General features: G+C 33.1%; 2 protein-coding genes and 1 pseudogene across 3 annotated transcripts; 2 read left to right on the forward strand and 1 right to left on the reverse strand.

The window, feature by feature from the left end:
* Positions 1–26,419: 26,419 nt before the first annotated feature.
* LOC105949857 (uncharacterized) lies at positions 26,420–32,902 on the forward strand (annotated as a pseudogene). The gene is made up of 9 exons (XR_016034035.1): positions 26,420–26,551; positions 26,751–27,047; positions 27,150–27,272; positions 27,362–27,800; positions 27,898–28,139; positions 28,245–28,825; positions 29,476–30,677; positions 31,222–31,812; positions 31,859–32,902. The product of XR_016034035.1 is annotated as an uncharacterized LOC105949857 (transcript).
* Positions 32,903–52,188: 19,286 nt separating this feature from the next.
* On the reverse strand, positions 52,189–53,128 carry LOC148767541 (uncharacterized). The gene is made up of 2 exons (XM_088824660.1): positions 52,992–53,128; positions 52,189–52,864 (listed from the first exon to the last, which is right to left on the reverse strand). The coding sequence occupies exons 1-2, from the start codon at positions 53,126–53,128 to the stop codon at positions 52,189–52,191; spliced, it is 813 nt and encodes a 270-aa protein (XP_088680786.1).
* A 16,797-nt stretch (positions 53,129–69,925) lies between these two features.
* Positions 69,926–70,555, forward strand: LOC148767542 (uncharacterized). Its single transcript, XM_088824661.1, has one exon. It carries the CDS (start codon positions 69,926–69,928, stop codon positions 70,553–70,555), a length of 630 nt encoding a protein of 209 aa, XP_088680787.1.
* The last annotated feature ends 1,534 nt before the right edge of the window (positions 70,556–72,089 follow it).

The following is a 72,089-nucleotide window of genomic DNA, read 5'->3' on the forward strand; positions in this document are numbered from 1 at the left end:
TTGCATTAATATTATGGGTAACAATTTTTATTTTGACATTTTACTATTATGGATCGTATATAGTTAATTTGTGGTATAAATTGAAGGATAAATTATAGAGACCCTCTTCGGCAATTGCAAATACTCCCCTCAGTTATTGCTCCGTCTAACAGTTACAATCTTACGACAATCTGACTAACGGAATCTTCAAAATTTCATAGAATATTCGTTTCAAATTCCAGATGTACCCTTGTACACATGTCCCAAGAGGCAGCTGTGTTTGTGAGACTAATATAACCACAGCGGGGTAATTGTAATATTTCCGAACTTATATACCAGGAGGTATATGTAATATTAAAAAAAGAAAAGGGTTTTGTACAGTTTAACTAAAATTAGCACAAATCTAATACTACTAAAATAGACTTTACTAAAATAAACTTTAATTTATTTTCTTTTGTTTTTAGATAATTTATCTTAATAAAATAAGCTTCAATTTGTTTATTTTTTATTTTCTAATGCATAGAGAAAACTACTTCATGTAATTCAACTAATTCATTTTTTTTATCGAAATTTCGTTGAAAATTCACCTAATTCAACTTCTGGTGGAATAAACTTCAATTTAATTATCTTTCGTTTTTATCTAGTTAAACAAATTATTCATCTAATAGAACTAACTGTTATTTTATTTTTTGCTATATGATTTTAGCAATTTGTAAATTATAAATGATTTACAAATATTATATCTTTTCTTTGTTTTGTATTTTTAAAATAAGGGCACTTTACAAATAAGCCCATCAATGGGTATTTATTCGTAAAGGGATTCAGGTAGTAAATTTTTTTACAAAAAATTCCACACATGGTCCAGAGGTTTGTAAAAGACTAAAATAGCCCGTCACATTTTAATATGCTCACATTTCATCATTTAATTTAATCTAACCTCAATTTGACCCCAAATTTCACAAATTATTCAATTTTGACCCAAAACACAATTTTATGGACAATTTCGTCCGTCGCCGTCGTTGACCGCCGGTCTTCGGCGTTGGCATATTGATATCGATATTATAAGAGTGACTATCGAAAAATTCAGAAATTAGGAATTATTCTCGGAAATTAAAATCGGATCGTAAATCGGAATCTCATATTTATTCTAATTTTGATCCAAAAGAAATGGAAAATTTTGGAATTGGATTTTCGGAATATGGAATAAAAAGTATTGTTCCAAAATCGAAAAAATTCAGATCAGAACCGGCCGAAATAATTCGACTATTCTATCAAAAATAATAGATTCATTTTATTTTCATTGATTACTTTATTAAGAAGGAAATCAATGAAAATAAATACAAGATAGTAAAGCTTGGACACATAGAATAGGAATAGATAAAATTCGGGCATGATCAATAGTCCAGAACGTTTGTCTGATCAAGTCCCCATTCCGTTGCTTGGTTATTGGATCCATCAAGTTCGCCACTCTATTTGGAAAAGCTGTCGACATAGGTCTTTTTGTGATAATGCGCAAGTTGTCCTTCTCTCGAAGCCAAGCATTACCCCCAAATAGAAGTTTCCATTCCATTACCGATTTTGCGGCGCAACCCCTTTGCAAAGCCCGGTCGCGCTTTCAAAAAACTTCGCCAAGTAGCCGATGGCCTTGTCCCCAATGTGGCTCGAAAAATATCCGAAGAAGGAAAATAGCGAGCCTTAAGTATTTCTGTCAGTAGGGAGCTCGGAATTGTGAGGGACTCTCCATAGTTGTTTCGATGACATTGCCAGATTAAAGCGTCTTAAATTTCTCAAAACCATACTTCGTCCCTTTTGCGTTGACACATCTTTTCCCATGTCATCCAAGCAATCTTCTTACTCGCTCCGTTATCTAATCTTTTGGGTCGGCCTGCGAGTAGCATTTAGCATTATAGACAAATTAGAACCAATAATCTGGCTGAAAATAGCATTGAAGCTCAAACACATCATCACTCACAGCTGAATAAAAGTGGAAATTACACAAAAGGAATAATACGAAGTTTCTCAGAAAAAAAAAAAAAAAGGAATGCACAAATTTTCAGCACCAAACTCGCCCACTGCAGAAACATGATTATCATTTTCCATTAGAATCACACTTCTCACTTGTTGGTTCTTTATTAGTCCAAAAATTTGAAGTAAGATTAAGAACTCAATATACAAGTGGTTGCTTGCTTGACAGTGGGATGCAATGTAAATGATCAAATGCTGGATTTTGGTCTTCTTTCTCTACCACAATATGTGTAGATAAGAGATGGGCCTAATCCATATAAATAACAATCATCATATGCATTAATGCAAACAGAATCACCAATAATTGACCGGTTGAATATAGAGTCTGCGAAGAAAAAAGGACACATATAATTGAAACGTATGAAAGTGAGATTAGAGAGAGTAGATAGATGGGGCCAAAATCAGAAACAACCCCTCTCTCCTCCATTTGAACGCACAACGTCAGTTTTAATTGAAAGCATAAAACATAATTGTATGTAAAGTACTTGTAAGCAAACAAACTAGCAGACGCACTAAGCTGCTAAGAGTCATGTTTCAGATTTTTTCCTCAAGTAAATAAATAAATATATAAGGAAAAATGATTAAATGTCTACAATTCTAAGTTAAGAAGCAAGAGTTTGGCTACCTCCTCCATTTCAATCGAAAACGAATACGGTCAATGTCTGGAAGTTGAGGCTGTGCACATAATTCTAACAACTCGGCCCTCTGTATAGGTTGCCATTTTAGACATTTATCGAGTCTTTGAATTCTTAAATCCTCAAAATCTTGTCCGATTTCTTGGTTTCCACATTCTCCCATGGTTAAGAGAGTGCACACATACTGAGTGATCTCCTTCTCTGCCCTTTCTCCTGTCAAATGTGTGTTCTAGCACTGAGCTAATTTGTCGGCAAAAATAAAACAAAACATTCAAAATAGATGGATATGTTGTTAAATAAACATACCGAATCAGAGACGCTCCACCACAACAGGTTTATCACATAAACCACCATTAATAATGTCTTTCACTAGAATGTCTTGTTGAAAGATGAAAACTCTTCTGGGAAGTTGAACAATATCCAAAGAATTTGAGAGTGACATAAAGACTATAGCAGTTTGCTTATTTTGCGAAACCATAGCAGTGTACGATTTCCTCCAGACCAAAGAGACAAGTCTAAATTTGAGCTCGTCCAATTTGGTGCAAGAGAGATGGATGGAATAAATAATACCAAATATTCAAAATACAACATGTTCGGGGTATCAGTATGAAGCTGATGAATTGATTGGTGCGGAACTTCCAAAATCTTTAGAGTTAGAGACTTGAGATTATTAAACTCATGGCTGCCGTGAAACCTAATCTTATTGCAAAGCAATGTTGATTGTTTCAAGAGTTGTGACGTCGTGTATTTCAATGATCCTATGATAACCCTAATAACTGAACAGGGTCTAGAGGATAGCCAACAAAGGATAGAATCCCTTGGAGGTCGTTCACAACTTGAGACGATCCGCACTTTCTGTTTGATTTTCGTATTTTCCACTTGTTATAAATTTAAAAATGTCTTTGATTTAGTTCTTCTATTACCACGTGTGTTCTCATATAACAATCATTTTTAAATCTTAGGTTGATATGATTTATCCTATTCATTAAGGTTATCTTGTTTATGGTATTCTAATATGTAATTATCCAATATTTGAGATTTCTAATTATACAAAATTACCCCTCAATAAAAAAGATACACAATTATTATATTTTCATAATTACATCCACCCCTTTAATTTGTAAATTTCTAATATTAACACGTTTTGCAGGGGGTGGATATTGAAATTTCCAAACTGCAGGAGCAAGTCTAATTTCTAAACAATAAGGATTTTTTTCTTGGTAATTACACTTTATCTCAGGGAAATGATTGTAATTTACCCTTAAAAATAACCCATAATTTCTAGACTTGTTATTTATTAGCCTTGCTCAGTAATTCAATTCAATAAATTTGAAAACAAAATAGAAAATCATAGAGGTTTATATTTTATATTTGTACAACATATTATGCTAGTTTAAAAAAAAAACAATTCACCGCATTTTTATTTAAGTAAGAAAGATTGTCACCAAAAAATTGGCGTATCTAAAAATATAATTATTTTAGTAGAGAAAGTGTTTGCGAAAAGAATATGTATTAATAATTTATTACTCTATGAAATGAAATTGGGTGTTAAGATCATTTTGGATCACATTTTATAGGGCTAAATACAGTTTGCACCCTTAAAGTATAGGGGTGGTAACACTTACACCCTTAAAGTTACAAATGTAACACTTACCCCCCTCATTAATGAATTTAAAGGTAAAACTTTGACTTTGAATGATGTGGCATTTTTGCTTCCCAAATTGTCCTTCTAGCAATTATATAAATAATGAATATGTAATAATAAAAAATTCGGCAACTTTGCAAAAACTTAATTTTACTATTTTTTTTTTTGATAAATTTTACTATTTCAATATTGTAAATTTAGGAATGAAAAAAATGGAATTTTAGTTTCATTTTTGTATTACCTTGTGTTCATTTGTAGCTAATAAAAAATTAACAATTATTCGAAATTTAATTATGATTTTATAGTTTATACAGTTATTTTATGCGTATATGACTCTTATGTAATCATCCCATTTTTTTTTACTTTGAGAATCACAAAATGTATTCAAAATTTAATAAGAAATTATAATTTAAACGTCTAAATATTTAAATATTTTTTTTATTGAAATTTATATTTAAGTAACTGAAATAAATTTCCAGATAAATAATTATTATAAAAAAATTGGATGTTTAAGTCTTGAAAATATTTTTTTTCTTTCAAATGTTTAATGTATTTTATATATTTTTTTAAATAATTGAGATTTTTATTTATATTAGGGTCTATACTAATTAAAATGTGGAGTTAAACATAAATCAAAATATTTTTTTAATAATTATTATATTTTATAAAATTTAGTTTTTGAAATATTAATGAAAATATATTATTATATATGCATCAATATAATAGCTAGAAGGACAATTTGGGAAGAAAAAATGACACATCATTCAAAGTCAAAGTTTTACCTTTAAATTCATTAATGAGGGGGGTAAGTGTTACATTTGTAACTTTAAGGGGGTAAGTGTTACCAACCCTATACTTTAAGGGTGCAAACTGTATTTAGCCCAATTTTATATTATTTTGGTCAACAATATTATCACTGGACCAAGAAAACTAACCAAAAAGATAAAACTCAAAATATATATAGACCATGTTTGTAAATAGTAATGTCGTAAATATATGAATAAAGTTGTCACAAAATTATAGATATTTCTAAAAACAACTCTTTGGAAACATTTTTAGTGTATTGCTATTGATTTTCTAAAATGTATCTAAAATATCTATTGATCCATTCTTAACCGTCGGATTAAATCAATTACTACTATAAATATTAAGGGTTGAGTAGTATTTAAACACGAGCAACAATCCATTTGTAAACATTTCGATGGAGAATTATGTTGGCAATTGACTGAGAGAACATAATTTTTTTCTCAACAACGACACATAAAGTAATAAAGTATTTAGAATGCGAAAAAGATTATCCTTACAGACATAGGGAAGCTACGTATGTTTGCTACAATCCAACTAGAAGCGGATATTGTTTAGTTGTGGATATTCTAAGAAGCATGTCCACTGTATAGGTTGCCATTTCGATCCTCGTTTACCAAATCTTTGCAATTATTGTATGCTTAAAGCCTCCAAATCTTGTGTGGTTTTGTCTGGTTTCTTGTTTTTCACTTTCTCTCATGATTACGAGAGTGCACAAATATTCTGCCAATTTCTTTTGTTCAACTTCGTTCTTCAGGTGACTTTGCTTGAACCTGGGGTGAGTTTTGTTTCTCGGACGACAAATACATAACAAACCAAGTGGATGGAAGCGAATTATTATCGGAAAAAATAATTAAGAAATAGTAGAAATTAACGGCGGAGACATAGTGAGTACAAGTTGTATAAAATACCCTATTGAAAAACACACACTTACCTCCGCTACCGGCGGTGTGCAAGGGAAAAATGTGAGGCAAAGATGGACAAGGCGGCGACGGGCGAAGAATTTTGTTGGTCGTTTTTATGGAAGCTATGGTTGTATAATTGGAGCATATTGAAGATACCCGAGTTGTTATAAATGTTGATATGCAACAAAAACTTATATTGAGTCGTGAATGGACAGAGGGAGTGCAAGAGTACAATCGTATCGGAACCTCCGCGCAACAGAACGATTAGGGCGAGGTCAACAATTGTAGGCGAAGGGGAAGAGGTGGACCCGTTGCTGGGATTTGGAGGTGAATATTAAAGGGAAAAGAAAAGAAATACAAAACATGTCAAGCATGATGATTTAAAGTGACAAATTAAATCGAAAAGAAAAAAAATGAAGGCGTCTGATTTGAAAGTTGGAGCGGCGCGACGTCGTTTTTCGAGAATAAACGGGCCCAAAAAAAGAGAGAGAAAAGAAATGTGGGGGGTGGGAGGAGTTGGGGGTCGTGTAATGTACATATATATGGGCAAATGGACAAATAAGCCCATGACAATGGAACTTAATTAAAACAAGAACATTCTATTTTTTTGTCTTGCAAATATATCCACCTCATTTAAACTTATTTGCAAATAAAATACTCTTTTATATATACCGGAATTACCCACAACTCATTGAATATATATATATATATATATATTATGTATTCATATTCATAATAATTAATCTATACTATCTATAAAAGGAGAAATGATGGGTGAGTTTCTTCCATTTTTGTGAGGACAAAAAAACCCTTCTCACTAGGCAATTGGTAAGGGCATAGGGGGCTATATAGTTAATATCATATTTATAATATTAATAGAAATTATCAAACATCAACACCAATCTGTAACTTATACGGTTCTTGAAGTTATTGGGTAGTATAACTAAAATTCATTCATTAATAATAAAGTAATAAAAATATAATAATAATAACAATAAAATAACAGTATTATTATTATTATTATTAATAATAATAATAATAATAATAATAATAATAATAATAATAATAATAATAATAATAATAATAATAATAATAATAATAATAATAATAATAATAATAATAATAATAATAATAATAATAATAATAATAATAATAATAATAATAATAAAATAATAGTAATAAATATAATATAATATGGTAATAATAATTTTAAAAATAACCATAATAATTTCGAAACACTAATGTTTATGTGTAACTGATCCAATTCTTCTCTATTCATTTCAAAGCAACGTTTCAATACCATCTTTTATCAAATATATTATGCATCAATATAAACCTTTCATATATATTCTGGCCAGGGCAAAAAAAGAAGGCTCTCCATTCTTTTGTACGGGCTACAGACACTCAGTTGTACGTTAACATTCGTATTTCTACAATCAGATTGTATAATATATATATATATATATATGTATATATATATATATATATATATGTATATATATATATATATATATATATGTATATATATATATATATATATATATATATATATATATATCAATTGCTACATAAAGACGTTCCATGCAGCATCAGTGCTACATAAATGGGTTTGATAAGAAAAAAACTTATCTACTATATATACATTCTTAGTAAAGTGTACTCATGAAAAATCGAGCTATGTAGTGTGCTATTTTTTTCCTTTTGCATGTAAAATTTAAACATTAGTTAATGGTACCAAACATGACTATATATCATTCATATTTTTTTGAGATCAGTGCAATTCATTATTTTGTTTCCAGCTTCTTTTAAACATGCTGAAACTGGAATTTAAGGATCTAAAAAGACAAAAACTTAAAAACCTTACAGCCAAAGTAGGAATCTTTGCAGAGCTGCTAAGGTGACTTAGGTGCGTGATCGTGATTCTTGATCGTTATCTTTATGTCATCCTATACTTCAGTATTATAACACAGAAGTTTTAATTGCATGATTTACTAATTTCCTGTAAAAAAAATCACGTATCCGCATTTAAAACATTGGATTTTTTCAGTCATCGACTCTCGAGAAACTCAAGCACAAGGCATATCATGAAAAAAATCCATATTTTGAGACGGTATTCCGTTTAAACTTATTTACGTCATACATTTCAGCACACGAGTCTCAGAGAAACGCTGGTGTCAATACTTTTTTGTAAGTATTTTATTAATGATATACCAAGCTCTTTGCTAGAACAACTAATTGTTGTCATTTCCATAGTTCGCACTACCTAGAGATCCATCAAATCATTAGCTACTTCAGCAAATTTAAGTACTATTTATCTAGCTAGATACATGTATGAAAGCAATTAACTTGTGTGCATTGAGGTCCACGTTAACATTATTCACTATCTTAAAAACCTTAGAATTATTTGTACTTTTATATTTAAATTTATGTATGCATTTATTTTTGTATATTTTGAATTATTAAAGTACGCACTTAGTTAAAAAGAAAATAAAAGCTATATTATGCAATAAATGTAGAGATCAGAGGGAATATTTATCAAATATATCTACGCAAAGTAATAAATTGTTGATAATAAAAGAATATTCAGTGGTATATGTATGACTATAACTTTGTTGAGACAATATATAATTGACATTAATTATTAATCCAAAATGATTAAAACTCCAAAGACAATATTGAGCCCTAAAAAAATATATTTTTCATGAAAAGAAGTCAGGGTATATATATTGATATTTTAACAATGCAATAAACTAACATTAAATGGTTTGATCGAAAATAATATTTTCCTTAGTAGTTTAATGTACATACGTTCGTTAGATCATTAATGTAAATATAAATATTTTATTTGCATAAATTATATTATGGGTTTTAAAGTTAATGTTTTCTTCATGAGAAAATTGACTAAAAATCCCTCAAATATTTTTTATAGCTAACAATCCGCCTGAATATTTTGAATTTTCTAAAAGTCCTTCGAGGTAGCTTAGTCGGACAGCTTAGACTGAAAATAGACAATTTAGTTGGAGAGTTTAAACTAAAAATAGATAGTTTAGGCTGAAAAATGGACAGTTAAATTGGAAAATTTGTACTGAAAATATACACATTATTTGAAAATAATATTTTTCCAATGATGTTGTGGCGGAATATAGGTGGTCGGCTGCCAGGGGCCGGTAAGGAGATGCGGAAGAGTGGAAGAAATGCAATTTTTTGAGTGGATGTGGTTTTGAGAACAGGTGAGTTGAAGGATGATAATGTATTTACAGTCTAAGATAAATATTTTCTGTCTAATCTCTCTAACTAAGCTACCTGATGGACTTTAGCAAATTCAAAAATATGATTGTCTTGATTTGAAAAGGTATTACTGCGCATGGGTGTTTAAAAAATTGCTCATTTCTTAATATTTGATATGTACTATGTTAAATATAATTATAATGTATGTCTCCCAAGCATTTAGAAAGTTTTGAATTGCAAGATAGCATGAACTAAAATATGTGCTCAGGCTGTGGCACATGATTTGAAATGGAAACTTTGATTCATTTCATTTTCAAGGTGGTTTACGGTCATAGCATGAAATCTGAAATATGAAATTTTTAAACTAAAATCTCGTGTTGAATTTATAATATTTACTTAAGGTATTTTAAAATTGTAATATTATATTAGGATAAATATACAAAGTTCAATATAAAAAATAAAGAATTAACTAGACACGTGCAACGCACGTACACCTGCCTAGTACTAATTATAAAAGTGTGAATCTTGAGTAACATTTCTTCCATTTTTTGTGCTAACAAATATGCCCCCTCAATTACGTTTATTTGAAGGGAAATTACGTAATATTGTTTTAATACTGCTTAAGTAACTAAATAATTATAACAACTATTTTAATGGTGCATGTATTTGTTACGTGATTAAATAAGTGATTATATTCAAGTTTGTTGGCGCCACATTTCTGTTAGTGGGGATTGAAGAAATCCGCCATACGTGGAAATTAAAGATTGGCAAATATTTGTTTTCCATGTTTATTTTGGAATTAATTAGAGTCCTATTCTTGTAATATTGTTATTAGAACTTAGATTTATTTCCATGTATTATATTCTAGTTATGTATCTTTTGTACTTGTCTAGAAAGAAGTAGAAATCGACTAGGATTCTATTACCTAGTTAAATCGATTTCTCAGGGCTCAAGTTAGGATTCTATATAAGGCCCTCAACCTCATATGAGTCCCATGGAGCTTTAATCGAAAAATCCCAGCATAAAGACTTTGAAGGGTGCTGCCTGTTGGTCGAAAACCTACACGCAAGTGCACGTATCGTACAAGTAATATAGTGGACAATTAAGTCCGGATATCGAACCCACAGGGAATATTTAATTATCTAATCCTAGACGCTAAATTCTACCAATTATTATCAAGCCCACCCTACACAGTCGACTTTAGAGGGAATTAACTAAAATAAATTAAAAAGCAAATTAAAACGACAAAGCAAGAAAGCAAATTAAACACGAAGATTTATCAGAGTAAACGAGCCTAGTATTTTATTCTCCCCCCTATGTGATTATTATTCCCCCAATTCCTTCAATTATGCAAACAATTAACCCGGATTATTAACCTGAGATGTTAAAATAATCATAACCCGCTTCCGCGTGTATTACAATTCTAATATTCTAGATTCAATTACTATATTCCTATGCAATTAATTCTAGAACACAGCATTAAGCACAAATCTCAATAATGGGTACCTAAGAGATTAACTATATTCCTATGTTAATACCACAAAGGCTCTTCTACCACAATTCTAATTATTAACCCGATCTTTTGATTCATGCGATTAACAATAACATAAAAGCGCATAAAGTGGCCAGTTTCATGAACTTAATAAAACAAGTAGAAGAAATAATCCGGAATTAAAACTTGCATAAAATCATAGAAAAGGGTTCATAAATTCCACATAGGGTTCCAAATAAAATCCTAGAAATAAGAAATTTAGCTACTCATGATTAAAGGAAAAACACAAATAAAATAGATTATAAACGATAAATCTTTGCTTGAAGTCTTCGAATTCTTCGTCTTCGTTATTGCTTTGTTGCTCTTGAAATTGCGTAAAAAAAAGATCCCTAATTGTGTGCTTGGCTTGGTCTTTATATAGGGTGAAGAACTTGGGGAAGAAGGCAGTTTCCTTGTGCAATTAAAATTCCTTTACTGCGCAACTTCGGAGTCTCGGACGGGGGTCTCACAATTTGAACTAAAACTGGGACGGGGGTCTCAGCTTTAAATCTTCAGAATTTTGATATTTTCACTTTTGACCCATATTTTCGCCAAAATTGCAGTTTTGACCCCATACTTTTCCAATTCTTCACTTTGTACCTAAAATACGATAAATCAACTTTTTAAGAACCAATTATCTTTAAACACACCAAAAGCTCAAATAAAAAGATACGATAAAGTGTAAAAATATACACTTAACACACCCCTAAACTTGAACTTTTGCTTGTCCTCAAGCAAAATTTACCAATAAGCAAATAACTCAACGATAACATCTCATCACATAGATCAATGATCAACTTCACGTTTTCAGAACTTGTAATTATATTGACAATTCTTAGGCATTCGCAAGCTCAAAATTCAACAACACTTAGTCACTCACCATTACCAAAAACCACAATTCATACAATTGCTTCAAGCATCCAATATTTGCAAATTAAAGATAGAAAGAATTTATACTTACATGCATATGCTTGACTCCAAATACTCACCAAATTATTCTACTCTACTAATATCGAACATTAAGCTATTGGGATCATTGGGGCTTTGTGGCTTTCAATTGTTAGGCTCTTTGGTTCGAGGTAGGAAATATGGGTATGTGTGGCTATTCTTCTTGAATTTAGGTGATTACGCCAAAATTTAAAAGATAGGCGTTTGAAACAATGAATTCACCTCTACGGACTTTAATAAACTCGATTCTCAAAAGTTCAAAAGTCTCCACTTTTGCTTTTGAGACAATGGATCGAGTTTTCAAAAAATAATTCAACATCTAGTCCTTATTTCTCCCTTCTAGGCTCTTCTTCTTCTTCTTTTTTTTTTTTTTTTTTTTTTTTTTTTTTTTTTTTTCGAAGAAGAAGAAGGACCTTATAAAATTTTTCGACCGAACTCCAAGGGGTAATTTTTCAAGAATCTCCACCTATTCTACCTTACACATTGGCTAAAAGAAAGAACATCTTTTCTCCGAGGCTCAAATCAAGGTTCTAAGGAAAATTTCGATAAAAAGGTCGGCTTGAAAGGCTCAAACGGTTCAAAGAAGGCCCAAATCATATCCCAAATCACTCACTACTCAATACTTCGTATCATAAATTTCCTAAGGTGAGTCTTAAAACCGAACATAGCATGATCTAGCACAAATTAATTCCAAATTTAAAATACAAAACATTCAACCAAAGCAATGCACAAAATGTGATTCCTAGCAATAATTCGCTTCTAAGTCCCGTTGAATCGAAAGCTAAACAAACATCAAATCCTTATCACACAAAACAAGCAATCTCATCATCAAACATTGATCATCTCTCATCATCATAAATCATTGATGCATTCGACTCAAGCAATTATTTTTTTTTTTTTTTTTTTATTTTTTTTTTATTCCGGAAAAACGAGAAAAACAATAAAAACGACTAAAACCTAATGCATGCAAACTAAAACAAATAAGCACAAAATAACATGTTTTTCACCCCCAAACTTAAAATTTTCGTTGCCCTCAACGAAATTAGCACAAAGTTTAAGGATAGAAAACACCTGATTTAGTCGTAGCCGGTGTAAGTAGGGTGCTCCTCCCTCGCTCTCTCACGCTCATGCTCTTTTGTTGGACGACATAGTTGGGAGAACGTTTGGAATTGATGCGGTAAGAATTGGACAAGTATCGACCTCCAAATTTGGTTGAGGCAAATTGTCGAACACCTTGTGGACGTGCCTTGAAAGAGTAGATTTTGAAGAATTTGGTTCGATTCTCAAGCCTCCCTGTCAATACCAACACAAAATAAGAATTGGAGAGTGCGTGAGTGAATTATGTGTGTGAAATTGAGGAATTTTTGGACGAGAAATTCAAAAATTCGAAAATTCGTGTGGGAGAGTTAGAGAGAACGAAAGAGGAGGGTTTAAGAAATAATGGGGGAGAAAATCTAATTTTTGAAAATTTAAACACCCCCTATTGAGGTCGGACGACCGTCCCACGATTTTGCCTAATTCTCGGACGGCCGTCCGAGAATTGGTCTGCCCTCACTAGTTTGGGGACGGCCGTCCCGGTTTTAAGGCTAAAACTCGGACGGCCGTCCAAGGCTACTGGTTCCCTTCTGGTTGTGGGACGGCCGTCCCATTTTTAAGGTATATTTTGGGACGGCCGTCCCAAATACAGTGCTGCACATTTTTTTTTTTTTCCCGCGGACGGTTGACTCGACCCTCGATCACGTTTTCGATCCTGAAAAGTAAAATTCAAATAATAAATTAGAATGCATGCTTATGATATTAAAAACGAAACGAAAAATTAAAGAAAAATACGAAAAACAATAAAACTTGGGTTGCCTCCCGAGAAGCGCTAAGTTTAAAGTCTTCAGCCGGACGTTGCTTCTTTCTCTTCAAGCAAAAGTGACCGAGGTCACTTGGCATGCTTTACTCGCTTCCCAATAAGGTTTGAGCCGGCTCCGCTTCACGTTGAACGTACGATTTGAATCACGCTCCTTTATTTTGACCACCTCGTGAGGAAGAATTTCTTGGACAATAAACGGCCGCGACCACTTTGATTTGCGCTTCCTTGGAAATAACCAAAGACGGGATTTGCACAATAACACCAATTGTCCTTTGTGCAATTCCTTTTTGATTTTCTCCTTACGACCACCATAGCTTGACTCATCCTTCTCTCGTGACTTGCTCGAGCCTTTGGGTGGCAACATCTTCCTTGCATTCTCATCGTCGTTAAGACCTCGACTCGCATGACTTTCTCTCGGAGGATTTAAAAGTGAGTCCATGAAATAAACTTGCTCCGTCCGATTCCCGTTTCCGCCATCATCTCCTGCACTCAAAGATGCTTTCCCATTGTCCAAGATCGAAACATCAAACTTTTCATTATTTGTAAAATCCATAAGCTCAATAGCAAAACAATCATTATTATCAGATGGATTTTTATTAGCACTAAAAACATTGAATTTGATTGTTTGATCATGCACAGTCATTGTAAGATCACCACTAGCACAATCAATGAGAGTTTTCGACGTGGCTAAAAACGGCCTCCCTACGATAAGAGGTATCTCCCTATCCTCATCTATATCTAGTATAACAAAAATCGACAGGGAAGATAAATTTGTTGACTTTCACTAGCACATTCTCTAAAATACCTTTTGGGTAAACTAAAGATCTATCGGCTAATTGAAGAGTTATAGCCGTCGGTTCATTTTCTCCTAACCCAAGATTTTTAAAAGTAGAGTATGGCATTAGATTAATGCTAGCACCTAAATCAATGAGCGATCTAAAATTTTTACCTCCTATAGTACAAGGAATAGTAAACTTACCTGGATCGCCGAGTTTTTGTGGAAGAGGCCGAGTAAGAATTGCACTAATTTGCTCCGTGAGTTGGATCATCTCGTTTCCTTGCAATTTCTTACTTTTCTTCACGAGGTCCTTGAGGAACTTTACCCACTTTGGCATCTTTTGAAGTGCTTCAATGAAAGGAATATTTATGCGAATTTCCTTCAACTTGTCCAAAAATCTTTGATATTCGACATCGAGCTTCTTCTTTATAAATTTTTGAGGATAAGGAATTGGGGGGACTTGTGAAGGCACCGTTGATGGTGGCTCTTCATGAGTTTATTCTTTTTCCTCATTCACTTTCGGCTTCTCGATTACCGTGTTTCTCTTCTCCTTTCGTGGGGCTTCCTCCAATTGTTTACCGTTCTTCAAGGTGACTGCTTTACATGTCTCGACCTCGATCTTTTTCGTTAACAATCTTTGTGGATATGGGATTGGCTCGACCCATTCGGCTACAGTGACTTGCGGCTTGACTTGATTTTCTTCTTTTTTCTTGATCTTGAGATCGATAGATTGGCACGTCTCGAACTTTTGCTTTCGAGGATCTTCCGTATTTGATGGCAATGCTCCCGCCGGACGTTTCTCTTGATTCACAACGAATTGAGCGAATTGATTCTCCAAATTCCGCAGCGAGGCTTGGGTAGCGGTCATGAATTGGGCCAATATCTCATCCGTATTTGATTTTTGGGCTGGTGGATTATTGCCTTGATAGCTTTGTTGAGGAGGGGCTTGATTTTGAAATTGACCTTGAGGTCTTTGATACCCTTGGCCTTGTTGATTTCCTCCATATTGCCCTTGTGATCTCCACCCTTGATTTTGGAATTGGCGAGGCGCATTGTTGACGTAGTTGAGCGACTCCACATCTTGTTGGCATTGGAGCGTGTAGTGATTTCCACCGCAAATTTCACAACATGGAGAATCAACGGCTTGGACTTGTTGTGGTGGATTTGCTTTGATGTGCTGTAGAAGGAGTTGATTTTGTTGAGCAATTTGGGTCACTTGAGCTTGAAGGGCCGTAATTGCATCTAACTCCAACACTCCGGGAACTTTCTTGGCTCCACTCACCGTCCTTTCGCTTGACTTGGCAAACCGATTTTGAGCTATTTGATCCAACATGATAAACGCATCGGGTATTGATTGACTCATAAAATTACCTCTGGTTGATGCATCTAAGACGGTTCGTGCATTCTCGTTAATCCCTTGGTAAAAGATGTGGATTTGGCGCCATTGTTCGACTCCATGTGTTGGACATTGCCGCAAAAGAGTTTTAAATCTCTCCCATGCCTCGTATAATTGCTCGCCTTGCTCTTGGACAAAATTGTGAATTTCTCGTCGGATTCTCTCGTCCTTCTCGGGTGAGCTATAGACTTTCATGAAAAGGTTGAGGAGTTGAGGCCACGACGAGATAGAGTGGGGGGCTTGGGACATCAACCACTGGCGAGCTCTTCCTTGTAGGGAGTGCTTGAAGAGAATTAATTGAAGCGCCTCTTGGGAAACGCCGTTTTGACGGTGGGAATTACAGGTATCTAGAAAATTGACAATGTGAAGATGGGGATCTTCACCTGCCAACCCACTAAATAGCCCGTTATTTTGGAGAATCGTCAAAACGCCTTGCTTGATCTCAAAATTGTGCGCCTCAATGGGTGGATATTGGATGCTTGGGCGGAATCCGTCTAGAGTTGGGATTATGTAATCTTGAAGTGCTCGTGGACGAACTGCTGGCTGTGCTGGAAGTTGAGGGGGTGGGTCTTGGACTTGGTTTCCATTGGCCTCGAGTAAATTGCCCGCGGCCCTGCGTTCTTCGTCCTCCATTATATTGTTTTCGCGTTGAAGTCTCCTAGCGGCTCGAAAAGTACGTTCGATTTCGGGATCAAACGGTTCTCTAGCAAGATCGAGTCTCCTACGCATACACAATACCTAAAACAAAAAAAAATAAAACAAAAAATTAAATGGGTGAATCGTGAAAATTGTTCAAATCTAGAGCTGGAATAAAATAAATAATTAAAATAATCCCCGGCAACGGCGCCAAAAACTTGTTGGTCGAAAACCTACACGCAAGTGCACGTATCGTACAAGTAATATAGTGGACAATTAAGTCCGGATATCGAACCCACAGGGAATATTTAATTATCTAATCCTAGACGCTAAATTCTACCAATTATTATCAAGCCCACCCTACACAGTCGACTTTAGAGGGAATTAACTAAAATAAATTAAAAAGCAAATTAAAACGACAAAGCAAGAAAGCAAATTAAACACGAAGATTTATCAGAGTAAACGAGCCTAGGATTTTATTCTTCCCCCTATGTGATTATTATTCCCCCAATTCCTTCAATTATGCAAACAATTAACCCGGATTATTAACCTGAGATGCTAAAATAATCATAACCCGCTTCCGCGTGTATTACAATTCTAATATTCTAGATTCAATTACTATATTCCTATGCAATTAATTCTAGAACACAGCATTAAGCACAAATCTCAATAATGGGTACCTAAGAGATTAACTATATTCCTATGTTAATACCACAAAGGCTCTTCTACCACAGTTCTAATTATTAACCCGATCTTCCGATTCATGCGATTAACAATAACATAAAAGCGCATAAAGTGGCCAGTTTCATGAACTTAATAAAACAAGTAGAAGAAATAATCCGGAATTAAAACTTGCATAAAATCATAGAAAAGGGTTCATAAATCCCACATAGGGTTCCAAATAAAATCCTAGAAATAAGAAATTTAGCTACTCATGATTAAAGGAAAAACAAAAATAAAATAGATCATAAACGATAAATCTTTGCTTGAAGTCTTCGAATTCTTCATCTTCGTTATTGCTTTGTTGCTCTTGAAATTGCGTAAAAAAAAGATCCCTAATTGTGTGCTTGGCTTGGTTTTTATATAGGGTGAAGAACTTGGGGAAGAAGGCAGTTTCCTTGTGCAATTAAAATTCCTTTACTGCGCAACTTCGGAGTCTCGGACGGGGGTCTCAGCTTTAAATCTTCAGAATTTTGATATTTTCACTTTTGACCCATATTTTCGCCGAAATTGCAGTTTTGACCCCATACTTTTCCAATTCTTCACTTTGTACCTAAAATACGATAAATCAACTTTTTAAGCACCAATTATCGTTAAAACACACCAAAAGCTCAAATAAAAAGATACGATAAAGTGTAAAAATATACACTTAACACTGCCCGTGCTGCAGTTGATCTGTCGGCACATCAGGTGTGGCAACAGGAAGGGTTTCTTCTACCAGGCCATAAACAAGATCGGCGTTTCGGGAGAAGTGCTTAAAAGATCTCGGGAGAGGTCGATCCGCCGTCTGAAGGGAGTTCAACATTGGAAGGAGTGCAAGAGTGCGGATGGAGGAATTGATTTGATTATCAACAAGTTCAATTCGTGTGCAAGAACGGCGTATAACATAAATAGGGAGTCTTTAGTGTTTTTATTAAGTCCAATATTGTACACTTAAATCTGAACTAGTTTGCAAGTCCTCGTGGATCTTAGGTACATTTGTATCCGAACCACATTAAATTATTGTGTCTTTATCTACTTTTAGTAGGTTAATTATTGTGACAACACAAGAATTCTGTTACCACACCTAATATCGTAACAAGTTATATGTCTCATCCGAACGAGTAGATTTTGATAGGCATATAAATCAGCAAAGTTATTTGTTTGCAGTTATTTGTTTGCAACTATTTGTATTCCTCGCCTTATATAGTTTAGTCGTTATACATATTTTTGCTCTTTTTTTTCCTTTCAATATTTTCATGTTATATGTAACATATAATAGTGACTAATACCTTAATTAACACAATTAATGACATAAAAAATCATTAACTACGCATTAGTCAATAGAAAATACTTGAACATTCAATAAGATAACTAGTCTTTCGGAAATTGGGATCGTTAATATTTGGTGGCCGCAAGGAAAAAGAGCAACACAAAAAATTAAAGAAAGAAAGAAATACTCATTAGATGATTTCTAATGTTCTCTCCTTTGTAAATATTGATCAATTTTTTTAGAGAATAACGTACATGCTCCTCCACTGCTATTGCTATAAGTATTTTCTCTCTTTTGATTGATTTTTTAATTCTAATGCTTTTTATTTGAAAATATGATGCTTTTGATTACTAATGCATATATATCCAACATGGTATACTGTGGCATTTGATGTTGATCATGTAATCTGGAACACGCCTTTGCGCGCGGTATGTTTTAGTATACTTATGTTACGTTGCATCATTAAGAGTAAGGCTTTTTTTATAAAATTAATTAAATTTGATGATTCGATATTAATCTCGTTCTGAAGAATTAACATGCCGAATAAGAATGACATTGAAAGTTTAATGATGCAAAATACGATGTAATAAATCCTAAATCCAAGTCTTAGTTTTCTATTTGAATGCATGATATATGGTGGTTTTGAGTTTAATTTGTTTGTGTTGAACGTTTAGTTTATGTATAGATGAGCTATTAATCTTTAAGATGCATATAGGTTTTTCCATTTTCTTTATGTACGCGGGGACGTAAAAAGGGAAGACCTGCGGAAACATCATTAAATTACCTTTTTTTATTGGCTACTTAGAGCTTATTGAATATTCGATTCCACGCTCTAGCTATGTATTGAATTAATAAACAAAGACTCAATTCAAATCAACTGTATAATTACTTACATATTTAGTCACTCTTCGTCATTTCTTGGGTAATTATTCTGGAATTCATTAATCTAATAATTACTTATACTCAATAATTATTTTCCTATTATTCAAAGAAAAACTAACAATGCAACGTAAACCTAAATTCCTTCCATAAATTTTATAAGTTATAATGTTGTATATATGCATATTTCTCAGGTGTATTTATAACTCACTAATTATTTTTGCGGGAAAATTAGCAAGAACTCCTTCATCTAGGAAATGTAGTTAAGGAAACACCCCTCCAAAAAATAATTAGAGAAAACTCCCTTAGCTAATATTCCACTCAAATGTTATTTTTATAATCCCAAAACTAACCTTAAATTGTCTACTATACCATTCTACAACCCTAATCTTATTTTCTCTTCTCCAGTCTCTTCTCTGTTTTTTTTTCTCTCTATTCTACTTTTCTCTCTCAATTCTGTAGGTTATTCTCTCTTGATTGGAAGATGAAGAACCAACCACCGCGAGAACAACGACGCCAATCCCGTTGAATTAATCCGTCGTCGTCGTTGCCGTCGCCGTCGGGGTTAATCCATCTTCTCTAGCTTTCAATTCCCATATTGAGACGTCTCTTCCCGCTCTCTACCCCTTCATGGAATTAGAACTTTTGCAGATCTGAACAGAAGCCATAAAGATGATGATGATTTTGATAGTGATTCTGAATTCGAATGCCGGGATTGCTACATTGGCGGCGAAAAGAGGTAAAATTGTCGATTTGTCGCTGAAATCGGATTTTGATGCGGGGTGGTTCTGCTTTGGTTGGTGGTGCGAGTTGTGATTTTATTTATTTATTTGTACTAAAAAACCGTCAATATCAAAGTAAGGTGGTGATGGTGTGTTGTGGCGCAGTGTGGTGGCGATAGAGAGCAGATCTAGGGTTTTTTGGTAGATTGGCGGAGGACGACGCGTGTAGAGAAATTCGCGCAGGCTGAAACCTTAATCGACTACGTACATGTTCAATAGTCGATTAAGCTAATCGACTATGCTCTATTAATAATCAATTAAGGTTCATCGACTCCAATTTAATTTTATTTATTTATTTTTTGTTTATTGATTCCAATTGTATAAATCAATTATAATGTTTCTATATATTTTTTTGTTTTTGTAAAATATAGTTAATTTTGCATTTTTTTGTAGTTGTGGTTTGTTATTTTTAGTACTCACATCCTTTCTATGCTTGATCATAATCGATTAATATGCATCATTGACTCCAATTTACTTTTTTGTTTTTTTGGATTTTTTTGCTTATTGATTCCAATTGTATAAATCAATTGTAATGTTTGTATATTGTTTGTTTTTGTAAATATGGTTAAGTTTGCATAATTGAAAGAAATAATAATAAAATAATAATAATAATAAATAATAATAATAATAATTAAATAATAATAATTAAATTTAAAAAGAAAAACCCGGACGATGGGGATGGATCATGGGTGAATAGGGACATAATTGAAAAAATGGGTGGCTGAAATTAGAAATGGTTTTTTCTCAAATAGTACAAAATAATTTGAGCCTCTCCCTATTAAAAGATGTATCGAAGGCTTATATCAAAGAGCCCCAATTTTCATTATGTCTTATGAGAGGTGATAATATGTTCCATTAAATATCTTACACACAGCTAAAAACGTTTAATTTGCCAGGGGGAACATAGAAAAGGATCATATGTACACATAAGAGCTAAAACGTTTAAAGCAATAGAGATGAAAAAAAAATGCTTCAATTTTAAGAGCAATAGAAATACGCTCGTGCTATTTGGGGGGAAAAAATGTAGGCTCATTCTATAGGATATAACTTTTTAACGGTTCTCAATATTTATCTTATCTTATTAACAAAAGAAAGGTTCCTGGAGAAACCCTAGAAAACCCTAAGGTCAATTTTTCCCGCTCATTTGGAGGATATCTTATAATTTAATGGGGAAATTTGCTAGACACCCCTAATTTTGGATTTATATAGGTAGAGATCCTAGTTGCTAGATGAATATAGGCATATGTCCTTTGACTCAAAAAAATAATATAAATAAAATAAAATAATTAGTGTATAGACATAATCACTCTTAATTAATAAGAAAACAAATCTCATATATCTTCTCTCTCCAATCTCACGTTTCTCTCACCCTATATTTAATCTCTCATCTCTTTCTTTCCTCTGTGTCTCACGCCTTTCTCCCTCTCTCGAGCTTCTCTGTTTTTTTTCCTTTACTTTTTTGATAAATAAATATTAGAGAGAAGGAAAAAAATAGGGATTTTTTTTGGATTATGAGATGATTTCTTGGTGGAAGAATTAAATAGGAAAACAGAAATTCAGAAATTCAAATTCATAGCCAAAATTCACATTGTATCTCCCGTATGTAGAACCTTCCCATCGTTTTCGTTGTTAGCAATTTCCATTTGCAAGTTGGTTTAACTTCGTTTGTTGTTTGAAGAATTGCGTTTGATGTTGAGATTCGATTCATCTGGTTTAAAATTTGCACGGTATGTCTTAAGTTGCATTTTACAAACATTTTGTTTAATGTTTTTGTTGTTTTCAAATTGTTCCTTAAACAATTTTTTGGTTGATGTTGTTAATGATGCTGATTTTTTTTTTTTTTTTTTTTTTTTTTTTTTTTTTTTTTTTTTTTCAGTTTGTTGTTTGCATTTGGCCAAGTCATAGGTAGTTTAGTGCTTGCAATTCAATAATGCAAGTTTTGCTGAATATTTTTCTTCAGTTTGCTGTTTGCATTTGGCGAAGTCATAGGTAATTTTTTGTTTGTAATTCAGTAATACAAGTTATGGATTTTGTTTTTTCAGTTTGCTGTTTGCATTTGACGAAATCATAGGTATTTTGTTGTTTGCAATTCAATAATATAAAATCTAATTTTGAATGCTATTTGCAGTTCACGGAGTCATAGGCGTCGCAGTTCCCGGATCATAGGCGGTGGTGGGGCTGCGGTGGCATTTTTAGAGTATGAATTTGTAAAATAAATTGTATATTTTTGTTATGAATTATATTATTTGTTTTAGTTAATATTTGGAAGAGAGATATTTGGGAATTTATTTTGATAGAGAGATTTTTGGGGATTTGATTTGACTTAATTAAGGGTATTTCTGCCATAATAAATATTATTAATTTATTAAAACATTAAATTTTGATTTGAATTTATACACATAAATTATAATATAGAGGGACCTATTGCAAATTGGCCCTAATTTAAATTAATTTTCTTATCCAATTTTTTTTTCATATCTTATTAAATTTCGTATAATCTAATAATTAAACACTTAATTAAATATTAATTTCTACTAATCCTTTAACTAATCTCCTAAATATTGGCATACGTCTAAATTAATTTTTCTAATACTATTTTTTCATATCTTATTAAATTTCGTATAATCTAATAATTAAACACGTAATTAAATATTAATTTCTACTAATCCTTTAACTAATCTCCTAAATATTGGCATAAATCTAAATTAATTTTCTAATACTATTTTTTCGTATTTTATTAAATTTCATATAATCTACTAATTAAACACGTAATTAAATATTAATTTCTACTAATCCTTCAACTACTCTCCTAAACATTGGCATAAATCTATCAAATCTTTCGATGCACGGTTAATTATATATTAATTTCTACTAATGCTTCAACATTTTAAATCCACAACTTTGCAATGACACGGTTCCTCAATTTTTTGTATCACACGTTTCCCCAAAGAATTATCGGGAACAATAATATGATATATATATCTTAGAAGATCCGTGGATATCTTTTAAGTTTTCCCCACAAACTCCACGTTTCCCCCAACAAATATCGGGAACAATAATCTGATATATATATCTTAGAAGATCCGTGGATATCTTTTAGGTTTTCCCCGCAAACTCTTTATAAGCATACCTCTCTCTGTATCTCTCTCTATCTCTCCATGTATTTGCTGCTCCAACACCTCAGGTAAAGAAAGCCCTGTTCTTTTTTCCGTTCCCTTGCTTTGGTCCCTGTTCTTTAATTTGTTTTCACTTGCTTCAGTCTCAGTTCGTTTGCCCAATTTCACTAAATCTCAAATATCCTCATTTTTGTTTCATTGAAGGATTTTTATTCATTGAAGCAGTTATGGCTCCACGAATTTCAACTACACAGGTTTCATTGCTTCATGAAATTGATACAAGCAGTATTAATTGGAAGATAATTGTACGGGTAATTCGTCTATGGTTAGTACCAGATAGGTGGAGAAAAACATAAACGGGTAGCATTGAAATGGTTTTTTTGGATGAGAAGGTGATGTTTTTATTTTTCCGGGTTCCTTTTGATTTATTTATTTATTTTTATTTTTGTTTTATATTTCCAATATTTAGGAACTAACTATTTTATTAATTTTGGAATAGGGTATGCGTATTCATGCTACCATAAAAAAATCTCATTATGAAATTTAAGGAATTGGTGAAAGAATGCGAAACTTATATGTTTCAAAATTTCTTGGTGGGTGATTCAAATTTACCATTTAGAGTATATACATACAAATTTAAGCTCAATTTTGTCGGAATGACTGTAGTTACTAATACAGTAGCCGGAAATATTCCGACAACCAACTTCAAGTTCGTTTCTTTCGACACAATAAAGAAGAATGTGGATGAATATTTACTATTTGGTACGCAAGTTTTTCATGTAACTTAGTTTGGTAAATGTTTGTTCTGTCTTACCGTTAATCACTAACATATTTTGTGTCGTTTGTATCACAAGGGTTATATAGAAATTCTCAGTAATCATAATAATGTTGCAATATGATTCAGTATATAACTTTGGTAGATTTAATTTAATTTATTTATTTATACAGATGTAATTGGCCATGTGGTAGAGAAGGGGCATATAAAAAAGATCACTACAAAAGGAGAGAAAATCAAGCTTTTGGATGTTATTCTGCAAGATTTAGATTAATTTAAATATTATAATTTTTTGTTACAATTTCTATATGGTTTTATTCTTATAATATTTTTAGTAATTTATTTTACATTACAGGAAAAATACAATTAAATGTATTTTATGGGAAGCATTTGCTGAACAAATTGATGCATAAGTACCGAATGCTGACCAAAATGGACCTACTGTGGTCATACTTCAGTGTTCCAGGGCTAAAACTTATTGTGGTGTGTGTTAATATTTACATACCCTAATATTGATGCATATATAGGAATTTGTTAACATATTGTGCATATTTTTGTATATTATTTCACCAGAAATCAAACTTAGGAACCACGAGTTTGTCAAATGTTCGACATGGATCACAACTGCTGATCGATCCGAATTTGAAAGAAGTTTTAGACTACATGTATAAGTACTAACATTTAATCATTCAACTTTTAATATATAAACTCGAGCATAATCATTCGCTGTATATTTTAATACCTGTAAATTAATAGGCTTGCGTTGAGCGAAGAAGTCTATGTCCCATCAGTTAGTCAATTATCGTCCCAACTTTCTTTGACTCGATCGGACGATCCACTCCAGGTAGATAGAATGACCATAGATGAGTGCGTTGAGAGTACAAAGGTACGTTGATTTGTCTAACATATATCTCATATATTTTTCCATGAACAAATATAATGCTCAAGAATCGATTCTTGTATATATATTGTAGGAGTGTATTGGATCCGTGCTGGCGAAAATTCTGGAAATCGAGTCGGCAGCTAATTGGTGGTATGCTTAAGTAAAAATATAAATGAAGAAGGTCGAACCCGTCTCAAAGAAATATTGGTGCGAAAAGTGTGACAAGTTTGTTCTGCTGTACCCAAGTAATTATACTTTGATTTGGTAATATTTTACGAAATAAGTTCATTTGAATTGTTGCACCATCATTCCTCTTGGTATTCGAAATTTGTATATAAAATATATATTTTTGTACAGGTTTCAGAGTTCAGGTGAGTGCCATTGATAGTACTGGATCGACTTCATTCGTAATGTTTGATCGTATTTGTCATGCAATTAATTGAAAAAGTGCTTCTCAAACAAGGTGTTGTTGCTGTAATAAGTTATGTACAGTTAAATCCACATTAGACTAATAACCATTTTATTTTTTGTAGGAAAACCATAATTACGGCTGTCCTGCATAAATTAATGCTTTGATTGATAAAGAAATTCTATTCCAAATAGAAATCAGTTCCCGAAATATTGAAACTAATTGGCCGGTTTATACTGTTAAAAGTGCATCAGAAGATGAGGATATATACAACAGTTTAAGACTCTACACTCTATAAAGGTGATAAATACATATACTCTATTGACATTTTTTTGTTTCGGTAACAATCATTTAATATATATTTGTTTGTTGCAGTCATGTTATGAAGAAGATGAGACAATATCCATACAAAATAATTCCCAAGAAGTTGATGACAATATAGAGGTATTAGTATATTTTAATATTTTTATTAATTCAAAGCATGTTGTTTGTTGTTGATGATCATAGCAGTTTAAATTATTTCAAAGTTTTGTATATTATATTTTTTTGTAAAAGATATTAACACTAAGGTAAACAAATATACAAATAATTTGTTTTTGCTTTTGTAGGATTTCAATTCGAATGATAGTCAAGTGACTCCAACACATAAGTCACCCGAGAAAAGAGTATTTGTTGATGTTGATTCATATACTTTGTCTGATGATGGTGCGGCTACACAGGGCTCGAGCTATAAACTAATGAACAAGGTCAAAATTGAAAAGGACTGAAATAGTAGTAGTATTTATTTTCTTTGATAAATCTTTGTTCTTTTATTTGAAGTTATTGTGACTTTATTTTAGTTGATTGAGACACTCTGTTTTATGCACTTGGTATTGGTTTAATTGATATTTATGGTGATGTTTATTTTCTTTTTAGAGAAATTCGACTATCTATTTTATTGTTTGTATTTGCGTTCAATAGTTGTTAAAAGTGTTCGACCATTGGTTTAAAGTGTTCGACTATTGAATCTTAAATTACAAAAGAAGTGCTTTAATAGACATTAACTAAAGAAAGAGAAAATGATCACTAACCATAGCCCCAAAAAAAAGCCGTAGGATTTCTTACTGCAAATCAAATATATATAATATATATATATATATATATATATATATATATATATATATATATATATATATATATATATATATATATATATATATATATATATATATACTTACGCTAATTAAACTTTATTAACAAAATCTCTCTTCCAACAAAAAAACCATGTTATATGATGCATTCATAATGCCACCGTCCCGAGTTACGTTAACGATAAGCATATCTCTACTTTATATTTGTTCATCATCTTGGGCCTACAAAACAAAATGGTAAAATTCTATATTATTCATCGTTAATTGTTGACAATAAACAAACACATACATATGCACTACACGATCGATGCACTCTTCGTGAATGAGAAAACAAAACATTTAAAGGAAAAAATAATTAGTTTTGACGAAGTAGTTGATTCATGTACGATGCCCTATATAACGTATATTGCAACTCTCACAATTCATAATTTTTCAGGTTTATGGATCAACGGTTGCCAAAGAAGAGATTATTTGAATCGCCAAAAACTAATGAAAATCAAAATTTCAGCGAAGGTACACCATCATCTGCCTTATCAATTACCAATAATGAACCTATCGACTAGGTGTTGGACGATATGTCATAAATAGCAACAAGATTATATATTCATCAACGAATAATGAGAGCACGCGTGGTCAATATACAACAAACCGTCATTCTGATATTTTATCAACAATGATAGCATGCTTGGTCAATGTACAACAAATCGTCAATATGATATTTTGTCTTTCTTTGGTGCGTAACAATTATCTTTATTTGCATCATTACATAACTATTTCATTTACTTTTATTTATAAAAAATCATCTTATCTCATTTACATAAATTTTGATTTGAAGTTGATGAACCTGATGAACATAATGTTAATATTCCGTCATTTGGCATGTCCCAACCCATTGTCGATGACGGTGAGATAGAACACGTGGAAACTGGTGCAGAGCATGCAGTTTTATCCAATGAAGGTATGTTATTGTCTAACATACTATTGTTAAGTTCTATGATTAATCTATTATTGTTGTACCAGTAAATCATATTTTTTTTAATAATGCAGAATATTGGGACATTGGTGATCCTACTTGGCCATGCGAGCATTGTGGTGCATTGATGTCGTATGCTGAAAGATTGCATAAACAGAAGAATACATCAAATCCAAAATTCTCATTGTGTTGCCTTCAAGGAAAGATAGAACATCCAATTCTTAAAGATCCTCCCCAGACTCTTAAAGATCTTTTCTTCAATAATGATGCTCGAAGTAAATTTTTTCTAGAGCATATTCGATCGTTTAATATGATGTTTTCATTTACTTCTATGGGTGGAAGAATTGATAGGAAAATGAATTATGGAAATGCTCCACCACAGTTTATCATGTATGGTGAGAATTATCATAGAACTGGAAGTTTAATGCCAAATCTGGGATCAACTCCAAAATTTGCACAGTTATACATATATGACACTTAGAATGAAGTATCTAATAGAATGCGTGTTGTCAGGTAAAACACTATTATTTTGCACATAATGGCAAGAATTTTTTTATCAATTCTTATATTTTTATTGATTGCCTAATGTATGTTTTATTAAATGTCATAGTATGGAAAATGGGATCAACACATTACATGCAACTATTATTTCTGATATCAAAGATATGCTTGATGACTGCAATCCGTATGCACAATCCTATAGAATGATCAGAGATAGGCTTCAATTTGATGACTTCCCAAATATGAAATTGAGACTTATAGGTAAGAGAGGTCAGGATGGAAGAAGGTATAACCTACCATCTGCATCTGAAGTTGCTGCACTTATTGTAGGTGATTTTGATTGTGATGATGGTGAGAGAGACATAATCGTGGAGACACAGTCAGGATTATTGTGACGTATGTCAGTATTGAATCCTACATATCTACCGTTACAGTATCCTTTATTATTTCCACGAGGAGAAGATGGATACAAAGACGATGTTGCATTAAAATATAGCAACAAAATGTTATCTAACAAAAGGCAACAGGTGTCAATGGGAGAATTCTTTGCTTACAGAATCCAAGAAAGATCGAGACCACGAGCAGTCTATGTTGTTGTACTCTAGACGTTTATTTCAGCAGTTATTGGTTGATGGTTATAGCATGATCGAGTCATACTGTTTGGCGTATATTCGGAATCATCAAAAAGAATTAAGAGTTGAAATATACAAATGGTTATCAAAAGCAATCTTAAGGAGAGAATCAGATCCTTCTGAACAGGAAAACGAATCATATTGCCTACTTCTTTTACAGGAGGAGCACGCTATATGATTCAAAATTATCAGGACGCGATGGCTATTTGTAGATGGATTGAATATCCTGATTTGTTTATCACTTTTACTTGCAATCAGAATTCGACAGAAATAACAAGACATTCAAGCAAAAAGGGTTTGAGACCTGAGGATAGGCCAGCCATTATTTGTCGGGTATCAAGATAAAACTAGATCAACTTATAAAGGAGATAAAATAAGGAAACGTATTCTGCAAGGTGAAATCAGGTATGCACAAAAATTGATTTACGTTTAACATTGATAAACTACATACATACATATATTCATACAAACACACGCGCGTGTATGTGTGTGTGTGTCTTTATATATATATATATATATATATATATATATATATATATATATATATATATATATATTCAGCAATTATAATTGCTATAAATTCCATAACTTAGATATGTGCATAGACGCATGCTTCAACTGTGTTGTTATTTTTTTAAATTTGGTTCAAAAATTTTAACTACGAAATTTTAAAATTACAAGTATAACTACTAATAAGGATTATTGATGTGTATCTTATTTAAAAAATACAAATTGCTTCATATTCTGATTAAAATAATACCTTAAATAAGTATACACATGTGATTTTTTTAGTCATGCATTTAGTGGGGTAGATGATTTAACCATAAATTAACTAACAAACAAAAAAAAAAGTCTTCAAGCAGTGTGTTACTGATCTAAGAAAACGAATCATATCAAATTGGCCTATATTTTTTTTAAGTGAAAAAAAGTAAGAAATCTATTTCTTTTGCTATAATTTAATATTTTAACCTTTGATGCACGCCATATTTCTAATATTTAGCCGTCTCATAATAATATATTCATAGAGATTAATGAATTTGTTTTTTTTATTGCAGTGATATATACGATTGAGTTTCAGAAGCGAGGGTTCCATATACTCATTTTTTTTGCATCCGGATTACAAATATCCGAACCCAAAAGATATTGACAAAATCATTTCTGCTGAAATTCCATCTGCAGATGATGATCCTTACCTTTACAATTGTGTAAAATCTATTATGATACACGGTCCATGTGGAGTGCTGAATCCAAACTCTCCATGTATGCAGGATGGTAAGTGTACTAAGTATTTTCCAAAAAAGTTTTGTGATCGAACATCACACGATGGAGATGGGTATCCACTTTATAAAAGGAGAGACAATGGGGCAACCATTAACAAATGTGGTGTTGTTGTTGATAATAGATTTGTAGTTCCCTACAATCCATATCTGCTCAAGAGATTCAATGCACATATAAATGTTGAGTGGTGCAACCAGTCCAGGTCTATTAAATATTTGTTCAAATATGTGAATAAATGTCATGATCGGGTCACAGCAGGATTTTTTCAAAGTTCAACGGACAACAATGTATCGCAATGCCAAGACGAGATTAAAATGTATTACGATTGCAGATACTTATCACCATGTGAGGCGGCATGGAGACTACTTTCTTTTGACATTCATTATAGAGAGTCGGCCGTTGATCATTTACCTCTTCATTTGCCTGACGAGCAAATTGTAATTTTCAATGATGATGATCCCATTGAATCAGTTCTGGACAGAACTAACATTCAGTAATCAAAGTTCTTGGCATGGATGGAAGCAAATAAGAAATATCACGAAGCAAAGAACTTGACTTATGCACAGTTTCCTACATAATTTGTATGGAAACAACCTTTACATGAGTGGTTTCCGAGAAAGCAGGGGTTTTCAGTTGGGAGAATTCATTACGTACCCCCTGGGAGTGGAGAAATATATTATTTGAGAATTTTGTTGAATACATCAAATGGGGCTATTTCTTATTCTGTTTTGAGAACCATAGATGGTGTTGTTCATCCTACATTTAGAGATGCTTGCTATGCAATGGGTTTGTTGGATGATGACAAAGAATACATCGATGGAATTCGCTAGGCAAGTAATTGGGGTACAGATAAATATTTGAGAAACCTATTTGCAGTATTATTGTTCTAAAACCAGCTTTCACGGCCAGAATGTATTTGGAACAGCACATGGCAATACTTAAGTGATGATATCCGACATAAGCAAAGAACACTCCTTCGATACTAATGTATTATTAGGTAATGGTGTTTAATTTTAATATATTTTCAAATTTAAGTAAAAAGTTGAGTTCAAAAGTGAATCTTATGCGAATGGAGAATAGTAGGGGTTTGATTTTCGATGGAATTCTTTTTGTTCGTGTTTTTGGGGTTCCCCATTTTCTTCTTATCTCTTTTGTTTTTCTTTAATTTTTTTATTTAATTCAATTTTTGTGTAATTAAAAAAATCCTGAAAAGACAAAAGAAATGGCAGCCATGCGTGGTCGTTGGAAATATCTCTGGTCAGCGTATTGTCTCAATGTTCAATATTCTCAATTCAATTATACTAATTTATTATTCTATTTCATATTAGAAAATATTACTAGTGCGCAGAAAGTGTAGTGCATGTTATAAAATATTATGTGTTCATGTTATAAAATATCTATTGTCAGCATAGTACATTCTATTTCACGTTGGATTATATTTAATTTTACTTATTTGATATGAAGTTGATCATCTTAATTACCTAAGATATTCAATACCATATTTGTTGCTAAATCTAATATTTGTTATTTTTTTGTAATATCACAGACTTGCATCTTGATGAAGACGATTTGAAAAACATCGCTCTTGCAGAAGTAGAGAATATTTTACGGAGTAACAATAAGAGTCTTGCTGATTTTCCGACAATGCCAAGACCAGATATGTAATTGCTTTCACAAGTTCAGAACAGACTTATCCATGATGAACTTAGATATGACCGACAGGCATTAACTGTAGAACATCGTCAACTTATGGCCAATCTTACTGATAAACAGAGAAATATCTACTATAAGATAATGTTTCACATTGCAAGAAAACAAGGAGAGTTGTTTTTTATTTATGGATATGGCGGTACTGGCAAAACATATATTTGGAAAACACTTTCAGCAACTCTGAGATCAAAGGGTGAAATAGTCCTTACAGTTACTTCGAGTGGGATAGCAGCTCTACTCATTCCTAGCGGCAGCACAACACATTCAGGATTCGTGATCCCCTTAGATGTTAATGAAGATTCTACTTGCAACATTGTCCAAGATAGCCCATTGGTTAGTCTGATAGCCAAAGCAAACCTTATCATTCGGGATGAAGCTCCTATGACCCATAAACTCTGTTGGTTGTGGACAAACTTTCAAAGATATACTCAAATTCTCAAATCCAAACAGCAAAAATGAACCTTTTGGTGGAAAAATAGTTGTTTTTTGTGGCGATTTTAGACAGATTCTACCTGTGATCCCAAAAGGAACGAGACAAAAAGTAGTGTTTGCCAGCATTAATTCATCACGTTTATGGGAATATTGTCAAGTTCTGACACTGACAAAAAATATGAGACTCCTATCCAGCAAAGCAGATTTAGATATTTTCGAAGTAAAAAAAATTCAGAATGGGTGTTAAGTATTGGGGATGACACCATAGGTGATCCCAATGATTGGGTGGTCAGCATTGAAATCCCTGATGACTTACTCATAAAAGAGTCAGCTGATCCACTTGCTTCAATTGTAAATGAGACATACCCATCATTTTTAGAGAATATGGATGATATCAGTTACTTGCAATACAGGGCCGTACTGGCTCCGACAAATGAGATTGTTGATGTGGTAAACGATTACATGCTTTCGTTGGTTCCTAAGGAAATGAAGACATATCTCAGCTTTGATAGTACATGTTCAGCGAACGGAAGCATTGAAAATCCTGATGATATTCATACGCCCGAGTATTTGAATACAGTTAATTCTTCTGGTCTTCCAAATCACGAATTAAAACTGAAAGAAGGTGTTCCAGTCATGTTGTTGAGAAATATAGACAAATCTTCAGGTTTGTGCAATGGCATCCGACTGTCAATCACATGATTAAGAAATCGAGTCTTGGAAGCGAAAATTATATCAGGAACCAACATTGGTCACAAGGTGTTTGTTCCACGATTGACTCTAACGCCATCAGATAGCACGATTCCTTTTAAATTCTAGCGTCGACAATTTCCTATCATTCTTTCGTTTTCAATGACGATAAATAAAAGTCAAGGCCAATCTCTTCAACATGTGGGTATATATCTTCAGAAACCAGTATTTTCACATGGACAATTATATGTTGCTATCACAAGAGTTACGAGTCGAAGAGGCTTGAAGATACTTATTTGTGACAACGACGGGAACACCTCAAATACTACTACGAACGTCGTTTATAAAGAAGTTTTCCAAAATATGAGCTAAGTAAGTTATTTATATATAAATTTATATATGGATTTTGGTCTTCAAAGTTCTATAAATGAGCTCTGTAACATTTATTTTCAATTTATAAAAAGTTCTTTTTTTCTTTTTTTTGTCCTACGGTGCAGGTGACATATGATCAAGAGTTGAAGACAACTACTCTGTTGGTGGCCGGATTAATTCTTTGGTGGGTAGAGTTTTATTAGATTTTTCAGTAAAATATTCAATATATAGTTTTTATTAGATTTTTCAGTTAAATATTCAATATATTTTAATTTCTGTTTTTTAAATGATTGTTATGTTTGTTTTGTTCAATCCCGTGCATCACACGGGTCAAGTTACAAGTATATAAAAGAAAGAAAGAAACGCTGGGCAACCCTAAAAAACCCTAAAGATGTTTCTCTAATTAATTATTTTTAATATCTTTTCTCTACTAAATTCCAACTATAATTTTTAACAATTATCAAAATTGAAACTAAACCGTGAAGAGTCCTATATATTTGGATTATAAATCTTAATATGTAAGATTTAAAAAAACTAATGTTATATAAAATATGAATAATACTATATTGTTATATTTTACTATGTTAGTGTACTATATTTTATTATTATGTATTAAATTTATATATAAAAGAAAAAAGACTGGGCAACCCTAAAAAACCGTAATGGTATTTTCGTAATTAATTATTTTATTTTATATTTTTTTCTCTACTAATTTCTAACTATAATTTCTAACAATTATAAAAATTGAAACTAAACCATGAAGCATCCTATATATTTGGATTATAAAATCTTAATATGTAAGATTTAAAAATACTAATGTTATATAAAATATGAATAATACTACATTGTTATATTTTACTATGTTAGTGTACTATATTTTCTTATTATGTATTAAATTTATATATAAAATAAAGAAACGTTGGGCAACCGTGAAAAACCTAATCGTATTTCTGTAATTAATTATTTTTCATATTTTTTTTCTCTACTAATTTCTAACTATAATTTTTAACAATTATCAAAATTGAAACTAAACCATGAAGCATCCTATATATTTGGATTATAAATCTTAATATGTAAGATTTAAAAAAACTAATGTTATATAAAATATGAATAATACTACATTGTTATATTTTACTATGTTAGTGTACTATATTTTCTTATTATGTATTAAATTGATTATGTTTTGCACTTTTAAAATAATATCCCATGCATCGCACGGGAAAAATTGCTAGTTTTAATAGAACTAAATTCACTTTATTATTTGCATTTCAGAGACCCTTAATTTCTTATAACCCCATTTTACCCTTTCATTATTCCAATTTTTGTCCCTCTTACCTACTACCCATATATGGTTCTATTTTCTACCCTTTTCTTTTTTTTGTCTTTTTAATAAATTATTTTTTTCAATAAATTCGCTATTTTTTTTCCTGGCAATTTCACCACATCGTAAACAACTACAAATTAAAATAATCAACTACAATTTTTTTTCTTTATCCATTAAACTCATAATCAACTACAAATTAAAGTAATCTACTACAAATTCCAGTAATCAACTAGAAAATTATAACACGACTATAATTTATAACAAAAACAACTATAAAAATAACTCAATCCAACTACAAATTTTAGTAACCAACTAAATGCTGCAATTTATAGTAATTCACTACAATTTATAGAAAACAACTACAAATTCATCAAAACCAACTACAAAATCATCGAAACTATCTACAATATATCGAAAATCAATTACAATAATATCGAAATCTACTATGAAAATAGCAAAATCACCAATACCAACTACTAGTTATCGAAATTAGCTACAAAAAAATAATTGTATTTTGTACCGCGCGACTAAATTGTAAGAGAAGGGCCGCAACAACACCAAACCCTAGCCTGGCCGTGTAAATACCATCGACGCCACCAAAACCTAGATTGCAACCAATACCAAATCCTAGAGCCGTCACAAGAAATCGTCGTTACCGGAACCCATGTTTTGTTGAATACATATATCTTCAATGTCCACCTTTTATCCACAAAAGGTTCGACGATTTGAATCGACGAAATTCCAAACTCAAACACTGGTGGGATTATATTTATATTCTTACCTTTGACACTAGAAAAATACGTTTTTGTGACACCTAAATGACCCCTTGATATGACGCTCCTTGCAAAGCGTCTCAACAAGTGCTCTTTTAAGACGGCTTAACTTCAAACGCTGGTTAATTTCAGGGTACTCATTGCAAGAACTAAGAATATCAACATAGTCACATTCAAATGAGATGACAATTATGGTTAATAATACAAAAAATAGGAGTACAATGTTTACTATTCTGAAAATATTTTGTCACTTCTTTTTGTTATGAACTTATTTTTAATTTTAATATGATCTATTTTTTGAGAAGATGCTTATGTGAAGAAAACGTGCATATTACATGGTGGTTGGGTGAGAAGAGATCGTAAAGAAGTGGAGTTTAATGAATTAACAATGATTCACTTACATTGCACGTGTTTCGGTAATAGAACGTAAAGTGTTGTTCAGTGAAACCTTCAACACGAGGAACACTTATTAGAGTTCATGTAAGTAGATGATTTCTTTGTGAATGAAACTAGTGATGTGTAAGATTTTTGGTATATATGTACAACAATTGTTTCTTATATGGTGTAAATACTATTTATGTTGTTATTTATGATATTTATTATCCAAACTAATAATTTTATAATATTGAGATGTAAAAGGTGAATTGTAAAAATATTATTAAATTGAATATTAGGTTGTCACCTAATAAAGTTGGGGTGATTACATATAAGCCCATCAATGAGTACTTATTCATAAAGAGATCCAGATAAAAAAGTCCTTTGCCAATAAGTTCACACACGATTCAGATTTTTGTAAAAGACTAAAATAACCCCTCATACTTTAACATGCTTCAATTTCATCATTAACTTAATTTAACTCCAAATTTCACAAATTATTCAATTTTGACCCAAAACTTTTTTTTTTCAAATTTTTTTTTTCCCGCCGGATTCCGGCATTCACTTTTCAAAAACAAAATTATGCCGGATTTTTTCGCCGGTTTCCGACGTTGACTTTTTCAATTTCTTTTTTCTTTTCTTTCTTTCTGTAACTTTTTTTTTTCGTTTAAATAACAATATTGTTGTGATTGACAGTAATATTAACTACATTATTGTTAAACACAGTAAAATTAACTAAACTATAGTTTAACACCGTAATATTGCTATATTAATCTCTAGCACAATAATATTAACACAACAAAACTCATTATTATTGTGTAATAGAGTACTATTACTATATTGACCGTTCAACAAATGTAAACATAATAAAAAGCCAAAAGAATTAATATTACTGTGAGTGACAATCATATTACTATAACAACAGTAATATTACTGTCAACCACAGTAATATTACAATAATAGACAGTAATATTATTACGTTACTCCGTGAATAACTCAAACAAACAAAAAATTCAAAACAAAATAATAATATTGATGTGGTTGACAGCAATATTACTATAACAACAGTAGTATTACCGTCAACCACAGTAATATTATTGTGTTTACACAGTAATATTACAATAATAGACAGTAATATTATTACGTTACTCCGTGAATAACTCAAACAAAACAAAAAACCCAAAAAAATAATAATATTGATGTTGTTGACAGCAATATTATTGTGTTTACAGTTATTTTACTGTCAACGACAGTAATACAATTATGTTGACTTGTCAACAAATCAAACAAAATAAAAAAAATAACAAAAAATAAAAAATAATAATATTATGTTCATTTACTGTCAACGACAGAACAATTACATAAATGTATTGTCAACGGCAGTAGAATTACGTTAATTAATTGTCACTGACAGTATAATTACCTTAATTTACTGTCAGTGACAGCACAATGACGGTCAATGTTTAGCGGCGGACGGAAAAAAAAAAATTAAAAAACAATAAAAAAGTCAATGCCGGAGACTGCCGGAAACCGGCGAAAAAATCCGGAAGAAAAGAAAAGAAAAAAGAAAAAAAAATCAACGTCGGAAACCGGTGAACAAATCCAAAGAAAGAAAAAAAAAATTAAAAGTCAACGCCGGCGGCAAAAATGTTTTTTTTTGAAATTTTTTTTTCGAAAAAAAATGTTTTGGGTCAAAATTGAATAATTTGTGAAATTTGGGGTCAAATTGAGATTAAATTAAGTTAATGATGAAATTGGAGCATGTTAAAGTATGCTCCAAAAAAAGTCAAAATTGAACTTTTGTGGTCAAAATTGGATTTTTGTGGACAAAATTGATTAAATATGGGTTACAATTAAGAATTAGGTATAAATGGTTGAGGGTAATATTGGCATATCCATGAATGTTTCCTTTATTATAATAAATATTAAAGGGTTGGGCTTATTGCTGGAAGAGATATAGCCCCTAAACCTAGAATAATAAAGATGTTTGGTTGGGGACTTATGCACAAAAACCCCTATTAAGTTTATTGAGACAAACAAAGCCATCATTATATGTACATTTACAGACGACATTAGTTGTCATATAAATAGGTAGCTATGGAGACGACTATAAGTGTCACAATATAGACATATTTGAGACGAACAAGGCGTCCTAATAGTGCACCTGTTGAGACGGCACCACCGTCGCGAAAACCTATTACCACAGCCACCTATATGCCGCCTTTGGCCAACGTCTCAATAGGGAAAGCGTCACAATAAGTCACTGTAAGGAAGTATGATTTGACCATCAGTCAGAGCCGTTCTCCGGCGGCGTTGACTTTTTTTGTTTTTTGGGATTTTTTTCCGCCCGCCGCTAGCCGTTGAAAGTAATATTAATGTGGTTGAAAGTAAAATTACTGTAAACACATTAATATTACCGGCAACCACAACAATATTATTTTTTTTTTGGAATTTTTAATCTGTTTAAACAATAAATATGTAATAGTATTATCAACCACAATAATATTACTGTTTCTACTGGGGCCGAAAAAATTATGAAATTTAAAAAAGAAAAACAAAATTCAACGCCGTCAAGGACCGGTGGTAACGGCACCGAAAAAAAATTATTTAAAAAATAAAATAAAGGTCAACGGCAACTGACCGGTAGTCGGCAGCGGGAACGGTCATACTTGGAGTCAAAATTGAATTAGGAGTCAAAATTGAATAATTGATGAAATTGATATTAAATGGATGAAATTGGAGTATATTAAAATGTGATTGAATTAGGAGTCAAAATTGAATAATTGATGAAATTGATGTTAAATGGATGAAATTGGAGTATATTAAAATGTGATGGGATATTTTAGTCATTTTGTACACCTTCAAACTTTGTATGAACTTTTTTTGTGAAATAGTGGACCTAGATATGAATAAGTTGTCCACCATGGTTTTATTTGTTATAACCGAAAGAAAAAAATTTAACCTAACAATAAGCACAAAGGTGTTGTGCAATTAAAGCTTGTTACCGAAGGTATAGTAAAACTCAACGTGCGTAAGACCCCCAATTAGAGCACCAATTAGTTAGTGGATGATGATATTAATTAACTTTAAATTCATTATTACACGGAATATCCAGAGTTTGAGACCTAATATGATTCTCACTCTCTCATCCTTATTTAAATTATTGAACACATTAATTACTCTGCAAAAACAATAACGCTTCAAACCTTAAAACTTCAGCAACAATGAACCAAAAAACACCTTTACTTCAAGACTCCGACAATGTATGCATCGGAATATCCGCTGCTCCGCCTATCTCCGCCTCCAACAGCGGCGGAGCACCACCAATTCCTTCGACTTCCGCTTCCAAATCATCAATTGATCAAGAAAAGTACACGTACACGTTACTCGACGGTGTCATTGTAGGGTTAGTTTTTTTCTTGTTATACGCCACGATGACCTATCTATGGTGGGATGTGAATCAAAGGGATCCGAGTTTCAAAGTCGAACATGCTTCGGTTCTTGTCGACAACTCTTCTATCTATAATGTGAACACAGCACATTGGAATATAGGGTTGAATGTCCGCGCAGTTAGTTCTACAGAATTCAACTTCCGTGATTTGGATGTCGAGTTAATTTGTTGCCTAAAAGTTTGAATAGTTGATTAATGGGGTAATTTTCTATAGACCCTTCGTTGATTAATGGGGTAATTTGTTGAGTTAATTTGTTGCCTAAGTCCAATATTGCTATAACCCCTATCCAATATTGCTATAACCCCTACTATTTTTATGGCTGATTTGCCCTTTAGCAAAAATAGGAAAATTGTATTCTTAAATTTATATATTCCTATTAATCCTCCATAAAAATCGGTTTTAGCATAAATCGTGTTGTAAAACGTCAATTGCAAATCCTCCCCAAATTGCATTTTTCCATCGTTTATCTCTCGAAAAACAAAACTTTTCACTGCCCCCTTTTCTTCAATGCAATCTCTATAACCTTATCGTTGTTCTCGAGACAATGGAATCTCTATAACTTCTGCAAATCGCCAACAAAAAAACACATCCTAGAGGATAGTGCAAAATCGAAACGTACAGGTAATTTGATTTGTGGTTTTTTAAATGTCTTTAATGGCGATTCATTGACGAAATGCAATGGGTTATTTTTATAACATAAGTGAAAGATGCAAATTAGAGGTTTTAACCCCATGTAATTTTTTTATTTTTTTTGACATTATTTTTTTTTGGATTTTACTGTTCGAGTTACAAAATTTTGCCGGTTGTTTTGCGTTTTTGTTACATCTTTACAGATCTCGATTGCCATTTTTTGTTTTGTCGTCTTTTGTGCTTTTCGGCCATTGGGAGTATTTTGTTGAATTTGTCTTTTTCCTCCTAAATTCATTGATTGTTTGTTTGGAGTTTCCTGGTTTGTGTTACATTATTTTTTGTTTTGATTTTGTTGTTTTGTGATACATTTGTTTTTTTTTCTTTTTGTTCATTTTATTTTCTTGGTGTCGATTGCTACTTATATTCGATTTCGTTGTTTTTTTTTGTTTGCAATTTGTTGTTTCTAGCATAGTGTATTTTGCACTTTGATATTTATTTTGTATTTTGTATTTTGCACTTTGGTGTTTATTTTGCATTTTGCATTATATTTCATTTGAACTTTGGTATATTCTTAGCCATCTTGTGCTTTTTAAATTCCATTTTATTGTTTCAAAATTACAATTTGCATTTGATGTTACCAAATGCACTTTGCATATTGTTATGTGCAATTGATGTACATGGATTATAGGTACCGACATAGTTGTGCAATAATTATTTATTTTCAATTGAACAGTTGATTTGACGAAGGGGAAAAGGAAAGTAGATGAATCATTTGCCACTTCAAAATGAGGAAGCAACGATGAATCAAGCCAAATCTATTTGTACGGTAGCACAAAGCAATATTACGTTTCGACATCGCCTCAACAAAAACCAGATTTGGTTGATTGTGGGTTTTTTGTCTTTTATATGACAAGGCAGTTGTCCATGCAACAACCATTAGTGAGAAAAACTGCAGCAAGTTGGATTATCGCACTCGAAAAACTTTTAATTATCAGTTCTTGAACGACGAGGATACCGTTGAGTTTAATTAGAATTTTTTTTATGACATTTACTTATGTTTAGCAAAACTTTGTTTTTTATTTGTGACATTATATTTTTGTTGGATTTTGATATAAACTATTTTCTAATATACTCCAAATTCATGTAGTTATTTTTGTGTATTATATGCTTGCCAATTCATAATTTCTTATAAATTCATTAAATTGTTAAAAAAACAGGCAAAGTGTCACAGGATTTTAGTCGATTTTTGTTATGCTATACACTGCTGCAACAAAATTCTCACAGGGCTTTAGTCTTCATTCACTGTTATAGTTTGCATTTTGCTATTGTAATTTATATACAAACTGCAAAAAGAAAAGGCAAAGTTCAAATAATACAATACCAACTGCAAAAACAAATATATGGCGTCAAAAGTGTAGATAATATTATACCAAAAAATTACATCATATATAACAAACAATCGTATATGCAAACTGCTAATATAGAAATCAAAAGTGCACAAATATATTCGAGAAACAAACAATCGTATATGCAAACTGCTAATATAGAAATCAAAAGTGCAAATAATACCATGCCAACAACTCAAAAAAAAATATATATATAACATCATAGTGTAAAATATAGTCTGCTAGAAACAGCAAAACGCAAAACAAAAATCCACCAACATCGAAAAATGTGCAAATTGACATAAATAAATGAAAAAAAACTTGATGTTTGTTATTCGATATGGACATTATAAAATGATGTTTTGTTGTTTTGATGATTGTATTCTGAATGGATGTTTAAAGTTTGATATTTACAGAACAGGTATTAACAGTGACAATCAAGTATGAAAAAAAAACTTAAAACAGTAAATAAAAGCATCAAAAGTGTAAAAATATATTCGAGCAAAAAACACATTATATACGTAAACTCCAAGAATTAAAAGCAAAGTGCAAATAGTACCATACTAACAACAAAAAATAAATATATAACAACAAAGTGTAAAAAAATAGCAAACAACAAACACAATTTTTGTCTCAAGGTAATCAGATTTAGTCGATGTCCTTGAGCCTCTAGATACGGAACTGCTCTGGCGATGAAAGAAGGAATGAATTTACCGGCGGAGAACGAGCGAGCCATTTTGTACTCGTTTTGGCTTGCACGAAAAAAAGAAACTAAATGAAATCTTCTCCTGATGAGCAAATAAAGAGAAAATATGGGAATCGGGCTCAATCACATTCTGTATGGTCATCTTCTTCTTCAATCTTGCACCATCAACCCTAAAAAAATACAAAATTTAATTTTATGCCTGCCAAATTGAATCAAAAGTCTGAATTCGAATTTCGATCTCGAAATTTAAACGAGAGATTTTGCGAAACAAAATAAGAGTGTTGTCAAAGATGAACCAACCACGTTTCATAAACTCCCTTCCAGGATGAGTTTTCTTTTTTCCAACCACGTTCATAATTCCCTTCCAAATCTTATGACGTGATATATGGGATTTATTCTCACAATTTACGTAATTAAAGACTTTCATAAATAAATAATTTATTGTTTAAGGGTGTTCATGTCCATATGCATATTGATTATATTTCATTTATTTGATTTTTTTAGTCAAAGGGCCTGTAGCTATATTAATCTAATAGATTGGACTCCTACCTATATAAGTTTGAAATAAAGGGGGTATAGCTAATTATCCCTTGATTACTTAGTAGTATTGTTGGATATTTGATTTTATAAGGCAAATATAATTATTCTATTTTAATTTTTGTAAACCAATTTTTGTTTATTATTTATTTCACTGGATTATGTGTTAGTACAATTTCGCTTATTATTTATTTATTCAAATGGATTATTTGTTACTCTCTCCATTCCATTTTAATTGTCTTTCTAGAGATTCTTTTTTTTCATTTCAAAATAATTGTCAGTTTAGGATTCTAATGAACTATTTATTGTGTTTTCTCAACTATGCCCTGACTTAAGCGTTGGAGTTAACTCTATTTTGGTTGATATTTGAGCATTTGCAAAGTATCAGTTCCAATCTTTGACTTAAGCGTTGGAGTGTAATGGTCAGGCCCACTCCCAACGAGTCACTTAGTGTCTCGATTGGGTTTGCATTCAATATGTGGCAAGGACCCTAGGCATTCTCGTTCTTGGACCTGAAGACTAGCTCGTTGGGCTTCAAGAGCATTGGGCTGATTCATTCATCTCGAAGCAGCATCAATGTCAAATAATAAATGTTTAAATTCCTTACGATATCGGGTTTTATTTTGGTTGAGGTATAATTAGCTCAAACTGGATTAATAAACTTTTTCGGCTTAATAGAGTGGTTCAAACTCGACCAGACTCATAATTAGTTAGACTCGGCTTAAATACAATCGGACCGAGCCATCTGGCGTCAGGTAAACCTGACTCAATTGTCGTCCTTACAATGAGTATCATTTGCAAATGACATTAGAAATCCGCAAAAATATTTTGCGGCCAAAATCTTAATCTTTAGCTGAGAATTATAATTTTGTTGCTAAAGAATAACTATTTGCAACCAGATTGATATCACAATTAAAAAAATTGATGCCAATTCACTACAAGAAATATGACCTCAGTGACACGGTAGTTGTTGACAATATCAAAAGTTGTCTATATAAGTGCATATAATAAGTGACAACGTGTTTTTTGTTGTCACTAATAGCTCTTTTTGTTGTCAGTATTTAATCATTTTCTATTGTCACTATATAGTATTAGTTACAACTCATTAGTGACAATATTTTCTGGCTAACTATGTGAAAACTGGTGTTGTCACTCAAAAAAATGTTTTTTAAAGTGATTGTTGAGCTGACGAGGGAGCTCAGAATGTAAGGTTAAACTCACTAATACAACGAGTCCTATTCTTGAGATTGTTGGTATATAATGGTTGAACCTGCTTCGAGTTAGGAGGTCTAAGAACATTCTATAAGTTGTACATGCACAACACAAGGAAAAGGTGAGCTACCAAAGTTCTTACTGACCAGTTGTAACTAACTTGGATGGCATTTGGATCCGTGCAAGACTTTGAGCTCATTACTTGAAGTATAAGTACTTGTGAGGCTCATGTAAAGTCTGATCATCACATTATTGTATCATCATCATCATCATCATCATCATCATCATCATCTTTCTTCTTATGTAAATTGAGAGAGAAAGATAGAAAGAGAGAACACTTGTGAAACCATTACTGCCATTGTTAGGGTTCCTTGTTAAGGTGTTTGAGAGTGATTGATCTGTAGAGTGTGCATTGTAATTGTTCTTGGATCTGAACAAAATAGATTGATGTTGCTGATCTCGTGGATGTAGAGTCTCCTTGATCTCAACCACGTTATCTCTGTGTATATTTTCGTTATCGAGTTTTCTTGCATTTACCATTAAAGATTCATCACAAGTGATGCGGTGAGCGTGGATCATTTGAGAATGTGAAGTGCAATGTTCTAGCTTGAGATATTCACAGTAGAGAACGACTTTAATCTTTGGAGAAGTAAGATTAAGCACTCTTTTTTCAACAAGGGGTAGTGGTTGTTATTAATGAGGAAGCTCTAGTTTCAGTAGACAAGAAGATCGCCTCAGAAATCCAATCAAAGGCTTGTAGTGCTTTGATTTTTAGCCTTGGTAATGAGGCTTAAGAGATGTTTCTGAGGATTCTGAGGAATCTAGTGCACTAGAAGTGAGGGAAAAATTGGAAAGCCTCTATATAAAAATATCTCTAGCCATTTGAAGGAGGAATTATATAAATTACATATGGAGGAGGGGAAGAAAATGATGAAACATTTATATGATTAAAACAAGATGATCTTCGATCTGACCGTTGTTGGTGTTAAAGTGGAAGATGAAGATCAGACAACTAAACTCCTCAGTTTTCTTTCAAAAGTGTAAGAACACTTTCTAGATACAATGATATATGGTAAACAAACCTCTGAGGTGAAGAGTGATATATGGTATTACCCTCTGAGTGCTCTTTCGAATTGACTTCCAACAAGTCATGGTTTGAAGAATTATAAATGTTTGAAGGTGGATCAATCATCATGGGAAACAATGAAGCCTCTAGAGTCAAATGACTACAATCTATAAGGATGAATTCGTCAACTGGGATACAAAAAGTTGTACAAAATGTGAGGTATATTCCTGAAGTAAAAATAAATATTTTATCTAAGGAATTTTAGATAAATGGGTCCATGAACTGAAAACTAAATATGGAGTAAAGAGACTAATAAGAAATGATGTTTATATCTCGGAAGGCTAACTGTTGTTGGTACTGTTGGTAATGTTAACACAAATCATTGGCATTTAAAATTAGGACATACCAGTGACAAGTGGTTAAATGATCTAAGCAAGCACGACTTAGTGTGGGCATAAAATTCAGAGATTGAGAACAAACAATGGATTACAATATAATTTTTTTGTGATCAATTCAACAAGTTATGTGATCAATTTGGTATTACTAGACACAAGATAGTCAAGGGAACTCATGAACAAAATGGCCTAGATGAAAGAATGAATAGGACACCACTAAAAAAAGTGAAACGTGTGATGTTCACGTAAGAAATTTTGAGGGGAAACTGTGAAGACTGCACCTTACCTTATTAAATAGGTGAATCTTAAGTGTACTATGATTCAAATATTCTGAAGAAGTGTCGACAAGAAGAAAACAAGATCCTTCTAACTTAGTATGTAGTCACTGAAGTCATCCGCGAGAGCAATCCACTTCATCTTTGTTTCACCATAATTGAATTTCACCTTGAAACCGATTTTCTACTAGCATTATTGCACAAGAAAAAAATAGGTTAATGGGGGTGAAGAAACGAACGAAGTGAAAAAAAAAAAGTCGGGGGTCAGGAGCGTGCACGACGAGAGGGGGTGAACGAATTAGAGGCTAGGGGAGCTGATTATCGTGTGTTTTAATTCTTAAGACCAAACTTCTTTTTTATAAGGAATTATTAGACTTGTAGGTTTAATCTCCAATTTGACCTATAAATCAAAAGCCGAAGCCCATTAATAAACTCTTCTTATCTCTCTTACGTACTTTCAGAAAATGTAATGATTACACATTCGTGACAAGAATATTTTTCTAGTCGATTTAAGTACCACTTGCATTTTTCCAATTTAAAAAATTAGAAACTTCCATTTCAGGGCACCTGCTAAATTGAAAAAAAAAATCATAATTTAGAAAGTTCACTTAATATCTATGGATTTTTTTTTTGTTCGTTCACTTAATAGAAAGTTCACTTAATATCTATTGATTTTTATATTTTTTGTTAATCATGATAAGCTTCCCAATTAAACGAAACCTCAGCTCATAAAATTATTTCTTATTTATCTTTGTGTAAAGGAGTTCAATTTAACAAAATAAACAATAAATGTGTTGCTTTATACACTGAGCGATCTGTTGTGTATCATAAAAATTCTGCACTAATCGTAAGAAAATTATTCTTTATTATTTCTTTACATAATAAAATCTTAGTACAAGATGACTATTTTAATATAAGAAAACCCTAGAATCCTAATCAAGTTAGAAAAAAATAATTACCTATACTAATTAAATACTTAATAATCCTCTAATCATCCTAACTCTAAATACACATACGGCTATATTCAATATAATTAATTAAACAATTAATTAAATAAAATACTGGATTGTATATCGTAACAACCGAAACCCCGAAACGTAATAAGATCTGAATCTCTCTTCCTTATATAATATCTTGCCTTTGAGGTTAAAAAACCTCAAATTAGAAAAAAAATTAAAGAAAAATTATTTTTATTAAAAAATATTAGAAAATAAAACAAAGTAAAAAAAATAATAAAAAAAACTACTAAACGCAGTCAGAAATTGATAAATTCAGTCCAAAACTGATAAATGCAGACCACATAATTAATGATGCAATGGCCTGATATATGCAAAGGAGGATATTTTCGGTACAAATAAACAAAAGCTAGGGAGTATTGCAAATGATGAATTTATGGTTGAGTTTAGTTATATTTATTAGCAGTTTGAGATGTTTAATGCTAAAGGCCCCTTTTTAACGAGGATCGGTAAAACCACTTTTCACTTATTAGTGATAGACCCATTCTTTATTTATTGCCAAATTTCAAACCCCCTCATACACTATCCATTACTCACCATTTTAGTATCATTTTCTTTTCTGATTTTTTTTCCAAAATTAACTTCAAATTTTCTGAAATCAACAACAATATTTTCGAAATCAACTATAATATTTCCTACATGAACTACAATTTAATTTTTTACATTTTTTTTATATCATGTTCTTCCATAATCAACTTTGAAATTATCGTAAACAACTACAGAATTGGGGTGTTCAACAACAAGTTTACCAAAAATTGAAATGAACTGTAAAATTACTAAAAACAACTTTTTTTTTTGTTTATTTTTTTTCCAAATCAACTATAAAAAAAACTGGTTCTATTCTATGCTACACTGGGTAGATCTTTCCCATTTATATACACACAACCACACACACACCCACATTGGTGTGTGTAGATCAACGTTTAAAAATTACCCAGTGTTGTCTTCACTGGGTATAGTATAGAGATAACCAAAAAACTGTAAAACAACTACAAAAATAGTTGTTTTCAATAGCAGGTTTACCAAAAATAACAACAACAAATTAACAAAAGCAACTGCTAAAACTCAAAATCAACTATAAAACTCTCGAAATCAACTACAAAAATTTGAAAACAACTACAAAATGATCGAAAATAATTACAGAGGTATTGAAACTACAAAAACAAAACACCCTCGATTCCAGCAAAACTACTATAAAATTAAGCAAATACAACTATAAAAAAATCGTTAAACGACTACAAAAAACAATTGATTAATGAAATCAACCACAACAGTCACGAAAACAACTATATCTCTGTAAATAAAACCAACACAATTTCAACAAAACAAACATCCACTATAGTAGTGATTGAACACAAATTAGCTTTCAAAAATACCCTGACTTAACATTTAAAAACTCGAAAAGAAAAAAATAATAAATTTGAATACGTCTTCAAATCGCGGAACTAAAGAAGGTGGAATTGCAATTTACCAAAACCCTTAAACCTAATTAATTCCAAAACGAATCCGTAACCAACACAATTCTCTTCCAAATCAGCCGATGACCTATCCACCTAACCCCATCTCGCCGGAAAATTTTATCGCACAGTGGCGAAGTCCACCACCATTGCTCCAAATTGCTCGACGTATGGGCCCGCCTGAAGTTGCGATCGACATAGCGCGGATCTATCTTTTCGCAGTCGGAGTTATGAAACGTGGGTCGCTGGATTTCCCCTTATCATCGTCGAGGGGTCGAGGCCGAGAAACCCTTCGAGCCGCCAGGGCCAAGCGGCGGTGGTGGTTGTGCATAGATAATAAGAAAATAGAAAGAATCAATTTTGGAGAATAAATATATGTTATTTGATGGAGGGGTAAATTAGGGACATTACTCTAAATCTTAATAAATATTTATTTAATTAAATAAATTGGGGGACACTGAAAAAGGGGTTGGACCCATCCTCATCTACTTACATAATTGAGAGGGTTTTCACTAATAGTCCCAAATAAAATACACCTTACCAGAGTATCGGAAATGACTATTTTGTCGTAATTGTTATTGTATATCATAGTTTTTTTTTCGTGTAATTAATTTACTTCAAGTAAGAAAAAAAAAAGTTTAATGTTGACTTAAAGTGATAATGCGCCTATTCTATGTAACATCAAGTGAACTTCACCGATTTATTTTTTACCTTGGATTTATACATCATACACATATGTATGCATATACAGTGGGGAAATTAGGGCCAAGGTTAGGCCCCTCAACGTTTTCGTGTGTATACTTTTGTGCCTTATTTGCCTCACGGACATAAAATCCTAATTAATGAATGAATATAGTTGGCAATAAATATTTTACCAAACATGAGACTCCAACATAACATATATAATTAGGAGCTAATCCTGTCTATTCTTCACATAAAAGGACATAGTTTGTCGGTTTTGCTTTCCATAGAGGAGTGATTCCAACAAGGTGAAGTTGTATCAATTAAGTTTGTCGGTTTGCATGTACGTATTACGTAATGGTTAAAATTTTATCTATGGAAGGTTTCACCTCTAATGCCTAATTGAAAAATCCTTTTTTGTAATTAAATGTTCATTCACGCCCAAATCGAGCATGGATCCTTCACATATTATTTGTCTATTCTTCACATAAGATGACATAGCCTCAACAGTTTTGCCTTCCATAAAGGAATGATTCCAACAAGGTGAAGTTGTATTCAATTAGGTTTGTCGGTATGTGATGGTTAAAATTTTATCTATGGAAGGTTTCACCTCTAATGCCTAATTGAAAAGTGATTATTACAAATAAGCCCATCGATGGGTATTTATTCATAAAGAGATCCAGATAAAAAACTTCTTTACAAATAAATATATACATGGTCCAGATTTTTGTAAAAGACTAAAATAGCCCCTCATACTTTAATATGCTCTAATTTCATCCTTAATTTAATTTAACCTCAATTTGACCCCAAATTTCATAAATATTCAATTTTAACCCAAAACATTTTTTTTTCCAAATTTTGTTTGCCGCCGGATTCCAGCATTGACTTTTTTTTTTCCTGATTTTTCAACCACCGGTCCCCGAGGGTCAACGCCGGTCTCCAGCTTGGACTTTTTCTATTTTTTTTTTTCTATAACATTTTTTTTTCGTTTAAACAACAATATTGTGTAATTGACAGTAATATATATTATTGTTAAACACAGTAAAATTAAATAAACTAAAGTTTAAGACAATACTATTGCTATATTAATCTCTAGCACAATAATATTAACACAACAAAACTCATTATTATTGTGTAATAGAGTAATATTACTATGTTGACCGTTCAACAAATGTAAACATAATAAAAAGCCAAAAGAATTAATATTACTGTGAGTGACAGTTAAATTACTATAACAACAGTAATATTACCCTCAACCACTGTAATATTACAATAATAGACAGTAATATTATTACGTTACTCCGTGAATAACTCAAACAAACAAAAAAATCCAAACAAAATAGTAATATTGATGTGGTTGACAGCAATATTACTATAACAACATTAATATTACCGTCAACCTCAGTAATATTGTTGTATTTACAGTAATATTACAATAATAGACAGTAATATTATTACTTACTCCGTGAATAACTCAAACAAAACAAAAAACCCCAAAAAATAATTATATTGATGTTGTTGACAGTAATATTATTGTGTTTACAGTTATTTTACTGTAAACGACAGTAATATAATTATGTTGACTTGTCAACAAATCAAACAAAAAAAAAACAATAAAAAATAAAAAATAATAATATTACGTTAATTTACTGTCAACGGCAGAACAATTACATAAATGTAATGTCAGCAGCAGTACAATTACATTAATTAACTGTCATTGACAGTATAATTACGTTAATTTACTATCAGTGACAGCACAATTACGGTTAACGTTTAGCGGCAAACGTAAAAAAAAGAAAAAAAAAACTAAAAAGAAACACTAAAAAAAATCAACGCCGGAATCCGGCGGCAAAAAAAAAAAAAAAAAAAAAAAAAAAAAAAAAAAAAGTCAACGCCGGAAATAGGCGTAAAAATCCGGAAGAAAAAAAATCAAAAAGTCAACGCCAGAATCCGGCGGCAAAAAATATTTTTTTGAAAAAAAATAAGTCTTTGAAAAAAAAAGTCAAAATTGGAATTTTGTGGTTAAAATTGATTAAATTGGGTTACAATTAAGATTGGTATAAAGGGTTGGGGGTAATATTGTCATATACATGGATGTTTCGTTTATTTATAATAAATATTAAAGGGATGGGCTTATTGGTGAAAGAGATATAGTCCCTAAACCTAGAATAATAAAGATGTTTGGTTGGGGACTTATGCACAAAAACCCCAATTGAAAAATCCTTCTTTGGAATTAAATGTTCATTCACGCCCAAATCGAGCATGGATCCTGCTTTTCGGCGCCCTATATGGGTGTGTAAACTGAATCCGGCCGGCTCCCAATTTGGGCGTGGGTCTTGCTTGTGGACGCCAAAACTAGGTCCCGACCTGTTAATTTTTTATTTTCTTAATTTAAATTATAACTTTTATTGTTTCATATTTTTTCATGAAGACCAACAAAATTCAACTATATTTGAAGTTGATCTAGTGAGTATTTTTTGTAGTAATGAACTTTTTTAACACAGGGGATATGAGTTAGTAGATTGGGCAAGGCCAACCACTAAGAATCTATATGTGTAAAGTTGGTGAAGAAAATAAATCCAACTTGTGATATATTTTGGATGAAGTGAGTAACTGCAACGAGCATAAATGTGGAAAGTATGAGATGACATGGTACAAAAAATGCAATTGTGCTTAATTTTCAGTTGGTGGGAGCCGTACATTACAGGAATAGATGGAAAGTTATAATATTATATGATAATAATAATTATGATCCCGTATATTTGTAGGGGCATGGGTCGAGTAAAATGACGCAGGAGCCAGGAAGAGTTGGCCATTACTCAAATATTTGGCAAAAACTTATGTGCCGCCAAAGAACATTTTGGCACACTTCAAATACCAGAACTTGGCTATGTGCATCGCTGAGACAAATATTCCATGGAAAAGCGATAATGAAAAAGCAGGCACAAATATTCAATGGAAAAGCGATAATGAAAAAGCAGGCCTTCTACAACATTTGGTTGGGTTCCTTGAGGAACATAACTATTATAAGTGGATTCGCACTAATCCAACTACGCATGGAGTGTTGGGAATCCCGCGCATCTATAGGTAGCGGAATCTAAAATTATATAACGGGCATCTATATGTAGCGGGGAAATTTAAAAAAATATAACAAAACATACGAGTCTATAATCATATTATCTATCGTAAAACATAGATGCAATTAATCGCGTATTTAATTTAAACTTACGTAATATATAAATTCTAATATAAACGATTTATACAATTTATATAATCATATAAAATGTAATGGGTAATTGGCACTTTGCACCCGTAAATTGAAAAATAGCACTTTGCACCCTTCAATTACAAATTGATTAGCACTTTGCACCCTGCTACACCTTTTGTTAAAAAAAATGATACGTGCGTCACTCAGATGATCTTCGGCACAAATATCATTACCCTAGTTGGCAGGACCCACCCCAAAAGTTCTCCCGCAATAGAGTGAACAAAAAAATTAATCGAGAAAACTACCTTTGGAAAAATTTCTAGGGCGATACTGAACGGGATTAAAGGGTGGGCCAGATGAAAAATACATCTCAGAGACTCAATTCTCCTCTATTTCAGTTCTACAGATTTTGAATCCGGAAAATCGTTGTCCAATTTTGTGTTGTATGACAACTAATACTTTTTTATTTGGATAATAGTGTGACTTACAACTTATTGATACCAAAGCATGAATTTAGGGAAGCAACAGTCTGAAAGAAAAAAAAAAATGACAGTTAAACCTCTATCTAATTTGAATAAATAAAATTTTACAGTAAATGCATACAATACGATGTGTGAAGGAAAACGGTACACGATATACTTCGATATGATAACAATGGTTGATATTACGAGCATAAGAGAGTTGTCTCCAAAAACTTGTAACCACAAAGGGGGCTTTATGATAAAACCCCCTTGTTCAAATTTGACTTCTTTTTTTTTTTTTTTTTTTTTTTGAAAGAGAGAGAAACTCTCTTATTAGGCGAAGTTCGCCAAATTCGTAGGAAGGATTAAACCTTCTTTACAAGCATAACCAACATGTTTCAAAATCGCATGCGCAAGAGTATTACCCGATCTTTTAACAAAAGAAAAAAAACAATGTTGAAAATCCGATGCTAAAATTAGGAAGTCTTCCACGTAGGATCCAAATGATGATGTCGAAAAATCTTTGTCTCTTAGAGCTTTGAAGATCTGGAGATTGTCTCCTTCGATAACAATCTTTGGCCAACTCTTCTCTTTTGCTAACTTAATCGCACGAAGGACAGCATGTGCTTCTCCATCGACCACCTTCGGGCGTCCCTTCGTCTTCGTTGTACTCCACCACAAGCATTCTCCTCTATTATTTCGAGCGACCAACGATGTTGAGTAGAAATCTTCCCCCGCCGGAAACACAGCATCAACATTTAATTTAATAAAACCATCTTCCGGTGGCTTCCACAACGATGGAAGACTAGGGTTTCTTAAGGGGATTGGACGAAAATGAGCTTGTTTGAAATTTTCCATACAAACTTTGCACCAACCCACAAGCTCATTAGCCTTAATGTCACTCTCACCATGCCGCCTCTTATTCCTGTTATCCCAGCTTTTCCAACTCACAATCACCGCCAATCTAAAATTTTCCTCATCGAGTTGCTGGTACAGGTATTGAAACCACCTTTCAATCGAAGTAATAGTGTGAACAATGCTAGTACAGTAGAAAGGGTTACCTTTCCAAATTTCTCTCATCCCATCGCACTCCAAAATGATATGAAGGATAGACTCCTGCCGAGCGCCACAATTACCACATGTTGGGTGAGAGAGAATTTTCCTTCGACATAGCTGCTCCGCAGTTGGTAAAATACTCGAACAAGCACGCCACATGAAGATTTGAATTTTCGGTGGCCAAGGAATATTCCAGACCATTCATCCTCCAATCCATTTATCTTCTCGATCCCGCTCCTCTCCCATCCTTCAATAGCTTTAATTCCTCGTCCCATCGGGTTCGATAACAAAAAATGATAGCATGATCTTACCGTGATATTTTCGTTCTTTGAATAGTGCCAAGCCCACCTATCTGCTGCATATTTAGAGCCGATTCGGACATCCAGAACCCATCTTCTATCTATTGGCCAAAGATGTCGATCAATAAGCTCATTGTTCCAGGAATTTGGTGCCGCCTCAATCAAGTCGGACACTGTGTTGGGAAACGGTGAGCTAACGGGTCGTTTAGTGATAATTCTGAAGCCTCCATCCTCAACCAGCCATGGATCGGCCCAAATGGATGTAGTAAGACCGTTGCCGATGTGTCTAAATGAAAAGAAATTATCACTACTAGAAAATGCAAAATAGGCAACGATTTATTTATCGACGAAATTAATTTCGTTGCCAATAATTATATTTTAGCAACAAAATATAGTATTTGTGGCTAATGAATAACGTTTTTGTAACAAGATATTTTTGTTGCCTTTGAATCTCGTAGGCAACGAAACATATAGTTGTGAATAGTATCGTATATATTTTACAACGAATTTAATATAAGACAACAACTTTGTTGTCGCAAAAGAGTATTTATTTTTGCTACGACATAAAATTGTAGTAAATACATTAACAACGGCAACAAATTTATTCTTGTTGTGAATAAATGACGCCAAGTAATTTGACAACAAAATATAATCGTTGTAATTTAAAAACCAACTCTTTTTTCTTGATTATATATATATATATTAAAAATCTTATTTGTTTATATTATCTACAGTAACTCATGAGTTTTTTGTTAAGTCAATTGTTGATATGATTTTAAAAATTTACTATATATAATTAATGTTAGATATTATATTTATAATTAAATTTGATTGTAAATTATTATTTTGAACATAAAATGCATATAGTAAATTATTTGTTATGACATATTATTTATTTATGTAGTTATTTTAATCATTTGATCTTATAAATTTATTTTCAGTTAGTTTAGACAAATGTAGTGTTGCCCCAACGGTTTGAAGAGTCTCTAACTTCAAATCAACCAGAGTTCGACTATTACCATTGTCATGTCTCCATATATTTGATATTTATCAAGCGGGTTAGCCTGTTGGGCTAGTAATGAGTTTGACCCTAGTAATGAGTTTGACCCAACAATTTCAACTCTGAAGTGGTTCGGCGGTCCAAAAGTCGGGCCCGCGAATGCGGGTTGGCGGTCGAAAGGTCGGGTCGGCGGATACGGGTCGGTAGTCCAAAGGGTCGGGCTGGCGGGTGCGGTAAAAAATAAGTCATGTATTGACAACCATAAATATGTTGCAACGAAATACATTTTTGTTGTAATCAAAGAATTTGCAACGGTAAATGTATGGCAACAAAATAGACTCGTAGTTATTAATTAATGCATTGACAACGATCAATACGTACCAACGACATAACAATGTTGTCTATAATGCATTATTGGCAACGATTTGTACATTTCGTTGCCCGGAACTTTTGGTGACAAGGAAACGGCAACGAAAGTGGCAACAAAATAATTTCGTTGCAAGAAGAATCGGCAACGAAATTAATGTCTTTTGGCAACAAAATATATTGTTGCCAATTTGACAATTTCTTGTAGTGTATGTTGATTTATATATTCAAAATACCTTATATGCCCCAATTAATTATTCAAATAAATTAAAAAGAAATTATGTTGATATATTCAAATCCTGCCCTCAATCGACACCTAAATCTTCTCCAAAAATTATGCCCCGAAATCACGCTTCAGGTTTTATGCCCAAAATAACGCTCCCAAATCAATTCTCAAAATCTCGTTTTTATTTCTTTTCTTATTTTTGATTTTTTCATAAGAAAAGAATGATTTTGTTTTAAAAAAAAGGTTTATTTTTCATTTTGTTAGTTTCGGTTTTTTTCTTTTTTCTTTTTTTATACTTCTGTTTTTAAAGTTAAATTTAAAAAAAAATTAGTTTTTAACAAATTGAAATCCACTATAAACTTGCCAAAAACCACTATGTGACTATTATAGTATTTCGTTACGAAAATCCCTTATAAACTTATCGAAAATCACTATGTAATTAACAAAAACCACTCTGTAATTAATGAAAACCACTCTTTAAATTAACAAAAATCACTATGTAATTAACCAATTCCATTACAAAAAATCACTAAATACTTATCAATTAACAAAAATCACTCTATAATCAATGAAAATCCCTCTGTAATTAACAAAAATCACTATGTAATTAACAAATTTCATTACAAAAATTCACGAAAAACTTATCAATAAACAAAAACCACTCTGTAATTAATGAAAACCACCTATGTAATTAACAAAAATCACTATGTAATTAACGAATTCCATTACGAAAATCCACTATAATTTATCAAAAACCACTACATGCCTTTGTGTTTGTATATATAAAATAAACAAACCATACATTTAAGGAAAAAAAAAGAAGAAAGATGCAGACCGAGAGAATCAACATATGAATATGTCCATGAATCCCAAAATCGATAAACCCGTCATCCGCACCATCACCAGTCATTAGGGGTGTAAATCGGACGGAATGGATCGGAAATGTTTTTTTCGGAAATTTTCCAATTTTTTTCGGAAGATTAAAATAGGTTCCAATTTCCGTTCCAAAAAAATCGGAATTTCAAAATCCATTCCAATTTCGGAATACCTCGGAATCGGCGGAATTTCGGAATTTTCGGAAAGTGCATTAACTCTTAATTTTTTGTTCCAAAATCGGAAATAATGTTAATCTTTAGAATTTTTCCCTAATATTTTCGTAATTTTACAGCAAAATGCAAGAATCCAAAACGAATGTCAATAAGATTAAATATAAATACTTGTAAAAACAACATAATCAATTTATCAAAGCAAAGATAGTTCTTGCAAATTTTCAAAAACAAAAAGAAAAAGTAAACATAGTTCTTGCAAAACATGAATAGAAAAACAATTCAAAAAAATCAAAATAACAAAATAAAAATAAAAAATAATAATAATAATTCTTGATGTTGTTCCTGTGATCTAAGAACTAGCTTCAGACATCTTTGCTTCTTTATTTCAAGGACTACTTCAACTTACTGCAAAGGAATAAAAAAAAAAAAAGAAAATCACAAAAAAAATATTCAATAATATTAAGCAGCCAAACATAGCAGGAACATATCATCGTATCTAAAGTTTTGACATCATTCTGTAACAATAAAATGTATACCTTGAGTTTATATCAACTCATGAGCCTCAATTTATAATTTTTAATTCTTGAAATTGACGAACACCTACACAAAACAAATAAGCAAAAACACTTCTTTATTAAAAATAATAGTAGAAAAAGCATAAATAAATAAATTAAATTCAAATAAGACATACTCTTTTCAATTTCCACCAGTTGATCAAATTGTTCTTCAACTTCAACCAAAGGACCACTTCTCAACCAATCTTGAGCACACACTAAACATTCCACTAGTTTAGGTGTTAATGAGCTACGAAACGGATCAAGTACTCGGCCCGCGCTACTAAAAGCACTCTCCGAAGCAACCGATGTGATAGGAATCGAAAAAATATCGCGTGCCATTATGGAAACAGCTCGATAATTTGAAGCTTTTCCCCTCCACCACCCCAAAATATCAAAATTTTCGCTCTCCTCCTCAATCCCATCGTTGAAGTACCTATCTAAATCACTCGTTACATCTATGGTACTCTTCCTCTTGAGTTTTGCCCGGATCTCAAATTTCAAATCACTTCCTGTTTTACCATCTTTTTTTGTCAAGTCATGCACCAGCTTAGCGCTTTGACCATCCGCAAGTGTAGTAGTTTCCACCCTGTAACATTCATAAAGTCGGGACATAAACAGTTTTACACTTTTTATAAATTTTTCAACCTTCACCTTTCTACCCGCTACGGAAAGTAAAGGGTCATACTCCAACAGCTTATCATACCAAAGCTCCAAATATTCTGTTTTGTTCCGAGGATCCAAAACAAGCGATGCAAGGAAGATTGGATTCAACTTGTCAACATCACAATAAAAATCGAACTTCTCATTCATCTTCATGGTCATAGTGCAACGGTTAACATCAAGATTGCTCAACTCACGTGTTAAAAGAACTTTGACATTTGATATCTCATCAAAGTATGTATGAGACGAGACATAATGAGAACCCGAAATACGTGTTGTTAACAAATAAAATTCTTCCAAAAATGCATGCAAGCTTTTCAAGTTGGCCCAATCTTTACTTCCTATAACATCACACTCACTTACATAACTTGGATCTTGCTCCTCAAGTCTGTCAAATGCTTTCTCGAAAGGTAAGGCCGAATCTATCATAAGATAAGTTGAGTTCCATCTAATTTTGACATCCAGGCACACAATTCTTTTGCATGTTATTTTCTCTTCTTCGATACATTTCTTAAACATTTGCAGCCGTGATGGACTACTACGCACATACTTTACACTTCGGCGAAGACGCTTAATAGTTTCCTTCATCTCATCAATTCCAGCTCTAACGACAAGATTAATAACATGGGCCAAGCAACGCACACGAAAAAAATTCACCACCAAGCAATAACATATTTCTTTTGTTTAATCTTTTCTTCAAATCATCAACACATGTATCGTTATTCCTTGCGTTATCAAGGGTAATCGTCATGATCTTATCTAAACCCCACTCCAATAAACAACTTTCAATCACTTTTGCAATTACCTCACCTTTGTGCGGGTGTGGAACAACATAAAAGTTGATGATTTTTTTTCTAAGGATCCAATTTTTGTCAACAAAGAGAGCTGTAAGGACCAAGTATCCAAGATTCTGGATGGAAGTCCACATATCACTTGTGAGGCATACACATGTGGAGCTTTCACTCAAATAGGTTCTCAATTTTTCTTTTTCCTCAAAAAATATCTCATAACAATCTTTTGTAATCGTTTGCGATGAAACATAGGTTGCACCTCGGAGCAAAAAGCTTTAAAACCGGCCTTCTCAACAATACAAAACGGAAGTTCATCAATTATAATCATTCTAGCCAAAGCCTTACGACTCTTGTCTTGGTCGAACTTCCAACTACTAAGTGCACCAGTAAATAGAGAAATAGTTGCTTGTGACTTGTCTCTTAACTCAGCAGGTAATTCTTTGCACTTATCTCTATGACTCCACAACTTATTTGTCCCTATTGCAGTAGGAGAATATATTACCTTACCACAAAACTTGCACTTACAGTTTCCAAGCCATTTTTTAGTCTCCTCATCATTAACCTTGTCAAAGTAATTCCACACCTCAGATCGACCATGGTGACCGGAAAGCCCCAACTTTCCGCAAAGTTTTTGCTTTTTCTCCGGCATATTTGCGGTGTTGGCGTTAGGAGCGTCAATACTTGAAGCCATAATTGACATACTGTAGATTAAAAAAAACAAAAAAACAAAAAAAAAAATTAATATTAAAATTTGAATCTTCAATATTCAAACTATCAAAGATGGAAGAGCAATCACAGTAGTAGAAATTGGCTGGTGAAGTTAATGAGAAGAGTTGCACAGGAATTTGATATTCACGAGTAAAAATTGATTGGTGAAGAGAACAAGCAGAGGCGGTGAAAAATATTAGAAGCGGCAGTGAATAAAGTAAAAAGAAGATGAATGATAACAATTATATGGAAACTTGGGCTAGGGTCTTAGAGTCTTGAGACTCGTAGTCATAGGCTTTTATTTGGGCCTGAATGGGTATTTACATTATATATATATATATATATATATATATATATATATATATATATATATATATATATATATATATATATATATATATATATTCGGAAATAAAATCGGATCGGAAATCGGAATTTCCAATAATTTTATACGTAATTCCAATTCCGTTCCAAAAATAATCGGAAAAATCGGAAATCGGAATGAAAAAAAGGGTTCCAAATTCGGATATTTTCGGATTGGAATTGGCGGAATTCGGAATTTCCGTTCCAATTTACACCCCTACCAGTCATGAATCTTTTGTCAACCGCTGCAATTATTTTCGATGCAAGGCCTCCATCCTCATGGGGTGCTGGACTGCCGCTTGAGGGCGGCACATCTGGCGTTGGAGAGATAGAAATGGGACCGCCGGTGGTGCAAAGGAAAATGGTTGGTGGCGATTTGAATGAAATAGATTAGAGAATAAGAATCCTCAAGAAAGAAGATGAGAAACGTGAAAAGATAGATGAGATAAGAAAATCAAACGGTGTCTAGGATTACACATACATAAAAAAGATAAAATAGGGTTATTTATTAATTAGGGATATAATAGTGATAATTAATTGTTTTTAATTAATAAAAGTTGTTTTAAATTTATCTTAAAAATAAGAAATAAAATTGGGCTCATTGTAATGACGCGTGTGTAACGGGGGTTTTGTGAAATTTTTGCTAAATACTATTTACCCAAAATAATTTTTATTTCAAATATGTTAGAAATAAATAATAAAAAAAATTAAAAGACAAATAAATTGAATGACTATATTTTAGAATTATGAGTATTAATAAGCAGAGTTTGACTCTAACTGAACCCCGAAAGGTAGCAAGATTTGAATCTCTGTTCCTTATATCTTTCCCTTTAGGTTAAAACCTTTGTTACCCAATAATTGCACTAATCAAACCCCATTTAAATGAATCAATCAAAACCTAGATCTCAAACCTTTGACGGAGTATGTATTTCTGCTCCATCAGCGCACGGCTACTCCGTCGTTCCGCCGCCTCTCACGACCTCTGCAACACGTAACGGCGGCACAGCCCACTTGGCCGCCGTTGACCAAGAACGGCAGTGTTGCACCTGGACGGACTTGATATCTATTATTTGTGGTACTTTGATAGTGTTACCAGTCCAGGCGTACAACCAATATCCAGGCGTCAAAGTCGAATCGGTTTCGGTTTCGTTAGACAACGTCAGATCCGACGATTCGCATGTCGTTGGAGCCGCGGAGTGGAATCTAGGGTTTTCTGTCGACCAATCACATAGCAAGTTCAGTTAACGTGCGCGCCTCGGAATTTGTCGGGAACCTATGTTCGAACATTTAGCCGCCACGGAAAGAACTCGATTCGTTTCGGTGCGAGTGTGAACACGTTGTTGCCTGATCAATCTTACACACGTGCTGAGTTGACGCGAGGGCTAACGCTCGAATTCGAGGCTATGCTACATATATGGTACGACACACATAGATTAGAAGTTAAGTGCCAGAATATGACGATCGCGTTTTTGCCGAACGCAACGGAAGGGGTTATGAAGGGAGGGCCGAGGTTGTGTGGCGCCATCACATATGTTATACTTAATTAATATTAATTTGCATGTGTATTTTCTTTTTTTCTTTAATTTATTAATGGTTGCGAATTTGGTTTGTTTGGTGATATGAGCTCTTTTTTTATTTTATTTTTATTCTTTTATTATCTGATTCCTTTTACGGTTACAAAAGGCATTCTAATCTTCGTTTACACCATTAGCACAGGGCATGTGATTGTATCAATTAGATTTCTGGATTTTAAAGTATGCATGTGATTGTTAATATTTTGCAATTAGCCTTAATTATCATGTGGTAGATTTACTGACTAAGGCTTATAGGGCATATAAATAATCTGGTATTGGTGTGTGTAGATCAACAGTAAAAAACCACCCCATATAGTCTTCATCGAGTGTAGCATAGAAATAATTATACGGAGTGTTTGATTGCTCTCAATGAGCTTTGAATGGTATGAATTCCTTATTCGGTCAGCAATTCTTTTGTTCGACATGTTTGATCTGCCTCTCTGAATGGAGCTGTCAAGTGCTTAGCGGTTCAATTCAAAAAATTGAACTTATTCAGCAGCGAGCCCCGAATAAAATCGTGACTAATTTGTCCCTACTGAAATTTGATATTTGAACCATCTTATATCTCTCATGCCCTCAAGTATTGATCTTATATTATGTGGGGAACCAGGAAATTTGATTAGGAGGAGCAGGTTTTTATGAATAATACAACGGACCACTTCGAATTTCTCTTCGCTCAAAATATGAAAGTTATAGATTTTTCAGTTGGCGTTCCTCAACAATTGGAATCACCTTGATTGGAAATCAGATTAGAGAGTTATAACTCGAGTGGTGAAGCTACCAGAAACATGCGAGAATTTTGGGATGCATGGAATTCGGCTTGTTCAACGAATTCCCCTCTTTCTTTTCTTTCAATTCCACAAAACGGATCCTTCAAAGGTCTGATCAAGTCTTTATGCTTCAAGGGCAGCTCGAATAACATATTTAAACTCGTACGCTTTCGCTTCTTCCAATTCTTCATATTTGAGCTTATCAGGACCGTATTATACTCATCCCCCTCTTTAAAAGGATTCGACCTCGAATCCGGACAAATATCAAAAGGAATATATATAAGTCCTTGTTCATGAACAGCCATTGTGATTGCTGGCAAATTCATTGTTAGCCCTCCGAAGAATATGTCATCACATCCGTCATTAGTAAAACTGCCTTCAGCCTCATGGCACCAATAATGCAGAATATTCTTTCTTTGCATTATGTCACCATCTTCTTCGGCTTGCATTGAAAGAGTTTGCAATCCGCTTAGCTCGTCGCTAGCTTCGATGCATGGCTGAATCATATCATTATCCACCTCTTCAAAAGGTTTCACCCTCGAATCCGAACCTTTTTTTTCTTCCCCGTGGAACTCGATCTCAACATTATCAATTACTTTGCGTTCCTCAGAAACATGCAAAATATTGGGATGCATGTAATTCGGCTTATCCAACGAATTCCCCTCTTCATTTTCTTCCAATTCCACACAATGGACTCTTGAAATGTCTGATTCAAGTCTTTATGCTTCAAGGGCAGCTCGAATAATGTATTTAAACTCGTACACTTTTGCTTCTTCCAATTCTTCATCTTTGAGTTTGTCAGGATCATAACATATATATATATATATATATATATATATATATATATATATATATATATATATATATATATATATATATATATATATATATATATCCTTGTTCATGAGTAACCATTGCGATTGTTGACAAATTCAATGTTACCCCTCCGAAGAAGATGTCATCACATCCCTCGTTAGTAGAACCGCCTTCATCCTCATGGCACCAATAATGCAGAATATTCTTTATTTGCATTATGTCACCATCTTCTTCGGCTTAAATTGAAAGAGTTTGCAATCCGCTTAGCTCGGCACTAGCTTCGATGCATGGCTGGATCATATCATTCTCCACCTTTTCAAAATGATTCGCCCTCGAATCCAAACCTTTTTTTTTCTTCCCCATCGAACTCGATCTCAACATTCTCAGTTACTTCTTTCTCAACTAATAATGCATCAACAGTTTTCAAATTTGTTTGGGTTTTCTTAGTCTCAAACGTTTGACGAGTATCTTTCTTTCCAACTCGTCATTCCGTCTCGAATTGAAGATCGATTTTCAATTTATATTTTTTGGGTGTTTGTAGTCACTCTCTCACTTGATTTGCTGAAGATCTCCACTGTGATTCCGAACTCGACGAACTCCTCTCTTCTAACTCATTCGCATGGGATGAACGAACTGAGAACTTAGATTATCTAGGATGATCAATCAACTCTCGCTCGTAATACCCATAATGACCTCGTTTTGATCGACCGAGGTGTGCCGAGAACACACGGAATCCTCGATATATTAAAAAAGTTCTTGAAGAACTAGAGAAAATAATCTCAATTTATTAATCAAAATTCATCTATTAAAATAAGTCAAATTGAGAACCTATAGTAGAACCTCGATAAATCAATAACCTCGCTTAAATAATAAATTTTTCTGGTCCTGACTCGGGGACAACGTACTAAATTAATAATTCGATAAATTTATAAGAAATATACATAAGAAGCCCCATATAATAATAAAACAATAATAAAAGTTATTTCATAAATCACTAAGTTATTAATTAATGTATAAATTATTAATTATAATTCATCAATAAGTTAATATTTCGCTAAATTAATGGAATTTCGATGGTCCCAACTGTATTAATTTTTAGATGTTTAACTGTATTTATAAAACCTAAACTAAACTATAATAGATAAACTTATAAATAAACAAATCATAACCATAAATAACTCTAAAATGATAAAAAAAACATAATAAATCCTAAAAAAAAATGTGTATAGTTAAATTGAATAACTTGACATCAAGTTGACTTCCCGATCACTCTTATAAGCTCGTGTTGACATTTGGATGTGCACGTGCATGCACTTAAAGCTAGATTTCGACACTTCGAATACCTATTCGCTCAAAATATGAACGTTGTAGATCTGTCAATTGGAGTTCCTCAGAAATTAGGATCTCCTTAATTCGACATTAGATGAGAGAGTCATAACCCGAATTGTAAGCCTGCCAGAAACATGGGAGAATTTTGAGATGCATGGAAAACGGTTTGTCCAACGAATTACGCTCTTCCTTTTCTTCCAATTCCACACAACTGACTCTTTAAAGGTCTGATTCATGTATTTATGCTTCAAGGGAAGCTCTAATAATGTCTTTAAACTCGTACGCTTTCGCTTCTTCCAATTCATCAACTTTGAGCTTGTCAGGATCGTATCACATGTGTTTCCCCGTGAATTACATGAGGCATTCCACAAAATCTTTCAGTCTTCCACCACCGACACCCTCCGTTATGATCACGTGCCACTATAGCTACTCTATAAAAGTCTTCCCCAATCTGAAAAGAAGCATCTGAATTAATTTTTACATGTCTTATTGGCGGAGGAATCCAAGAGGAAGGATGGGCCTTCAAGACTAGACACCGCGGCACTTGAGCATTATTGATCTCTTGAAGGAAATGACTTCCCCATGCAAGAAGATCATTTGTTTTCCTTCCGACCTCGTCGCGTAAAAAAATGTTCCAATTATCCCAAGACTTCCATGCAATGACAACCCACAACGCCAAAAGTTCTGCCGGTAGAGAATTCTTCATCAACTGGAACTAGCTACAACAAGAGTTGTCCTCGTTAAACGGTTTCAGAAGAAAAGGGGCAGAACTCCAGACTCAAAGCATCCCCGAACATGTGTGCAATATGTGAACCGCTGACTCGACCTTGTGCCCGCATCGAACACATCTTGAAAGTGGAGTGATTTTTCGACAATAAAGCTCCGCTCCTGATGGGAGTATATCGACACATGCCCTCCACAAATATGCAACACGTGGACGGTATTAATTATTGGGATTGAATTCAGATCAACTCACATAAGGATTCGTTAATATATATTTGTTGAGTGTAAGAAATTACACTCGATACATTTTATTTTACAAGAATTTTTTGTTCGAATTATTGTGTTTATGTGCATTATTTGGTTTAGTTTGGGGTTTTTAGGTGAAAGAACGAGGTTCGAAGTCTTCAAGGGCAAAAATGGTCAAAAAGAAATGAAAAATACAAGTTAGGAGGTACAATCATGTCTGGACAAAGAACTCTCGTATCAATTTTGGCATTCTTCATGAGTTTGGTCACAACTTCCTACGAACTTCAAACGACTGGATTTCAGTGGCATTGCAAAGCTAACTCGAATGTCCATAACTGGTAATACTAGCACATTGTACAAATTTGCAGCCAAAGTGGGTCCAAAGCATGTCTAAGGTCTGAGTAATGAGAAAAAAGCCCCTCTGCCATCATGGGACTGCGGTCCCATATTCATTCATAAAATTCGGACTGCGGTCTGAGAAGAGTAAAAAACGTACCACCTCTGTCATGGTTGGATTATTGCGGTATGAGATTTAGTTCATTTTCAAGGGACCACGGTCCGAGGACGAAATTCAGAAAAAATGTAAATTCCTAATTGTGCTCAAATTATGTTTCTTCCAGCCCCTGTTTCAGATCCTATATATAAACAACTTTTATTACAATATCAGCACGGAAATTTGCGTTGGAAAAGAGAAGATGATGTACGAACAAGGTGGAAACGTGCCAACTTTCCCCCGTAGTTTTTACTTCTTTTCTCTTTCCTTTGATCTATATACGTTTCCTGGTGTTTTTATGATGTTATTCGTAGAGAACATGTATAGCTAAGTTTTTATTATAGTATGTTACTCGAACTCTATGTTGGATTTCTGAACCCAATTTTCCCAATTTATGCAAGTCTTGAATTCCTGATTATTTCTTCTACTTGTTTTGTTTGAATGTTCATAAAAGGAGCTAATTTATGATAGTTATCTGTGATTATTGGGATTGAATCGGAAGATCTATTTTGATAAATAGCCATTAAGTAGAAGAACCTTCGAGTCACTTTCACTATTTAAGTGTGTGAATTGGCATTTGGTATCATACGAATATAGATATCAGAGTTGTATTTAATGATTTATTCTTTATTGAATTGTGTCTAGGAATACAATGATTTGATTTTGAATATAAGAATAGTTATTCACGCAAAAGCGAGTTATAATTGATCTAAACTCTCATGGTAATAATCGAAATTATTTGTCATGCGTAATTATGGGGCTTTGGGTGATTTATAATGACACAGGACGAAAGAACAATAAAATTAATTGCAACAAAATTAATTCTATAGAACAAAGGAACATTCGAAATCTACCGAAAACTCTAAATCTACCAGAAAATACGGAAAAAACAGCTATTTATAATAATAAAACTGGAAACCCTAATTAAACTAGGAAAATACTAAAACTTATCATAAATGGAAAAAATGAGTCAGAGCCTTATTATAGTAGATCTGATAAATTTTGGGAACACCTTAATTTACGGAATCCTAATCCAATTTGTCTACGATTTGATATTAATTTTCTAAAACTTCCCTTAAATTGCAAAAACGAACTTTTTGTTGGGAATCAGACACGTGTACTGTTAAGTGTATATTTTGACACTTTATCGTACCTTTTTATTTGTGCTTTTGGTGTGTTTTAACGATAATTGGTGCTTAAAAAGTTGATTTACTGTATTTTAGGTATAAATTGAAGAATTGGAAAAGTATGGGGTCAAAACTGCAATTTTGGAGAAAATATGGGCCAAAAGTGAAGAAATCTATAACACCCCATCTTTCCAAAACCCGAAAACCCTAAAACCCGAAACTAATATTTCTAACTCAAAGAATCCTTAGGTAATATTATTTCGTGATATTAATTATATGCATTACGTGAATCTAATTATGTGACTTACGTGAATAATTACATGCGTTATTTAATTATTTGGAATGTGGTGATTTCATTTTGTGAAATTTGTGAGTGGATATATATGTGTGAATCATGTGATTTAGTATCATTTCCGTAAATTGAACTTCTAGAAATTTCGTGAATTACGTGACTTATGTGAATTATATTTTATAAAGTGTGATTATATATATATATATATATATATATATATATATATATATATATATATATATATATATATACATATACGTACCTACATATAGGTGTGCATTTTCATGCATCTATATATATATATATATATATATATATATATATATATATATATATATATATATATATATATACTAATACTTGCTGCATATATATATATATGTGTGTGTGACCGTGTATATATGTGTGTGTGGTTAGTGCAAGTTGTGTTTATTTTTAAATAAAATAATTAGTGTTAAGTGTGCATGTCTTTACACTTGGCACACCCTAATCATTTACTAAACTCACACTCAAAGTAACCCAAAAGACACCCTTCATCTTTCTTCATCCAACACCTCAACCCCTTACTTGTATTCTTCATTTCTCTCCACCGAAGCCATCACCTCCACCATCGGCCTTCTTCTTCTTCCACCTCAACCTCCAAATTTTCAAGAAAATCAAAAATAAAAATGAAAGTCCACTATTTAACCCTTGCTATAGACTACACCAAAAACACCATCAAAACTACTTGCCTCCTTGCGGGAGATAATAACACATCCCTCCTTGAAGCTCACACCATTTCATTCACAATCAAAGTAGCTTGGTTAGATGTTGGTGCTTGAAAGCCTCTCTTCCTTCGGATGTTTTCTACTCTTCGATTTTAAGGTAAGAAATTCCGATTTCTTGCTGCAATTAAATGGCATCAATAGTATTAAAATGGTTTTCAAAATTTTTAAAAGATTGGGAGTGATTTCGAAAATTTAGGGCTTTTGGGGAAAAATGGAAAAGATGTGTTTAATGTTAATTTCTTGTTCTTGCATGCATCATCTATGTTGATAGTGGATAGATACAACTTTTATTGGCCAAAAACATTGAAAATATCGGATTTCAAAATGGGGTTTCAAGAAAAATGAGTTTTTGAACTTTTATGGGGTTGCATGTGTAGATCTTAAGAAGTTTTGGGTGAGATCTGTAATTTTCAAGAAGTCAGTCCTAAATATGTTTTCAAAAATGTTTTCCATCATTTATTGAACAAATATTTCGGATTTAAAGAAGTTTTGCAAGAAAAAATGATTTTTGAACTTCTAGTGGTCTTGCATGTATAGATCTAGAGATTTTGGGGTAAAATATAAAATTTTCAAACTTTCTGCATAAAGTAACCTTTTAACTTGGTTTTCTGCATTTATTAAAGTAAAATTTCAGATTATTAGGAGTTTTTCATGAAAAAGTGGATTTTGAACTTTTAGTGTGGTTGCATGTGTAAATCTTGAAACTTTGGGGTCAAAGCTGCAATTTCTGAAATATCTCTCATTTCTTAAGTTTGAATCTGTTTTCCAGCAAGTATTAAATAGGAAAATAGTTTTATTTACAAAGTTTTCAAAATAATTAGAGTCATATTAGAGTTTTGGATTTTCAAATTAAAAAGGGGTTTTTCTAGTTTTTAATTTCAAGAAAATTCGAAACTTTGTGAAAATTTAAAATAATTTCAGAATCTGAAATTTGGATCAGTTAGGAGTTCTAAGATTTAATTTGAGAATTTTTAGAATTAGTTTGCTATTATTTCGAAATTAGGACAATTTGCATGTCATTTATTATGTTTTGTGCTTTTATGTTTATGTCTTTGATTTAATGGTTATGAGTGATGAGATTTGGGTTTTGTACTTTTAATTGCTGCCTGGATGTGGATTAATTGCTGTGAGAATTTATCGACATGGATTATTACCTAGAAGTGGTAATAAGTTCATTAAATGAAAGGTGAAAAAGGGGTGCTTGCTTTACAAGCATGGTTTAATATTAAATGGTGATGTTTAATGTGTGACTGCATGTGTGTGTGTGTGTGTGTGTGTGTGTGTGTGTGTGTGTGTGTGTGTGTGTGTGTGTGTGTGTGTGTGTGTGTGTGTGTGTGTGTGTGCTGAATGTGTATGGGTGTGTGTGCCGTGTGTGATTGTGTGTGAATTTGGGGATTTTGCCCCAAATTACAATTATGTGGTGAATTGTGATATTTGTGTGATTTTGTGGCACTTGATTGACATTTGTGATGTTATGTGTGGGTCATAAGCATGATTTCGAAAAGTTGCATTTAATGGTTTTCAAATTGAAAGATTAATGGAATATCGGGTAATAAACAACTCGGATATAGAGGGCCGGTATCCAACTAGGATGATGTGTTGTGGTTTGATTTCACTTACTGAAAACGGGCTTGTAACAGGTTTATTACTCAGGTACATAAATTAATCTTTCACGGATCCAATAAAACGAAAAATGTGTTTTTCATGATTTTCATAAAAGGGCATTTTAGTCATTTTGCATAAGTACGTGATTTTGTGTGGATGATGTGTTTTCGTGAGTTATGTGATTTTATCGATTGTCTTGTGTTGGTGTATGGAACGTGGGTAAGAATGGGTATATAATATTATATATTATGTATAACGTATTTTCAAAGTTCGATATTTCATCGGATTTCTTACTGAGCTTTATAGCTCATATAGATGTCTTTTAATTGCAGGTAGTAGTGCTAGTAATCCTCAATCGGGATGGATCGAGTAGCGGATCGAGGTCTTGCCCGGGTTTTGTTGGAAGTTGTACGAGGACCTATGAACGATGCTAAAGTCTTTTGGTTATTTTCTTTTGGTGATGTAATATTAAACCTTAATATTCTCTTTTCGTACCTTTTAAACTCATCACCGGTATGAATCGTACTTAACTCCTATTATAATATAGTTCGTTTCGTAATTTTGCTATTTTCATGCCTCCACTAGCAATTACCGAACTATTCACCAAAATAACCTTTCCAAACTCTGATTTCTTCTCGAACCGAAAACCGATAGTGATACTGTAGCACTCGAACGAAAAACCTCCCCTCGAAACTTATTTCCAAACAAAACCTTTATTCGGCTAAAGTAACCTAAAGAAAGATTTCGAAAAATGCAAAGTTTTAATAATTGCATTTTGGTCCCATTTCAAAGTTTTTAAAAATTACAAAGAGATCCTTTGCTTCCGCTAGTTTAATGAATATTCCGATAAACCGGTTCGATTTATCGCCCGTCTAGAAGGGGGGTGCTACAGTGAGTGGTATCAGAGCATGGTTCATAGATACTCGTACAAACTTCACGGGCTTAAAGACTTCTCGAGACGCGAAGCTCGGACCATCCGGTAAAGTATGTGCATTATTTTCTTTATGTGTTTTACTTGCTTTATTTATTAGTTGTGAATTAATATAGAAATAATGGAGAGACGTATAACCCGAGGAAACCCGAGCAATCCTTCCGATGCACCACAAGACCACAATCAAACTATCAATAATCTCTCAAACTTAATCCGTGAATAAGCCCAAAACCCCCAATGTCAAATCGAACAACTCCTCCAACGTAACCAAACCCCGCCTCAAAATAACGCGCCTCAAGCTATATACGAATGATTCCTCCGAATGAACCCGTCTGAATTCCACGGTGGAACCGACCCCGCTATAGCCGAAGAGTGGATCAAATCTCTCGAAGTCATATACGACTACATGCAAATGACCGACCGCGACCGCGTACATTGTGCCATATGCCTACTCCGAAACGAAGCTCGTCACTGGTGGGAAGGAATCAAAGAAGGAACGAACCTCGAGACTCTACCATGGACCGATTTCAAAGTCCAATTCTTCGAAAAATATTTCTCGAAAGACGTGCGAGCCCACAAACTCAAAGAATTTCTCGAACTCCGCCAAGGCGACTTACCAATGATCGAATACATCCGCCGTTTCGAACGTGGCTGCCTTTACGCCACATTCATCGCTCGAGACGCCGAAGAAAAGAAGAAACATTTCATTTGCGGCCTCCAACCCGAAATCCGTAGAGACATTCGTATGTCGGATGCCTCGACTTTCCACCAACTCGTAGACAAAGCACTCATGGCTGCCCAAGACGAGGGAGAAATTCAAACAAACGCCGAGCGACTCCGAATTTCCAACGTCCGTGGAAAAAGAACAACTTCGGCAACCGCCCATTTCGAGGAAAGGGAACGCAGCCCATCCGCCAACCAACCGGACCACCGCCACCGCCGCCAATGCTAACCTGCCCAAAATGTGGAAAGAGTCACTCCGGAGGATGCATACAAGGAACGAGAAATTGCTTCCGATGTCATCAGCCCGTACACATGGTAAAGAACTGTCTGAAACCTCCACCGAACATCCCCGGTCGAGTGTTCGCCATGACTCAAGAACAAATCGAGCAAGACCCGTCTATGATAGCAGGTATCATATTTATCCTCGAAGAACCCATATATGCTTTCATCGATTCCGGATCTACTCATTCCTTTATATCGAAAGACATGATTGCGCACTTAAATCTCGAACCGAATCGACTAAATTACGAATACCGAATTCTCATGCCCTCTGGCGAAGAGATGTGCTCCAATCTAGCCATAATCAATTGCCCAATCTGAGTTCACACTCAACCCATGAATTTCGATATAATCCTCATACCGATCCAAAACTTCAAAATTATACTAGGCATGGACTGGTTAACCAAATTCAAAGCCCAAATCGATTGTGCCTCAAAAACGGTTATCTTTCCTCTTCCGAACGGCGAAACCCTCAAATTCCGAAGTCAACCCAAACCCTTGATTCCAATCATATCCGCGATCAAAGCAGTCAAACTCATTCGCAAAGGCCATTCTGGCTACTTAGTTGATATTCTGAAATCTGAGTCCGATCCCAAAACTCAAATTTCCGACATTCGAGCTGTCCAAGAATTCCCCAACGACATTCCCGGACTTCCGCCCGATCCAGAAATCGAGTTCGAAATCAATCTCATTCCCGGAGTTGCGCCAATTTCCAAAGCCCCGTACCGTATGGCCCCGATGGAATTGAAGGAGCTAAAAGACCAAGTTCAAGAATTGCTCGACAAAGGCTATGTTTGACCCAGCTATTCCCCGTGGGGCGCACCGGTTCTCTTTGTTAAAAAGAAAGACGGATCCCTTCGCCTTTGTATCGAGTACCGTGAACTCAACAAAATCACAATCAAGAATAAATACCCTCTTCCTCGAATCGAAGATCTTTTTGACCAACTCCAAGGCTCATCGGTCTTCTCAAAAATCGATCTCCGATCCGGTTATCACCAACTCAAAATCAAAGAATCCGATATCCCCAAAACAGCGTTCAGAACCCGATATGACCATTATGAATTCGTTGTCATGACCTTCGGTCTAACCAACGCACCCGTAGCTTTCATGGACCTTATGAACCGAGTCTTTCACCAATACCTGGACCAGTTTGTAATTGACTTCATCGACGACATTGTCATATACTCCAAAACCCAAGAAGAGCATATGTCGCACCTTCGCACCGTACTCCAAACTCTCCAATCGCACCAACTATACGCCAAGTTCAGCAAATGCGAGTTCTGGCTTTCGAGTGTGGCTTTCCTTGGTCACATTGTTTCAGAACAAGGAATCTCCGTCGATCCTAGAAAGATAGAAGCGGTGTCGAATTGGTTAATTCCGAAGAATGCAAAGGAAATCCGAAGTTTCCTTGGACTAGCCGGCTACTACCGCAAATTCGTGAAGGATTTCTCGAAGCTTGCCTCTCCACTCACCTGATTAACTCG

This window comes from Erythranthe guttata, chromosome 10, assembly GCF_056151865.1.
Source record: "Erythranthe guttata isolate IM_541 chromosome 10, IM_541, whole genome shotgun sequence".
NCBI lineage: Eukaryota > Viridiplantae > Streptophyta > Magnoliopsida > Lamiales > Phrymaceae > Erythranthe > Erythranthe guttata.

Excerpts from the sequence above, each read along its gene's own strand:
- LOC148767541 (XM_088824660.1), bottom strand. The coding sequence starts at position 53,128 with ATGGATTGGAGGATGAATGGTCTGGAATATTCCTTGGCCACCGAAAAT. Across the intron at positions 52,865-52,991 it reads TCTCTCTCACCCAACATGTG|GTGGTTTCAATACCTGTACC; the intron begins GTAATTGTGGCG and ends TTCGATTGAAAG.
- LOC148767542 (XM_088824661.1), top strand. The coding sequence starts at position 69,926 with ATGAACCCGTCTGAATTCCACGGTGGAACCGACCCCGCTATAGCCGAA.